The sequence below is a fragment of the Pan troglodytes genome, chromosome 12 (assembly GCF_028858775.2).
Source record: "Pan troglodytes isolate AG18354 chromosome 12, NHGRI_mPanTro3-v2.0_pri, whole genome shotgun sequence".
Lineage (NCBI taxonomy): Eukaryota > Metazoa > Chordata > Mammalia > Primates > Hominidae > Pan > Pan troglodytes.
In genome coordinates, this window is record NC_072410.2 from 31,674,569 (window position 1) to 31,746,444 (window position 71,876).

The following is a 71,876-nucleotide window of genomic DNA, read 5'->3' on the forward strand; positions in this document are numbered from 1 at the left end:
ATTGTTGGGTACTATGCTTACTACTCAGGTGACAAAATAATCTGTACATCAAACCCCTGAGTCACGAATTTACCTAAAGAACAAACCTGCACATGTTCCCATGAACCTAAAATAAAAGTTAAAATATTTAAAATAATAATAATAATTTAAAAATGTGAAATGTTGTGATAATTACTAAAATGTCAAATAGAGACACCAGGTGAGCACATGTTGTTGGAAAAATAGAATGAATAGACTTGCTTGATGCAAGATTGCCACAAACCTTCAATTTGTGAAAAATGTGTTATTTGTGAAGAGCTATAAAGTGAAGCACACACAAAAAAAGTGAGTTTGATTAATGCAATTCATTGTTGCTGAAAGATACCTTGAAATATGAGCTATAATGAGGGGCACTAGAGGTACTTGACTTTAAAAAGACATAGGTGCAGTGGCATGATGTTAGTTACATAGCCTTTGAAGCCATGTTGTGTGAAAGAGCAGTTGGATATTGACGTTGGCTACCAAAACCAATGGGTAGGCATTTAGATTTTGGTTCAGTAGAAAACCTGAACCATCTATCGATTAAGCTCTCAAAAACTAAATAGACTTCTGCCTCCTAAATAAAATATGTCTCCCACCATGGAAATGTCAAGCTAAGGTCACAATTCAAGTAATGTAAATATGGATCTACTGACTTCCAAGATGCTTTTCCAACTTAAAGTGTTAGACAAGTACCTTTTAAAACAGTATACCATTTGAATTACCTGTAACCATTTTAATATTTCTGAGAGGGTTTTTTTTGTGTGTGCTCCCTCTGTCATCACATGGAGAGTTATTTTGCCTTTTAGGGTAAAATATAAAAACAAATGCACGTCACAATATGATGTAGCAAACGTCACCCAGAAGCCTTAGTGATGTTGTTGCGATGGTATTAGCATGCACAGAGTATGCAACTCGCAGCTCTGCTGTGTGCACTTGTTCTTTTGCTTTCTCTCATGTGTTCTGCTCCACATATTTTAAGAGAGTTTAATGTGGGTGTTCCAATTCAATCCCATTAGAGTACTATGTATATTATTGTTACTAAACCTTGCCTTCATAATCATTCCTAATTATGTGGTCTATTGAAAAGCAATCATTTATATCTTTAGGAGGATGAATGGGAAGTCACAGATCTAGAACAATAATCAACTTGAACTCATGCTGCTAGCCCAGGTATGGATTTTTAATATAATCTCAGGCAGGGAAGTGCTTGCAGGCATGTTTTCTCAGTCAACAGTTGAGAGCATATGCACGATGGTGGACACAAGGTAACTAGCCTTTGGCTGGTGGAAAGATGAAGTCATTATAAAGCTGGATTTTAAACCAAATGTAGTGCTGGCTGCTGTCTGGACTTACCTAAAACATACACTATATTTTAAAAAGAAGGCTGAGAGTCACAGAAGTAAAACAAATAAATTCCAAAGTTGGTGTTTTACATTATCATTTATCTGCAATAAGTGATAATTGATATTCCAAAAATATACTTTGCTTTGAATTCAAATTGTTTATTTTGAACAATTAGTGAGTTCATCTCTGCACATGCCTAAAGATAAATCAATAAATAAAAGAATAAAAATTAAAACTCTATATAATAAACACTTGTTTTCTTAGTCCTGATTTCTCTTTTATTATGAAGACCAGAAGCAGAATGTTATTCTATTTTACCTAAAAATATATATATTATCTTTAGAAACTCCTTGTCAGCAATCATCTACGTGTATGTGTGCGTGTGTGTATATATATATATATATCTCATACAAACAATATGTATCACATTTATATGTTAACAAGCACAATCATATAATAAACCCACAAATGTCCAACTCCAAAACTAGGAAATTATTAATAGCTTGTACTACTCCTGTGTTCTTCCCCATCTGCCTGTAGGAATTATTTCTTTTTCTAAAATAGTTTTCTTACATACATATATATAGCGAAGAATGTATTTTTGCTTATTTTTCAGCTACAAGACTGTGTCACACTGTATATAGTCTACTGTATTACTTTTTTTTTTTTTTGAGACACAGTCTCACTCTGTCACCCAGGCTGGAGTGCAGTGGCACAATCTCCATTCACTGCAACTTCCGCCTCCCAGGTTCAAGGGATTCTCTCCTGCCTCAGTCTTTTGAGCAGCTGGGATTACAGGTGCCCAACTACACCAGGCTTTTTTTTTTTTTTTTTTTTTTTTTTTTGAGACCGAGTCTTGCTCTGTCGCCAGGCTGGAATGCAGTGATGCGATCTTGGCTCACTGCAACCTCCGCCTCCCAGGTTCAAGCAGTTCTCCCACCTCAACCTCCCGAATAGCTGGGACTACAGGTGTGTGCCATAACACCCAGCTAATTTTTGTATTTTTAGTAGAGACAGGGTTTCACCATGTTGGCCAGGATGGTCTCGATCTCTTGACCTCGTGATCCACCCACCTTGGCCTCCCAAAGTGCTGGGATTACAGGTGTGAACCACCATGCCCAGCTACTGTATTACTTTTTATGCCTCTAGAATTTTTCTGTGTTGTTGCAGGTGTCTGTTGTGCCTTAATTTTTGCTATTGTAGAGGATTCTACTATGTGCAATTGCAGAGCAGTGTATGTATCTGTTCCCCTGTGGATGGACATTTGGGTTGTGTCCAGTGTCTCTTGACCACCTACCTTGTGCCGTGCCCCCGACCCTCCTGTCATTACACCACACTCCAGCTACATCCACAAAGCCATGACTTCACAAAACCCTGTCTTCCACTTCTGAGCTCCAGACCATATAAAAGGCATAACTGTGTTTATTGAGCACTTACTCTGAGCTAGAAACGATTCTCAACATTTTACATGTGGTAGCGCACTTAATATTCACAGCAACACAAATGGGAAGTAATATTCTTATCGCCATTTTACAAATGAGAAGACCAAGGCCCAGAAGAGTTGAATATCTTGCTCAAGGTCACACACCTTTTGCCACCCCCCATTCCAAGTCCCATAGGCAACTCAGACTCAGCACATCCATGATGTAACTTATCATCTTTCTCTCCAAACCATTTCCTCACTTGTGCCCTACTCTCAGTGGGGACATCTCTAATCTCCAGGCCCAAGCTGGAAACCGGAAGCCATTTCTGACTCCTCCCTCTCCCTCACCCACTCCATCCAAATGGAGCCCAAGTCCTGTACATTGTACTTCTTGGGTATTGATCAATCCCGGCCCTCGTCTCCACGCCCATGGTGCTGACCCATTGTTAGGTGCCCGGCTGCTGCTCCTGGGTCATCACTTCCCAGCACTCTCTTTGCAGGCCCATCTCCACCATTTCCAGCATCCTACACACTGCGGCTCAGGTGTGCTTTCTAAACCTCACCTTATCATGTCCCCACCTCCAGAACGAAGCCCAGCCTCCTCTGCCCATCCCCTCAAACTGTAAAGTGCAGCTCCCAGCCCCAAAAAGGACACCCCCCACCACAATACCCTGCTCTGTCTCCTCCTCTGGGAAGCCTCCTGGCCTTGGCCCAGAGGCTGGATGTGAGCTCTCCCACCCCAAGCCCCACTGCCTCCAAGCCTCCCACTCTGTACTCACCTTCTTCCTTATAATTACCTGTCGCCCATTAAACTGCAACCCTCAAAGGCAGAGCCCAGTGCATCCACTGCGCATCCCCAGTGTCCAGGCAGGGCCTGCACACAGTAGGTGCACAACAATTGTTGAAAGGCAAAATGCATGAGCAATGACAGGAACCATGGGTGATGCTGCCTTCTGAGCCCCAGGCAACAGAGTGATTCCTGCCTGGCCCCAGGGTCAGTGGATCCTGGCCCCCCACCCCACCCAACCTCTGCAGCTGCTTCCCTGGAGCCCTTGGAGCCCTATGAGGCCTCTTCCTGTGTCCTCATGTGTTTGAAGGATTTCCCTCTTTGCATCTTCCTTTCCTATTCCTTCATGTGGGAGCACTCTGGCACCAGGAAGAAGAAAGAGGAGCCCAACCCCTTACCAGCCTTCAATCTATAACAAGCATTCTCAACGGAATTAAAACTGATTCTTAAAAGGGGAGGTGAAAAAAAATCTTATTCTTTTTTACGTATAAAGCACAGAACATATACAGAACATAAACAGATATATAGTATATCTGTGGTATTAAAATTTCATGTGATTAAGAAAAAAAAATCTAGAAGAATACTAGGGAAGGCACTAATGAAAAAAGGCTAAAAAATTCTGATCTACCTTCTTGGGCCTTGCCTTGTCTGGTCCAAGAACTGGCCAGAACTCGGGGAAGGGAAGAACCAGGGGAGAGTCTAGAGTCCAATCTCAGGATCCCCTCAAAGTATTTCCAAAGCCAGCCCCCCACCAGTCAGCTTCGGTCCTTTCACCAAAACCGCCCTTCCTTCCCCCTTGCCTGAAAATCCCTCATTCCGTTTCTGTCATTCTTTCATCTCACCTTGTTCCTACTGAGGGCGCAGGTCAGCTCTTCCCCATTCTCCCCCTGGGGCACCCCAGTTCCCAGGGCATGAAAGACTTGAGGCACATCACCTCTACACCTTGGGCTAAGACATAGCCCTAGAGCTCCTGGAAGAACCCAGGAGGGAAGCCCAACCACAGGAGGCCCCCAGGAAGTGGGGGTACTGCTGTGGGACAAGCTTTGCTTTATTGAGGAAGGGATGGGATCACAAATAATCTCTGCTTAGAAGTGCTCTAGGGCCATGGATTCATGTAAGGGTGGGGCAGAGTGGACTGAAGATCTGTTGGCAAGGCTCACGGAGATGAGGGTGAGGGGAGAGATCATGGGTTCATGAGATCCCATCTTGGGCAATACGGTTAACCCGTGGTCTTCATACACCACAGAGTCCTCCAATTTCAGGGGCTCCCGTGGGATGGTGGAGCCAATGAAGACCAGGTAGATGATGCCACCTAGAGAGGCACCCAGAAGTGGTGCCACCACTGGCACCCACCACCAGTTCTCCCCATCGCTGCAGGCAAGAGGCAGAGGCCTGCTGAGGGGGCTGATGCCCAGGACAGCACCCTCATCCACCTTGGGCGAAGACTGGTTGAGCAGAGGAGTCATCCCCAGGCTACCCCAGGAAACACCCCCAACCCAGGGCCCTGGTCAGCCTCAGCCCGATTCACGGACAGGGTTGACACTCAGTGCAGGTGCAGGATCTGTATCTGTACTGGCCTGGGGAAATGTTGGGACTCACTCCTGCTCCCCAGGCCACCTGGGGGCTCTGCAGGACCCTCCTGTGCTGCCCCTCACATCACCCCCCACCCCTCAACACACAGGAGCCCCACAGAAAAACTCGAAGGAATGGGCCTGGGCAGGGGCAGTACCTGAAGACCTGTTTGCCCCAACCAGCAATGAAGGTGAAGATGCTGGGGGGTGGGTCCCGGGATGGATTGATGGCATATCCTGTGTTTATGCCATGGGACACCCCGATGATGACCACGAGGATGCTTATCACCAGCGCGTGTGTTCCTGGCAGTGCTGGGTTGTTCTCCTGGTCCGTGATGGTGAAGAGACACAGCTGGAGCATCCTGGTCAGCCACTCCTGAGGAGCAGATGCTGTGGCAGCTCACCTGGGCCCCTCCCCAAGCCACAAGACGTCGGCAGTGGCCCAGACCCAAGCCCACCAGCAGAGACACGTCTCAGTACAGTCTCCATCCAGAGTTCTTGTCCTGTCTATCTGGAGGGACTCCCTGCTGGCTCTGTCCTGAGGGGTGGAGGGCAGGGGGAGGGGTACTCATCCTGGACCACTGACCTCATTCAGGAAGCCCCGCCACAATGTCATGTGATCAGGAAGGTAGGTGGCAAAAATGCCAGCTGTAGCAAAGGGACCGGTCACCATCAGCTCTCCACCCGAAAAGTGGAGAATGGCCGCTGCGGAGACACAGACTATCATGCGAACCTGCCCCCAACTAAGCCCCACTGGGGTCCCAGAAATGAGGTTATAGGTTAGAGGGTGGGGGAGCTCCAAGGCTTTTTTCTCCCAGCTATTTTTTACAAATCAGGACACTGAGGTCCAATCTGCCCATATTTCACAGGAGGCGGCTGAGGCCAGAGGCGGACACCCACGCAGGACACTTGCTGTAGAAGAGACTGTAGATGGTGGCAGCCACCAGGAAGGAGCCCAGGAACTGCCCCAGCACATAGACTGGAAACTTCCTCTAGGGCACGCGGCCCAGTGCACAGTTAGTGAAGGTCACAGCTGCATTCATGTGGGCTCCTGCGGGCAGCAGGCAAGTGTGTCAGGGAGTGAGAGCAGAACAAACAACAGTGACAAACAGTATGAGAACAACGATGGCTAGTGTGTATGACAGCATGCTCTGTGACAGAGCTCTCTCCTTGAGCCCTCACAACCACCCCGTGAGGCAGGGGCCACCTTCACTCTTAAGGAAACTGAGGAACACAGAAGGCGATGGTTTGCCTAAGATGACCCAGCCAGTGAAAATGGTAGGTCAGGGGGGCCCAGGAAGAATCTGGGGCAGACACGTCATAGGCACGGGGTTCAGAGGAGACTTCCTCCTGCCCGGTGGCCAGGCTGAGGCACTGGCTGTGCTGGCAAAGGAGCTGACTGAGGTGGGCAGGAAAGAGCCTGTTGGGGACACCTGGTCTTGCCCAGTCTGGCAGGCCCTGGGCTCACTCACCAGAGATGCGGCCTGCCACGTGGACTCCCATGGTGACTCCGAAGCCAAAACCCAAGTTGACACCAAGGTAGCTCCCATATGTTTTATTTAGAACCATATGGGCCACAGAACCAAGGCCGAATATCTACAAGGGAGGGCCTCTAAGGGGGCTGCCTGCCCAGAAGCCCCAACCTCAGAGGAGGGCTCAGAGCTCAGTTCTAGCTCCTCAGCCCCATGCCCTGGGCCTCCCTGGCATTGCCTCAAAGACCCTCTGCCACTCCCTCTTCCTCCAGAGCCTTCCCTCCTCACTGCCTCCTCTCCTTGCCCCTGCTGAGGCCTCTCAGACCTGAGCCACTGAGAGCCGGGTGGAGGGGCAGAGTTAGAAGCTCTTACGACAAACATCCAAGCACCTCAGCCCCAGGCCCACCTGAAGTTTTGGGGTGAGGCAGGGCTGCAAGGAGGGGATGGTTGGCATGCATTGCACCCCCTCAGAGTCCCTCACACTTCAGGCTGACCTGAAGGAAGTTTCTTCAAGGGACCTCCAAATCCATCCACGCCTGACTCTGCCAGGAACCCCTCCCTGCACACACACACACACACACTCCACCGCAATTCCCACAATGCTGGAACAGTGGGGCCCTAACTGTCTTGCCCTCAGCTTCATTTCCACTGACCTCAGGCGGCATTCCCAAGCTGCTGCTGCCCATCCCTCACGGCTCCTCAGATAATGCCGCCTTCACAGGGGAAGGGGCCTACCTTCAGGCCCATTACCCTCAGTCTAGAGCCACTGTTCCCTTCAGTCCTGGCTCCTGTGCTATCCTCTCCCTCTGCAGAGGCCTCCGTCTCCCCCATACCTTCCATCCTCCCATTGATCAGCTCCCACACACTGGAGTCTCATCCTTCCCAGCAAACTGTCCCACCCCTGCCCAGCGTCCTTCTCCAGCTGTGGGTTCCTGGTTGCCCCCTCCCTGTTTCAGTCATGCTGCAGGAGAGAACACACTGGCCAGCTGCTTCACCCCTTCCCTCGCACCCCCTCCTCAATCTGGCTTCCACTTCCACATGTCACAGACACCAAAGCTCTCTCCAAGGGCTCCAGCAACCTCCTGATTTTCCAAAGGTCTTTGAGGCATGGTTTTACCACGTAGACAGTTTCAGCTATGCCTGATGCGCTAAAATTCCCGTCATCTCCGTGGGGGAGCCAGATGCCTATTTGCAAATCCCCATTGGAACTCTCCTGGTGTTCCGCGGGCGTCTCAGGCTCTGTTGAAGGTTTGCCATCTCACAGCACACCTGCTCCTCACTCTATGTTCCCCATCCCCGTTGGCCCAGCCAGAAACTCAGATGTTGCAAATGATAGTTAAGCACTATTATTCTCCCCCACTTGACAGATGGGTAATCTGAAGCTTAGAGAACTTGAATGGCTTGTCCAAGGTCACACAGCCTGTACATGGTGAGCCAGGATTAAATCCAGGCAGTTACCTGTGCCAGATGGCCTCAAACCAAACGACTGCGCTGCTCCATGCATGCCTTGCTTTCTTGTGCCTCTGTTTTATTTGTTTGTTTGTTTGATGCTTGAGATAGAGTTTTGCTCTATCACCCAGGCTGGAGTGCAGTGCCATGATCAGGGCTCATTGCAGCCTCCATCTCCTTGGCTCAAGTGATCCTCCCACCTCAGCCTCTCAAGTAGTTGGGACTATGGGCATGTGCCTCGGCACGCAGCCAATTTTTTTTTTTTTTTTTTGAGACAGTCTTGCTCTGTCGCCCAAGCCGGGGTGCAATGGCGCAATCTCGGCTCACCGCAACCTCCAACTCCCGGGTTCAAGTGATTCTCCTGCCTTAGCCTCCCGAGTAGTTGAGATTGTAGGTGCACGCCACCATGCCCAACTATTTTTTTGTATTTTTAGTAGAGACAGGGTTTCACGATATTGGCCAGACTGGTCCCAAACACCTGACCTCAGATGATCAGCCTGCCTTGGCCTCCCAAAGTGCTGGGATTACAGGCATGAGCCATTGAGCCCTATCCCAGCTAATTTTTTCAATTTATTTTGTGTAGAGATGAGGTTTCACTATGTTGCCCGGGCTGGTCTCGAGCTCCTGGCCTTAAGCAATCCTCTCACCTCAGCCTCCCAGAGTGCTGGGATTACAGGTGTGAACCATCATGCCTGGACAGAATATCCTAATAATTTTACATTGACTGCATCTTGAAATAGGATTTTGGATATATGGGTTAATTATTAAAATTAATTTCACCTGTTGCTTTTTACCTTTTTAATGTGGATACTAGAAAAATTTAAATTATACCGATGGTTTGTATTGTATTTCCCCTGGAGAACTCTGTTCTAGAGTTGATAAAGGAGAAAACCTGAAGAATTGTAGACATAAGGGCCAAAGTCAAAGCCATCAGAGGAGAAGGCCCCAGGACAGGGTACAGGGTAAGAAGGCAGACCAGGCCGGGTGCGGTGGCTCATGCCTGTAATCCCAGCACTTTGGGAGGCCGAGGTGGATGGATCACTTTAGGTCAGGAGTTCAAGACCAGCATGACAAAACCCCGTCTCTACTAATAATACAAAAATTAGCCAGGCATGGTGGTGCTTGCCTGTAATCCCAGCTACTCAGGAGGCTGAGACAGGAGAATTGCTTGAACCCAGGAGGCGGAGCTTGCAGTGATCTGAGATCACGCCACTGCACTCCAGCCTGGGCGACAGAGCAAGACTCCATCTCAAAAAAAAGAAAAAAAAAAGAAAAAAAAAGAGTTGAAATGCACCAGTGTAGACTCCTCTTCGAGAACTCGCCTGAGGAGCGGGGAAGAGAGAACATGATCCCGTGAAGGGGCGGACAGGGTGAAGGGAGGGATGTTTCATTTTGTGTTGTTTTCAGTGGAGAAACTTCAGTATGTTTATAGGCTGAGAGAGGGACGGGCTGAAGATAAAGGACAGAGAAAAAGGACAGAGTAAAGTACCTGAATAGGCTGGACAGCTGGATTGGTGCAGAAGTGGAGGGGTCCTCCAGGAAGGAGAGGACCCCGCCCCAGCCAAGGGGTGATATGTGGATACACGGGTGGTTAATGGGTCTGGTGGCAAGAGGGACAAGAGGGTGAGCTGAACATAGGAAGTGTTGATTATTTTACCTATCAAGCAGCAGATCAAGCCATTTGCTGATTTAAAAAAAAAAAAAGTCAGAGTACAGAGCAGCTTTGGGGAAGTCTGAGAAAATGTGAAATAGCCCAGATATGGTGGGGGAGAGGCAGCTGAGCAGGGCCCACTGGGTCCCTCAGAAGCCCCAGGACAGAAGCAGGGGAGCCCAGAGCTGGGCTGGCTTCGGATCCAGGATAAGATACAGCAGGAGAGGACAGGAACAGATGGGGGTGCAGGGGGGAGTGAGGTCAGGACAGGTTGACAGGCTAGCAGGGTCAAGAGGTAGAGGGACTGGAGGAGGCATGGAGGGTCTGAAATCAGAGGGGCCCCCATGGCCTTTCCTGCATTCCAATACCATGTGCTAAAAATACTGTATGAGCATAGGCCGGGCGTGGTGGCTCACACCTGTAATCCCAGCACTTTGGGAGACTGAGGCAGGCCGATCATGAGGTCAGGAGTTCGAGACCTGCCTAGCCAACATGGTGAAACCCCGTCTCTACTAAAGATACAAAAAATTAGCCAGGTGTGGTGGCACATGCCTGTAATCCCAGCTACTCGGGAGGCTGAGGCAGGAGAATCACTTGAACCTGGGAGGCAGAGCAGTGAGCTGAGATCACACCACTGCACTCCAGCCTGGGCAACAGGGTCAGACTCTGTCTCAAAATAAATAAATAAAATAAAATACTGGGTGAGTGAATGAACCCCACATGATTCCCTGTGTCAGGGCTGCCAACTGGCAACTCACGCACGTAATTCATCCAGCGCACAGGTTTTGTTTAGATAACTTGGTTTTGAAGAACAGAAGTTTCCGTCTCTCTTGAAAAATGAGCATCTCAGGCAACACTGGCCTGCATTCCACCCTCCATGGCAACAGTCAGCTGGAGTGGTGGCAGCTATACAGCCTTGCTCAGATTGGCACTCCGCAGCCAGCCAAAGTCCCCACCGCCCTGAGTTGCCGCTCTCTTGGCCCCCGTAGCATGTGATCTACAACCCTTGCCCCGTGTCTCACATGTATGGCTGGTTTTCCAGGGCCCGGATGGCTCCAGCCCCTCCTCTCCCTGATCAGTGAATGTGGCCCAGCCCATCCAACTCTCCCCCACAGCCAGGAGGCCAGCTCCAAGGGCAACACCCCTGGAAGCTGCAACACGGATCAGTCCACTTCCCTTGTCCTGGCTGCAATAAATGGGGCCAAGGTCACACTAGCTTTTTTGGCAAAACCTTCACCCTGGTGACTCACTGAGATTCCTATATATATATTAAAAAAAAAAAAAAAAGCCCTCACTTCTTGGCACAGCCTGGCAACTAAAAATAACAAAAACACAATATCCGAAATAGGCTTACACCTCACAAAGTTCTTTTACAAGTGCTACTGTCTTCAATCCTCACAACAAATCTGCACAGCAAGAATTTTTCTCCCACTCTATAAATGGGGAAACTGAGGCCGAGAGAGGCATCTTGAACTACCTGAAAGTGAGGACCTTACCCTGGCTGGGGGAGCATTAACAAGCCAGTCTTTAAAAGCTGTCAATATTTAAGCTAAGGTACAGAGCATAGAGGTTAAGGGTCAAGACTGTGATATTGGGCTGGGCACAGTGACTCATGCCTGTAATCCCAGCACTTTGGGAGGCTGAGGTGGGAGGATCACTTGAAGTCAGGAGTTCAAGACCAGCCTTGACAACATGGTGAAACCTTGTATTTCCTAAAAATACAAAAATTGGCTGGGCATGGTGGCATGCACCTGTAATTCCAGCTACTCCAGAGGCTGAGACGCAAGAATCGCTTGAACCCGGGAGGTGGAGGTTGCAGTGAGCCGAGATCACACCACTGCGACAAAGGAAGACTGTATCTCAAAAAAAAAAAAAAAAAAAAAAAACAAAAAAACAAAAAAGACTGTGATATTAGACTGCACTGGATTTAATCTTGATTTAAAGTGTGACCTTGGGCAAAAGGCTTAGTCTCAAGGAGCCTCAGTTTTCCCATCTGTGAAACTGGGATAATAATAGTACCTACTTCACAGGGCTATTGCATGGATTTGGGAAGATGCTGCACGTAAGGGGCTTAGCATCACAGAGCCTGGGATGCATTAGGTGTTCAATGAAAATCTCAACAAAAGGAAGAGAAACACAGATGTGGGCAAGTATCAAGCATGTGGGCAGTGCCTATTTCCCTAACAGCTCTCAGAGGATGCACCCTCCTGCCTCTGAGGTTCCAAGGGTTAACAGCCCTCATGGGGCTGGAATGTCTTGTGGTAAGTGAATTACTTTGCCCTGGATTAAGGAGGGACAGGATCCAACTGCTGTCCTCACAGCTCAGGAGCCAAAGCAGGTGGGGAGGTAAGAGAGGAGTAGGGGAGGGCCAGAGGCAGAGAGGAGAGAGCAGCTAGAGCACCCGTCCTAATAACAAGGGACCAATACATGGGTACCACACTGGGTGCTGAGACTTGGCCTTCTTCACACAAGTCCTCCTGTTAACCAATAAGGAAGCTGAAGTTGTGGCCGGGCAAGGTGACTCATGCCAGCAATCCCAGCACTTTGGGAGGCCGAGGCAGGAAGGTCACCTGAATTCGGGAGTTCAAGACCAGTCTGGCCAACATGGTGAAACCCCATCTCTACTAAAAATAGAAAAATTAGCTGAGCACAGTGGCACGTGCCTGTAGTCCCAGCTACTCAAGAGGCTGAGGCAAGAGAGTCACTTGAGTATGGGAGGTGGGGGCTGCAGTGAGCTGAGATCGTACCACTGCACTCCATCCTAGGAGACAGAGTGAGACCCTGTCTCAAAAACAAGAAAGCTAAATTTGTGAACAGTTAAGATACTTGTGGATAGTCGCACAGCTAGAAGATAACAGAGCTAGGATTCAAACACAGCTCCAAAGCCCACGAAGGCCTAATTCTACATGATATAAGTGAGAAGTCAGGCTTTAAGCCAGGGAGAGACCTGCCCAAGGCCAACTGGTCACTCAGTGGCAGGGTCAGGCTAAGAACCCTGGTGTTCTGATTTCCTCTCCCCCCTGAGCTCCATGGGCCCCACCACACACACAAACAGCCTCTCTCACCCCACCTTCCTCTAGCCATGCACCTGGCTGCCTTTGCCTCCCTTCCCAGAGGCTGCCCCTTCTTTTTCTAGACCCTGGACCCTGCATAAGATGCAATAAACATGGCTACAGTCACGTTAAGGGCAGAGGCTCACTGGGGTAAGTGGCAGGGCTGAAGCAGGTGGAGAGGGAGCAACCTCACATCCCGCCTGCAGTCTGGATACTGTCCCAATCACACACTAAAGAAGAACCCTTGTCAAGGTTACCAGCAACCTCCACGTTGCCAAACCCTAAGGCCTCTTGCCAGTGCTCACCTCGCGTGGCCCATCTGCCGCTGCCCACGCCGCTGACGGCTTCTTCCTGGTGGAACCACTGCCCCCCTCTGTCACGCAGTCGGCTCTAGTTCTCCTCCCACCTCTCTGACCGTTCCTTCTCAGGCTCCTTTGCATGCCCCTCTTCATTCCTCAGGGCTCTGTCCTCAAACCATCCTTTTCTCTTTCTGTACACTCCTTCTAGACAGTGTTGACAACCACCACCTGTGTTGTGATGAACTTCAACTTTTTCCTTCCAGACCAAGCCTCTCCTGAGCTCCAGCCCCTTGCCTGTGTTTAACTATCTCCTGGATTTCCCCACAGGCATCTTGCCTCTCACCCTGTGCTGGGCCCCGTGCTCCAGAACAGCTCATCGGCGCTTTGCCCACATCTTCTGCTGGCAGAGTCTCCCCGATTCCATCTTCCACAGCCCTCTCAAACATGTGCTTTCTTCTCCAACCCCAGATCAGTCATCACCCTCTCTCTGTCCCAGATCAAAAACAGCCTCTTAACTTGTTCCCTCTTGCCAGCCTTGCCTGTCCTGCTTATGCTCCACACTGTGCCCAAAATTACCTTTAAAATCCAAATCTGATCATGTCACTCCCCTGCTTGCCAGCCTTCAACATCGCCCATTGCCCTCCAGATTCATTATCAGAGCCCGATCATCAAGTTTCTCTTCAATCTCTCTCTTTTTTTTTCTTTTTTTTTTTTTTTTGAGACAGAGTTTCGCTCCTATCACCCAGGCTGGAGTGCAATGGTGTGATCTCAGCTCACTGCAACCTCCACCTCCTGGGCTCAAGTGATTCTCCTGCCTCAGCCTCCTGAATAACTGAGATTACAGGCGTCCGCCACCATGCCCAGCTAATTTTTGTATTTTTAGTAGAGACGGGGTTTCACCATGTTGGCCAGGCTGGTTTCGAACTCCTGACCTCAGGTGATCCACCTGCCTAAGACTCCCAAAGTGCTGGAATTACAGGCATGAGCCATTGCACCTGGGCCTCTTCAATATCTTTACTCTGGGTTTCCCTTCTCCCCATTTCCAGCCGTGCCCCGGATACCCCAGTGCATGGTTTCATTTGACCCCCACATATTATGAGCCCTTTCTGTCCAAAAAGACTTGATGAGAAAGCCCCCCCCCTCCTTACTTTCCTCACTGCTTCCCCAGGCTCCCAGCTCAGAGGCAAGGAATGGACAATGTGACCCATGGGGTCAGCATGGGGAGGGGGTCATGGACGGCCCTGGTGGAGCCCCACCCACTTCGTGCTGCCCACCCACTCACCATCATGACATATGGGCTCATGAACTCGGCCAGGAACTCTCGCACCATCTTCCTCTCATCTTCCTCGCACCATATTTCCTGGATCTTTGCTATCACGGATGAGGAGACCATTTTGGAGCCACGGGTGGACCTGAGACAGTGGCCCAAGCCCATGGACAGAAAGGAGACTCAAGTCTGCCTGCTGCCAATTGGCTCTTCAACTCACAGCTGAGTTAATAGGTAACCCAGCAGACTTGCCACACACGCCTCCTCTTGCCCGGGGCAGCTGGGACAGCTGGAATTGGAGACACTTGAGAGCCATGGGGACTTGGAGAGGAACTGGGGTAGATGGCCAGGCCATGCCCCTTCTAATTGGGACTAGACCAGTAAAAACGGCACACCAATGAGGCCACTTTGCAGACGGGCAGGTGGGGAGCTGAAAGTGCAATCCATGGTGCCAACAAGCCTCTGCGAAAAAGCAGGGTGGGAGAGAGCAGGCTGGAAAGTAGAGCTCAGTTGTCTATGTCTGTCCATCTGTCTGTCTGCCTATCTGCTAGAGCCAGAACTTTGGGGTCACAGGCCAGGGCCTGGCAACAGTGAGGCACTCTACAAACAGCATGAGGTGTGACAAAGTCTGCTGCCGAGCTCTGTAAACAGCACTGAGCGCTGAAACATGCGCCAGGTTCTGTCAAAAATGAAGGGGTCAGCAAAATGCATGAGGCTGTGCAACCAGGTCAGTGCAAACAGAGGTTTGTGAGAGAGTGAGTGAATGAATGAATGACCAAGAGAGAGGGAGGGAGAAAAGGAAGGACTGGATCTACTTCCTGGTGTATCTTCAGTGCCCAGCACCATGCCAGGCACATAGTAGATGTGAATAAATATTTGTTGAATGAGTGAAAACTGGGGAATGTGTCTTACTCTCAACTAGATCCTCAGAGCTTCCCAAAGGGCCTGGCACTTGATTTATATTTAGTTAAGTGCACGGTTAGATGGAAAGGTAGATGAAACAGGTGAGTAACAGGTCCCAAATCTGCATATAGGGAGATGTATAGGACTGGAGTTTGGGGAAGGTGGCGGGGTGGGACTGGAGGATAAAGAGGAAGAAGAGGGGCTGGGCCCGGTAGCTCACGCCTATAATCCCAGCACTTTGGGAGGCCAAGGTGGGCAGATCACCTGAGGTCAGGAGTTCGAGACCAGCCTGACCAACATAGAGAAACTCCATCTCTACTAAAAAATACAAAATTAGCCAGGCGTGGTGGTGCATGCCTGTAATCCCAGCTACTTTGGAGGCTGAGGCAGGAGAATCACTTGAACATGGAAGATGGAGGTTGTGGTGAGCCGAGATCTTGCCACTGCACTCCAGCCTGGGCAACAAGAGCGAGACTCCATCTCAAAAAAAAAAAAAGAAGAAGAGGGATACAGATACCTCTAAGTGTGGCCTTAGTCACTCTGCTATCTCACTGTCTGCATGCCCGGAAGCTGACACCAGCCCCTCAACTCCTCTGGCCAGCCCATCCTTGCACATCACGTACTGCCTTAGCTGTAGGCCTTTGCACATGCCAGTCCTACACCGAGAATGGTCCCCTGCCTCCCCAGAGGCTCCTTTACCTGCCAGCCTTCTTTTCTTGACCTAAATTTCCCTTTCTCTGGGAAAGCCTCCTACCCTCTCCTCTAGGCCATTCACTTCTTCCACATGCCCCACGGTGCCCACTCTTTCAGCTGGGGCAATGCTCATCACACTGCATAGTAATTGCTCAGTTAGGCCAGGCACAGTGGCTCACGCCTGTAATCCCAGCACTTGCCGAGGCGAGCTGATCGCCTGAGCCCAGGAGTTCAAGACCAGCCTGGGCAGTATGACAAAACCTCATCTCTACAAAAAAAAAAAAAAAAAAAAAAAAAAAAAAAAAATTAGTCAGGTGTTGTGGTGTATGCCTGTGGTCCCAGCTAATGGGGAGGCTGATGTGAGAGGATTGCCTGAGCCCAGAAGGCAGAGGTTGCAGTGAGCTGAGATCACACCACTGCACTCCAGCGTGGGTGACAGAGCGACACCCTGTCTCAAAAAAAAAAAAAAAAAAAAAAGCTTAATTAATTAGCGGTTTTTCTTCCTAAGGGCTGGGATCATACCAGTTTGCTTCACTGCAGTGCCTGAACATAGTAGGCATAGTAGATTCAATAAATCTTTGGTTCCTTGGCTGGTTGTTGCCTGCTCTGTGCTGATGAGAAAGGAGCCAGGCTTCCAGGATTCCCTTGGTGTTCTTGGCTCCCTGCTCTGTCTACCTCTCCCCTGCCTCTATGGTACCTTCCCAGGACTGTCTTTGGGCTGCTGCTTGCATTGGTAGGGTCTCTTCTTCAGGGCTGAGGAGGCTGGTCATGGGATAATGAGATCCCTATACGATGCTGCATGGGAGCTGGAGTTGGATGGGGGCCAGTGGAATATCCGCGCAACTCTGCATCCCCCTCCATCTACTCATCCCTGGTTTTGTTTCTCTGGGGTAAGGAATAGAGCAAGGACTGGGATGGGTGAGCTATGAACAGAGGGTCTCAGCTGAAAAGTGGAAGATGTTTTATTCCATGCCTGGACGTCTCTCATTCCCTCTGCTTACTTTTTGCTGCTGTGAGGTCAGGGGAATTTAGGAGCCCTGAGGAATGCTGCTGCTCTCCCTAGCCGGGCAAGGTGACCCTCCACTGGCTCTCATCCAACCCCACCTCCCATGCTGGAGGTAACCACAGAAGAGGAGAGGGAAGTGGACAGAGCAGAAAGACAAGAACACCAAGAGAGTTCTGGAAGCCTGGCTCCTTCCTCATCACCACACAGCAGGCAAGACACAGTAAGCAACAGATAACCACCAACCAGCCAATGAACTCAAGATTTCTTGAATCTACTATGCCTAGAATGTTCAGTCACTGCAGTAAAGGACACTGGTACAATCCAGCCCGTCGGAAGAAAAGCAATCAATTGAGCAATTACTATGCAGTGTGATGAGCATTGCCCCAGCTGAAAGAGTGGGCACTGTGGGGCATGTGGAGGAAGTGAATGGCCTAGAGGAGGGGGTAGGAGACTCCCAGAGAAAGGGAAATTTAGGTCAAGAAAAGAAGGCTGGAGGGTAAAGGAGCCTCCAGGGAGGCAGGGATCACTCTGGGCGTAGGACTGGCATGTGCAAAGGCCTGCAACTAAGGCAGTATCCAATGTGCAGGAATGGGCTGGCCATGGAGGAGTGGAGGTGGCATGAGATGGGCAGAGAGGGGCCAGGGCCAGGTGGCAGAAGGCCTCATGGCCCACATTAGGGAGTCTGAACTCTACCAGAGGGCCATGGGCCAAGTGGAGGATTTCAGCAGGAGAGCTGCCTCCCCTGTGGAGGCCAGGATGGAGGAAGTGGAGTGGAGGCAGGGTGAGCATCAGCTTCTCCACAGATGGGTGGAGAAGTGGTGGCAGCCTGAGCCACAGAGATGGCAGTGCCAATGGCCACAAGAGCACAGTCAAGCTGACAGGCTTGGTGTTCAGTTAGAGAGGGAAGGGAGCGGGGCAGCTCAGCGATGCCCTCAGGTCCTGGCTAGGGCAGCGGAATGACTAGCGTGGGGCACAGCAGAGAAGCTGTGGGAGAATGGACAAGGAGGCCCTTTCTGGACATGTTGAGTGTGAGGAGCCCGCTAGACACTTGGGTGGGATGGCCAGTGAGGAGGCAGCTGGTCATGTGGTCTCACTTACAGACACATTTGGAGGACAGCAAATCACAGATGGTCATCTGAGCCATGGGCATAGATGAGAGAGCTCAAGGAGAGGGTACAGACTAAGAAGAGGGGCCCAAGAAAGCCAGCCTACAAAGCAAGAAACTGACAGCCAACCAGATCCCCTAAGTAATCTGCTAACCAAGGAACTAAATAGCTAACAACTCACTACCGCCTGTTTCTTTTCTTTTTCTTTCTTTCTTTTTTTTTTTTTTTTTGAGACAGGGTCTCACTCTGTCACCCAGGCTGAAGTGCAGTGGCACAGTCAAAGCTCACTGAAGCCTAGACTTCCCAGGGTTCAAGTGATCCTCCCACCTCAGCCTCCCAAGTAGTTGGGACTACAGGAGCATGCCACCATGACCGGCTATTTTTTCTTGTTTTGTGTAGAGATGGGGTTTTGCCATGTTACCCAAGCTGGTCCCAAACTCCTGGACCCAAGCAATCCTCCAGCCTCAGCCTCCCAAGGTGCAGGGATTTCAGGCGTGAGCCACCATGCCTGGTGGCTTACTAACCCTTTGACTAACCTATCAAAAACCAACTAACTGATTCTCCTGTTAACCAGCTATTAACTCATTGAATTATCTAATCAACCAGTCAACCATAAACTATCCAACTAACCACGAGCCAACAATTCAACCTGCTAACCAACATTTCTTCATTCAACAAACATTTGTTGGCCAGGCATGGTGACTCATGCCTGTAATCCCAACACTTTAGGAGGCTGAGGCAGGTGGATCACTTGAGGTCAGGAGTTCAAGACCAGCCTGGCCAACATGGCAGAACCCCATTTCCACTAAAAAAAAAAAAAAAATTAGCTGGGCGTGGTGGCAGGTGCCTGTAATCCCAGCTGGGGTGGGGGCTGAGACGTGAGAATCGCTTGAGCCCAAGAAGCAGAAGTTGCAGTGAGCTGAGATCATGCCACTGCACTCCAGCATGGGCAACAGAACAAGACTCCATCTCAAAAAAAGAAAAAATTTTTGTTGAGCACCTACTTATGAGTCAAGCACCAGGGATACAAGGTCAAAACCCACTCTCCACTCTTGGGTCACTCTGTTTAATAGAAGAGATGGGTAATGGCAACACCACCAGAGAGAAGCAGCCTGGGACTGGGGGAGCTCAGGGGAGGCATGGGAGGTGAGGCCTGAAGGGAGTTTTGAAGAATGGGCGGGTGGTGTCCTGACATGGCCATGGGGGAGTAGGGTGGTGGTAGAAAGAATGGTGGAAGCTGTGCACATTCTAGATATTTTAGGAGATTTGTGACTGGATGTTAGGCATGGGGGAGAGGGAAGTATCAAGGACATGACCTTGACTTCTGGCTTGAGCAACTGAAGAGAAGGGGACCCCTGACTGAGCCAAGAGCACAGGAGGAGTGGACTTGTGGGGGGCGGAGGAGGCTGTTTCCATCTAGGAGCTGAGTTGCCTGTGAGACACCAGTGGGTCTCTAGAAACAGGATCTAAAGCCCTGGAAAGAGACGTAGGCTAGAGGCAATGATGTCAACAGAGGGACACTATTCATTCTCTCCGTCCAAGTGTACAACAGGCAAATATCCCTGCTTGTGTGGAGCTGACAGCAATGAAATGTAATAAGTAAGTACATTTGTATAAGCGAAGGTACCAGCTCCTATGGGAAAAAACAGAGCAAGGAGAGGGGAATTGGGAGTGCAGGGGCTGGAGATGGGGTGTGATTTCAAATAGGGCAGTCAGAGTAATCCTTGTTGAGAAGGTGGCCTTGGAGCAAAGCCATGAAGGAGATGAGAGTGGGCTGTATGTTAACTGCAGAAAGCCTCTCAGATGGAGGGAATAGTCACCAGAGGACTCTCAGCATGTTTGAAGAAAGCAAAGAAAGTCAGTGTGAGGCCAGGTGCAGTGGCTCACACCTGTAATCCCAACATTTTGGGAGGCCGAGGCGGGTGGATCACCTGAGGTCAGGAGTTCAAGAACAGCCTGGCGAACATGGCGAAACCCCATTGCTACTAAAAATACAAAAAAAAAAAAAAAAACAACTAATTAGCTGGGCATGGTAGTGTGTGCCTGTAATCCTGTAATCCCAGCTACTCAGGAAGCTAAGGCAAGAGAATCGCTTGAACCTGGGAGAAGGAGGTTGCAGTGACCCAAGATTGTGCCATTGCACTCCAGCCTGGGTGACAGAACTGGATTCCATCTCAAAAAAAAAAAAAAAAAAAAAGAAAGAAAAAAAAAAACAGAAAAGAAACTCAGTGTGGCTGGAGGAGGGAGACCAGGGGGCTGGAGTGGGGAGGCCAGAAAGCTAACAAGGACTACATAGGCAGGGCCTTGGCCATTGCAAGGACTGGCTCTTTTTCACCCCAAAGACAGCTGAGCCTGAGAGGGTGAGAGGTGCTGAGTGCAGTTGAGTTGAAGGCCACCTGCATGCCTTGACCCTCATCCAAGTATTTCTGAGCCTCCCCTCACCCCAGGACCCAGCCCAGGCAACAGGTGGAAGATGCTTTTCTTCTGGGACCTCAGAGGTGAGTGGGTGGGTGGGGAGGAGGAGGTCGAGGGGGGACAGCTGCCCCAAGGGAGAGGCTGAGGATGGAGCAGGGAGGGCACTGAAGTGGGCTGGGTGGAGGACAGGGGGCTGGAGGGTGAGAAGAGGGTGGGGTACTTACTGCCTGTGCCCAGATGCTTGAACCATGTTTTGTCCTTCAGATTTGTAGATGCTGAGGAGCCAAAGAGAGGTCACTAGGGCTGGAGGACACAGAACTTGGCCCCACACTTCCATCAGACCTTGGTCCCCAGGGGAGAAGCCCTGGGGCAGCTCCTGCTAGTGCCACTCCCTTAACCCAGCCAAGCAACAGGGAGGGAGGAGTGGTGCTCAGCCAATGAGGCGACGCCCTGGAGCCCCACCCCACCCATGCTGGCCCCAGGACCCCAACCCCAGGCCAGACCCTCCAGTGCTCCTCCTGACCTTCCCTGTCTGCAGCCCAGCTTTGGACTGTGGAGATGCCCTCAGCCTCTACTCAGTGGCTCCAGCCTCATATTTGCGTGCTATACCTTTAACCTCAAGCCCTCTTGCTGCTAACTTAAGCTGTGACTGTCCAGGACCTGCACACACACATACATGCACACATGCACACACACACACAGAAGGTGAACACACAGGATGAGGCCCTGAAAACTCATTTCACCCGTGTACCTCACCCAAAAATTCCCCTTTGTACTCCTATCTTTATCTCTAACTGACAGCATGAAGGTAGCCTGAAGTCCCCTCACCCTATCTGTCCTCCTGATTCTCTAGCCCAGTTCCCTCTAGTTCCAGCACAGACTCTTATCTCCAGCCCTGACTGTTGAAACCCTCCAGTCCCAGCTCCAGCCCCTCAGGAGGGGACTGCGTGGGAGGAATGACTCCAGCAAGCCGGCAGCTGACCCGTCTCCTGCCTGCACGCCTCCCCCTGTGGTCCACTGCTGGTGGTCTTCAGCTCTCTCCTCGTCCCATCCCCATGGTCTGCTGACAGCCCAGCCCAGTGCATCCCTGCCATCTCTGCTCTACCGCTGGTCCTCCCAACAACCAACTTACAGGTAAGGAAACTGAGGCCCAGAGAGAAGGTGTATGTGCCTGTGTCACACAGCAACACAGGACTGCACCATAACAAGAAAGCCGGGACTTCCACTCCCAGCAGGGGCTCCTTCCCCAAACAATCCCTCAGTCACCTCCTCGCTGTATGGTACCCAGGGAATGGCCCTTCCAGATCTGGGCACTGAGGAGGCTGCCCCATCCCCACCCTGCCTGGAGCCCCACTCACTCTGCTGAAATGTCTTCTGATTCTCAGCCTCTGCCTTGGGGGCTTCTCAGTTAAAGCGCATCTTGATCTTGTTCCTCCATGACTGTCCCTGGCTCAGCTTCCACCCCCAGCTGGGGCTCAGCTATCCCTGTGTCCCCAGTCCAGAGCCTGCCTCTCAGCCCTCCCAGGGCGGCCTCGAGCGCTGCTCCTGCTCCTCCAGGAGAGAGGTCAGTAAGGCAGGGGTTTGGCTGGTGCCACTTGAACCAAGTCCAGATGCACTGCCCAAAATAACATCCCTCATCCGGCCAGCAGTGCCGTGGAGACCGAGTTCTGAAGCAGGCCTTTGTGAGGTCAGAGGTGGAGTTCTGGGTGGGCACTCTGGGCCTCACAGTCCCAGAGGAAAGGCCTGTCCTCCAAGCCAATGTGCAGCCTGACTCTGGGGCCAGCGCCTGAGGAAGCCCTCCCTGAGCCCCAGCCCTGGGGAAGGCTGAAGAGGCCTCTGAGACCCCAGCGCTGGGGAGAGCTGTGCAGAATAGGACTGGAGGTGGAAGTGTTGGAGATTAACAGCCAGATGGAGGGGATGGGGGGAGGCCCTGGGTCAGTCCTCAGGGAACCCCCATTCTGAAGGGGGAGAGGGAAACTCAGGCCCAGTCCTCAGGGGCCCCCAGTCTGAGAGGAAGGAGGACACACGAGCCATATTTGCAGAGAAACACCAGCCTGCGAGAGGAGGTAGAAGCCCAGGCCTGGCCCTCCAAGGGCCCCTAGTCTGAGGAGCAGTCCACCTGCCCTCGGGAAAACACCTCCCTTAGGAAAGGCCAGCAAGGCCCCCGTAAAGGAGCCACAGCTGGATCGGGGCATGGGGCTCGGGGCCCAGCGGCGTGGGAGCTCCGGGACTGAGGTGCAATCAGGAGAGACCCTGGGGGCCAGCGGCAGTCCAAGAGGACTTTTGGAGCCAAGACCTGACTGGATCTCAAACAATGGGGCAGGCAGTTTGGGGTTTCAGCAGGTGGCCCAGTGCTGAGACACAAGGGAGTTGTTTCTGGTCTGCAGACACTGAGGACACTTGCTATGTGGCGTGGTGGACGGTGGGTAAGTCCTGGGAATTTCTGGCACCAGCTTCCATGGTTGGGAAGGGGCATAGGATTCAGTTGTCCAAAGCTCAGGTGTGGGAATGGAACTGTCCTGTAGAGGGTGCCAAAGACCAGGTCTGGAAACTGCATAGCCCCAGTCCCCACCCCCACACACACCGTCCCACCCCTTCCAGCTTTTCCTGCAGATCTTTCTGCAGGGGTGAGGCAGGGAGAGGAAGGGGTCAGCCGCAGTCCCGAGGCTTCCTAGTCAGAAGCCCTCTGTAAGGCACTAACTTCCCTCTTCCCTCTGCAGATTTTTTTTTTTTTTTTTGAGACGGAGTCCCACTCCACCCAGGCTGGAGTGCAGTGGCACAATCTTGTCTCACCACAGTCTCTGCCTCCCAGTTCAAGTGATTCTCCTGCCTCAGCCTCCCAAGTAGCTGGGATTACAGACATGCATCACCAAGCCCAGCTAGTTGTTTTGGATTTTTAGTAAAGACGGGGTGTCACCATATTGGTCAGGCTGGTTTCGAACTCCTGACCTCAGGTAATCCACCCGCCTCCGCCTCCCAAAGTACTGGGATTATAGGTGTGAGCCACTGTGCCCGGCCTCCCTCTGCAGATTCTACGTGGGCTCTAAGCAGCCTCTAAATTGCCTGAACACCTAAGGCTTATTTGCTAGTTGACGTCTGATCTATTCTGACACTGAAAATTTCAGTGCTTTAGGGTGCTAAAAGGAAAAAAGAGGGTTTGCAAGGAATCCTGCAGTTGCTGAGGGGGTACCCTGATAAGGGAATTTTAAGCAATTACAGTAAGTGTCACTAAACTTTTTAAAAAATCTTTAACCAGATTAAACTTACACAATTTTGTTATAATTTGTGTTTCTGCAGCTTCCAATTGTGGACAAGATAAGGACCATTGCCCAGGCTGTCTATGGAGCCAAAGATATCGAACTCTGTCCTGAGGCACAAGTCAAAATAGATCGTTACACTCAGCAGGTAAAAGTTGTACTTTTAAGGGAAAAGAAAAAATTCACCTTAGGCTCTCAGAATACTCAGCTTGACTTGAGGATTTGTACATGTCTCACCAGCTAACCTTTGCTTAATCTATTGTCTGGTTAATAAAGATGAAAGTAATATCCTCGGATAGAGTGCAGACTATATTTAGAACTTTATGGTGAGGCATGTATCCTCTGATCCATGCATCATTTACTTCTGTGACTATAAATGTGTCTGATATGGGTGGTATCCCTGTTTGTAGGTGATGTGTGATCTTTCATCCCTCCCACTCAGCCCAGAATGTTGAAACTATCCTTTGGAGTATAGCTGCGGAGTCAGATTTAGATGAATTGCAATGCTTCCTCTTCCTTACAGGCCTCTTACTACCTTAAAAATGCTAGCAAGGTGCCAGGGTAGGCAGATAGGAGTGCAGCCTATAAAGATGGGAATGTTTGCTGTTCTTATGCAAGCGGTTCATTGGCTTTTTACTGAGCTGGTCCACTGAGGTTGAAGGCTCCATCATCTTCTACCTCTAGCCACTGAGAAAGGCAAGTAGGCAAACAGCTGGGAAGGTGGCTATGATCTGACAGCATGTGTCATCACCTAGTCCAGTGACAGTCATGATGAATCAACTCCATTACAGGAGGCTCAGCCACCTTTTACCAAAAGGACCATGTACCTCCAGTGTCCCTCCTACTTTGGTGTAATCAGATAGATAGAAGTCAGAACATTTTAAGAGCCTGCTGGCTAAAGAGCTTCATGAATGGTAGTGTTGACCTTATCTTTAAAAACAATCTCCAACTCCTTATTCTTTTTTGTAAACCCATTTGAAATTTTGTTAAATGCTACCATTGCCAGCCAGGGTATTTGTTCTCCTAGGTTTGGTAAAATAGGAACTCAGAAAGTTCTAAATTCTTAGAATTTTCCCTGATGTTCTTGGCTTACCCTTTACAAAAAGGATTCCCAAGCACTGCTCTGTGCCTAGGCATTGTGGTGAAGTTTTCATTCATGTGCAATGAACCAAGTAAAATAAGGTCATTCTCATGAGGTTGCTTTGTTTTTTTTCTCTGAGTTTTTAATAATGATATTTAAGACTATCATTTATTGTAATATTAAGTCTTTTCTCCTTTCAGTGTTAAAATGTTATTTCTTTTATGAAGTAATCTGGTGACAGTATATATCATACTGGTTGGTTTCTGTTTCTTTTTAATATGCCTACTGACAAAATTTTTACATTAGCAAACCTATAGAAATTACTTTAATATTTAACCATGTCTGAAATTCAAAATTCTGGCACCATTCTGAAAGGCAGTTGTGATTCTCACTCAGCAAAATTCTTATCAGTATAGAAGAGTGGAGATTTCAAAAAGAAAATGGCCCCAAGCCCAAGTCCTCCCTAAATTAAGACTCTAAGATCTTCCAAATAGTTTTAGGCTAAGTCTTATGAAAATTTGACTAAAGATTTCATTCCCTTTATCTCTATCAAGGAAATACTCCTTAAAAGTCATGTCAACCAGGCACGGTGCTCACACCTGTAATCCCAGCACTTTGTGGGGGCAAGGCAGAGGATCAGTTGAAGCCAGGAGTTTGAGACCACTCTGAGCAACATAGCAAAACCTCCATCTCTATTTTTATTTTTTTTAAAGTTAGTGCCAAGTATGTGGTTGCAATGAATTAGCAAAGCCTCTAAAGGAACACTATTTGCCATTTAATCAGAAACAGCCTTCGAAGACACTGTGCTTTTTGTGAGACACCACATGTGACTTCCTGCTCTTTCACCTTTGGAACTCTGGGTCAGACATAGACTTTGGTCCTTAAAAACAAGAAGCTTAAATAGTGACCTCATCTTAGTTCTTGTAATGTAGTTGCTGATCAAATAACCATGATTCATGAACCAACACAAAGGAACCCTTTGCTTCTTGACTGACTCCAGAATGAGTGAACAACATGACTAAGAGCCTAGTCGCAGAGCCTTTCTCCAGACTACCTTGCTGGGTCCCGGATATTAATAGTCTTGGAAAGCGGTTTCTACAGCTGCTGCTTTGCCTGAAAATAGCAATGCTTTTCCCAAACATGCACATAACACTGCCTTCTCTTAATGAGAACCTCCAAAATAAACAAAAGTCACCCTTGACCTACTAAACAGTCATCACATGGAGATGAGTTTTTATCCTCACCTTCTTGCTTCTTCAGTGAACAAGTAGTAACAAGCAGCTCCTGCGTGTGCCTCGATCTGAGCTGGCATACCATTGCTGCCGAGACTGTATAAAGTGCAAATTGAAAAACACAGGAGACTCACATCTATATCAGTGAACACATTTTCTTTCCTTTCTTACAGGGTTTTGGAAATTTGCCCATCTGCATGGCAAAGACCGACCTTTCTCTGTCTCACCAACCTGACAAAAAAGGTGTGCCAAGGGACTTCATCTTACCTATCAGTGATGTCCGGGCCAGCACAGGTGCTGGGTTCATTTACCCTTTGGTCGGAACGGTGAGTGAGTCACATTTTCCAAAAACCCTCCCCATTCTGCATTGTCGCAGTGCCTCAAATCGTTATGCTCCACCCGCTCTTTAAAAATCATGGATTAGGGAGAATTGGGAGTAATTAATAGTACAGTATTCGCTATTTTTCTAAACACTCTGTCTCACCTACCTTTGCCATTGTGGTTTGGGTTTTTCTTTTTTTAGATCATGTGTTCAGGATCCTTAGAGTCATAATACTAATTTCCTTCCTAAGGCAAGTAAGAACATAACTTGGGAGAATTCAGTCTGTTATTTAAATGGTAGAATGGCTTAGGACAGTGGTTGTCAACCTTTATCACACATAGCACCCAAAATGATGTAATCAGTAGGGTTGACTGCTCACACCAGACAGGATCTGCCCAGTCACCCCAAGGGCTGGGGAAAGCAGTCCTCACCCTCTCACTTCCCCAGCACATCAGGTGGGAAGTTCTGGCTTAGGAAATTACTGAATCATATGAATTCTCATTTTTGATGTTGTTGTGATGGGATTACATTGTTATTGGTTGATTATTCTGTTATTTTGTGTTATCTATGGAGGTAAAGGAGATGAGCAGAGATATAAAAGCTTATCAAAGTGCTTAAAATCCATGAAGATTGGATTCATTTGGTATAGCTACACAGTGATAGCCTTCCGTTGGTACCATCAGTGGCCTAAATTTGATTTCTTGTCTTTGGGAGTGCTCCTGAATTTGGTTTAGAATAAAAAAGAATTCTTAAAACCTGGCAGATCCCATGACAAGAAAAGAAAAAAAATTCTAACCCATCATTATCATCATCATTAGTGCAAAGTGATCTGAGCTTAAACAGCATACATTATAATAATTTTTTATAATAAACCATGTGGCTCTATTGTGCAGACAAGCAATAGACAGACAAAAAGTGCAGATTCTTGCCATGATATTTACATACTTCATCTAATATTGGACACAATGTTTTTTCAATCAGCATCATTTGAATTCTTCCTGCATGTGAGGCACAGAGATTTTAAGATGAGCAGGTGTGAGATGCATGGATTTGAATAGCATAGAGGTATCTGGAGAGCATTGTGTTGATATTCTGAATGCCCTCAGATCCCAGGGGGATAACAGCTCATTATGCCTGGGGTAGAACTTACCTGGGCTGTGGAAGAAGAGGGGATTCTTCAAAAAGGGCTCAACCTCTGAACTGGCAAAACAGTGAGTTTTGACTCAAAGGCACCAGAGTACTAATACATGACATCCTCTCCTGGGGTGATCCAATGTGGCTGGAGTTGGATGAGGTGGGGAGGCTGGGGATGGGAATGGGAATGGGATTGGGATAGCAGGACGGGGTCACATGGCCAAGGATCTTGAAGACCATCTCATGGAACTTGAATCTGATCTCTACACACTGAGGAGCCACGGTAGGGTGGGTTTCTTGTTTGTTTCTTGGTTTTTTTTTTTTTTTTTTTTTTTTAAATAAGGAGGAGAAGAATGTGGCCTGATGTGTATTTTAGAAAAATAGCTCTGGCAGCAATGTGGAGAATGTTTAGTGAAAAGAGAACCAGGCCCAGAGAGGTGGGTTAATTCAGCTGGGGCCAGAGGAAATCAAGGTCCGCACTTTGGCCACAGAAGTAGATACGGAGAGTGGGGGTGAATTGCAGACATACTCTAAAAGTATCCTCCTACAGTAGGGGCCGGGTGAAGGGACTGTTCTAGCTTGGTGACTGGCTGGTGATGCCATCACCGTGTCATGGAAAGGACACGGGAGGAGGCAGATTGGCCAAGCCAGAAATGAGCCTGGCTTGAAGAGAGAGAGCTCAGAGGGTTAATAGGATCTAAGGAACAGTCTGTGTCTCCACTGGAAATACAGATACAGCGCTCCAAAGAAAGGGGCAGGAAGGTCGCCCTGGTGGGTTTAAGGATATGGGTGAAGGCACTCATTAAACAAGAGACACAGGGATAGCTGGAAATCAGTGAGAAGAGAGTAAAGGAAGACACCCCTGAAACACCCACTTTAATGCAGCCGACTCCTGGCAGGGGTGCCTTCCAGAAGGCAGGAAGGAAGGAGCAGGGGCATGGCAGAGAACATCCAGAAAAATCCCACAGACACCGCTCACAGCAATGTTGACGCAGAGAGAAGGGTCCAGATGAAATGGGTTCTGAATGACATTTTCAGGCCTACAGTTCAGATCAGCAGTTGCCATGAGTTGGGGGAGGGAAGTGTTTGACTGCAGAGGGGCAGGAGGGAACTTTTTGGGATAATGGAAATACCCTATGTTTTGACATGGTAGTGATTCCATGGCTATATACATTCTTCCAGACTCATAGACCTATACACATGTGTTGCCCAGGCTGGACTCAAACTCCTGATCTCAAGCAATCCTCCCACCTCAGCTTCCCAAGTTGCTGTGACTATAGGTTCATGCCACTGTGCTGGGCCTGTGTATCATTTAGTTATACCTCAGTTAACAAAAATGGGTACTGAAGAGCTTGCTGTATATTCCTTAGAATGGCCTCAGTCAGCCGGGTGCAGTGACTCACGCCTGTAATCCCAGCACTTTGGGAGGCCAAGGTGGGGGGATCACAAGGTCAGGAGTTCGAGACCTGCCTGGCCAAAAGGGTGAAACCCCATCTCTACTAAAAATACAAAAATTTGCTGGGCATGATGGCGGGCACCTATAATCCCAGCTACTCGGGAGGCTGAGGCAGGAGAATTGCTTGAACCTGGGAGGCAGAGGTTGCAGTAAGCCAAGACTGTGCCATTGTGCTTCAGCCCGGGTGACAGAGCAAGACTCCATCTCTAAATAAATAAATACATACATACATACATAGAATGGCCTCAGTGATGGCCACTTTACTCCTGAGCTTTAGTTGGCAAAGGCCTTGGCTTAGGGATAAGAGGGCGGCTGGACAGTGCAGGCCCAGAGAGACTGGACCATCAGGGGAAGTGAGGGGTGACGGAGGTGCCCAAACAGAGCATGAAATGGTAGAGTAGATGAGAAGGTTAGCCTCGATCACGATCTGTCCTGTCCTACCCTCTGAGGACTCTAAACCCCGCAGCAGTTCACCCAACAAATTCATTCACTCGGCCAATGCTGCATAAGGCACTCAGCTCGGGGCTACAGGAAGCCCCAACCTAAAGAAGCTTTCTCTGCTTCAGGTAGTTTACAGCTGGTAGACGCAGATAGAAGTGAATTAGCAAAGAAAATAGTTTGATATAAAAATTGTGCATTTAACTGCAAGCTTAATTCACTTCTGAGCATTTAATAGCCATTAAACAAAAACCAGGGCCCACACAGTGGTTCACACTTACAATCCAAGCACTTTTGGAAGCCAAGGTAGAAGGATTGCTTCAGGCCAGGAGTTCAAGACCAGCCTGGGCAACATAGCCAGACTGTGCCTCTACTTAAACCAAAATTAGCCAGGAGTCATGGCACACACCTGGAGTCCCAGCTACTCAGGAGGCTGAAATGGGAGGATTACTTGAGCCCAGGAGTTTGAGGCTACACTGACCTATGATCATATCATTGCACTCCAGCCTGGGAGATAGAGTGAGACCTCTGTCTCTAAAAAAATGGAATAAAATAATAAAAAACACAATATAATTTAAAATCTTTGGAGTCACTAAACAAATATACAATGTGAATCTCCTCCCACTCCAGCTAACACTACCATATCCAACACCAGGTAAAGACCAAAGCCGTTCTGGAAAATCAGAATCTGTTGCCATGGCTCATGCCTGGACACCAGGCTGTCCGCTCCTGACGTCACTCTTTGACTTATGACTTGTTAGAAAATGAATGCGTGGAATGGCCCTGGAGGAGCCGCTGCAGCTCTCTGGGTTTCCTGAAGTGAGCCCTCTGTGTCATTATCTGGTCTTCTCAGCCCTCAGCCGAGTTCCTCCTGTGGCCACATGTGGGGTCGCAGTGAGCATCAGTGCACAGTGATGAAATCTGGAACAATTGGGTGTGGGGTGTGAGGGAAGGGAGTGGTGCCAGACTACAGAAGTTCCTGGAGGTCAGGAAACTCTCACTGGAGGCGGTGGCCCTAGAGGGCTGCTTTCTATGACAGAGCAGGAAGCTTCATGTGTAGTGGGACACATGCATCAGAGGGGCCAGGATCTCCTAATAAGGACTGGTATTTACTTTTACTTGAACCCATTCTGGGCCTTACCACAGTCTGCTGAAATGCCTTGAACATTCATCACCCATGTGGGAGACAGGATAGTAATTTCCTGCTGAGATGACTGAGGGGACAGGGAATGGGGACATCAGGGGGACTGGCTCCTGCAGGTGGGAAAATTCTAGCAAAACGAATCACTCTTCTGCTTAGTCACCCAATGTGCGCTTATTAGAGTGCTGCTGAAAAACATATTCATCTATCCACTCCAGAAAGATAGTCCAAACTGAGAACTCAAGATCAGAAAGGCTCCCAATCTCCTGCAGGGTTCATTCATTTACTCAGTGAATTATTAAATGCCTACAGCACGCAGGGCCATCAGCCCAACGGTTATGAGAAAGAGATTCAGTCCTTCCCTCACAGGCCTTATGATAGACTCCAGTAAATAAAACCATACAGGCACAGAATGTGGCAGGCTTTATAAGAAAGCCTCTCTTGTTGTGTCCTCAAGGGAAGCAGAGAATCTCCCCTCTGGCTCTAGTTGGAGAATCCCAACCCAAGCAAGTCCATCTTTGAACAATAAACATCTCCAGTATTGCTGGCTTTGGAAGACCCCATGGTGAGATGCTGGAGCTTTTTTCCGCTCCTGATTTCACTTTCTAAATATTTACTTTTACTTTCCATGTTCACTTGTAGGCCAGAGTTTTTTTTCCTACCATTGAATTATTTCATCATGTTCTATTTAATTATTGTTTTAATTGGCATTGGTGACCACAAATAATAATAAATACTATTAACTGGTGTAACAGCTTCACTAGTCTATTTAACTTCCCCATGCTGTTGTAACTGAAGCACCCAGCACAAGCATTCCCAGCTCGTGGATGTCTAAGACCTTTGAGGTCATTCTTACATGCATTGCTAGTGTTTTCCATATTCCTTGATGGTAACCAATTTTTCCTTCCTAAAATAACTTTCTTCATTCCTAGTAAGTTTCATATGTATTTTGTGTATTCTTCCCTCTTTTTTATGACATTATACATATTATTGAAAGCTAGAAAACAATACAAGATGCTTGACTGACATAATACCACTTAGTACATCTTTTTGTAAGAAATAGATTTTCTAATACAAATCTTTGATATAGGAAGAAATGAGCAAGTTGTTTTTTAAGGTTTTCCAACCCTATATTCTACTACAAATTACCCTGTTATGGTATGCTTCCAAAATTCTTTCAAGGATTACAGTTTATAGTGTTCAATAAACCTAATAGTTTATAAAACTTCTCAAAAAATAATCTCATGCCAAAAATAATTTAGTAGTAGGTGGTCTTTGTCTTGTGGTCACATTGTTTTGATATTGTCTTTAAGTTTCTGTAATTTACAGGGGCTGCTTAATCAGTTGGCATAAATTTCATGACAAAAATGCTAATATGTAAGCAAAGTATATGAAATGGTATTTTTGAGAAGTAAATTACATTCCATATAGAAAAAGACTAGAAAGACTACACCAAAACCTTAAATTAGACAGTGATATTATAAGTAGCTTTTTTTCTTCTCTTTTTTGTATAGATCAAATTACTACGTTGGGCGTATATCACTTTTATAACATGAAAATACAGTAAATAGGGCGATGATAAACTGCAAGTGCTTGGGGAGAAGGCTTAACTCAGGCCAGTTGCAAGAGAGTGAGAACACACACGCAGCCTGTGGGAGCGGGCTCCGTGCCGTCACCTGGCCGGTCCTGGCTGTGTTGCTGTGTTTTCGCACCTCAAAAGTTGGGACAGCAAGGAAAGGCCATAAGAGCTAGAATGTTTCTATAAGAAGTGTATTCAGTATGATTTGTCTAGCTCTGACTAATGTGTGCAAACCCCAGATTCCACTAAGCAAATGCAAGATTGTTTTTCCCTGTTAATTTGTTCCTGGGCCCTTCTTGCTTACTGTGTTGGGCATTGGAGAGGGGGTGATTGACTTCTTTCTTCTCACAGTGTTTTCTCTCTCTCTCTTTTTTTTTTTTTTTTTTTTTTTTTGAGACAGAGTATTGCTCTGTCACCCAGGCTGGAGTGCAGTAGCATGATCTCGGCTCCCTGCAACCTCCGCCTTCCAGGTTCAAGTGATACTCCTGCCTCAGCCTCCCAAGTAGCGTGGACTACAAGTGCATGCCACCACATCTGGCTCATTTTTTATATTTTTCATAGAGACTGGGGTCTCACCATATTGGCCGGGCTGTTCTCAAACTCCTGACCTCAAGTAAGCCACCATGCCCAGCCATCTCTCACAGTGTTTTTTAAAACAACAATGCATTTTCACAACAGTTGGCCTGGAGAGGTGTCCAACCAAGTTGGAATTCATAGCAGATATCCATTTGAAGTTAATTTTTGGTGTATTTGACTGTTTTCCATTGACTTCACATTGAGGCAGTGAGAGAGACTTGAAGAACTTAGAATATGAACCCTTTTCTCACTGGCAAACATGGGACATAGAGGCATATCTTGACAGCAATTTATGGCAACACTCTGGGCTGGAATCTAGGGGTTAGGCAGCCTGGCCGGTTTTGTAAATTAGCCAGGCCACCCTCAGAGTCAGTTTGAGGGTTTAGTGGGAAGCCTGAATAAAAAGAGAAGTTAAACTTTTAAGAAAAGGGTCAAGCTTTAAAACTGGAATTGGCTTTTCAAATTTAATGAGTAAAAAGAAACCCCAAAACTGGAATAGTAATTGTGGAGAAGTACAAATTATAATATTTGGAATATCATCTACAAGGAATGAAACTATCCAGAAGCATTTAGATGGTAGTCATTGATTGTAGGGCATCTCTGGGGGCAGGGTGGCTCCTGGCACTGTAGAGAAAGACCATCGGTGCTTCTGTCTCCCAGTTGGAGGAAAGGGATACACTGTGGAGGTCCCAGCAGCTTAGGGCCTGCCCCCATGTGGTTATCTCTGCACGGTTTCCTTCCCTCTGTCTTCCTGTAACTCTTTCACCCTGGCCCCTGTGCCCTTTCTGGGCAGAGGGTGACAGGAGGCACTGCATGGGTGCATTCTTTTTTTTTTTTTTTGAGATAGAGTCTTACTCTGTTGCGTGGGCTGGAGTGCAGTGGTGTGATCTCGGCTCACTGCAACCTCCATCTCCCGGGTTCAAGCGATTCTCCTGCCTCAGCTTCCCGAGTAGCTGGGATTACAGGCGGCCACCACTACGCCCAGCTAATTTTTTCCAATTTTAGTAGAGACGGGGTTTCACCACATTGTTCAGGCTGGTCTCAAACTTCCGACCTCGTGATTCACCTGCGTCAGCCTCCCAACGTGCTGGGATTACAAATGTGAGCCACCGCCCCCAGCCAAGTACATGCTTTTTTTCCTCTTGTTGGGATTGGCCTGGGCTATACCTATCTCATGGTGGAAGCCTGCCTAGGGACCAGGCCCTAGAAGACCAGCAGTTTATTTAACTGGGTTGGCCTTTGTCCCCACTCCCTGTGACCCGGCCCTGCCATATCTTTACCCAGGTGCACCACTGACATCATTGCTCGGCTGGACTCTGGAAAGCAGGAAATTGCTGGAGCATGTTTGGGGCATCAGTGATGTCACCCGCTACGAATGCCGGGTGGGGTTACTGGACTGAGGGCCATGAAAAAAGAAAGCTGCGGCCCTGCCCCGTGGACTCACTGCCATTCTGTTCTTTCTCACGTTTCGGTTCAGCTCACTTTGTTTTCCGTCCCCCTCCCTCTACTGTAAAAGTATGTACTCAGTGTTTCATTTCCTGCTGGATCTGATTCAGGTCAGTGATGAAGTTCTTTGCGAGCTCAGTGGGGAGGCGTTTCCTCCCCTTCATACCGGCCCTGCTTAGGGATGCATGGTTGGTTATATACTTGCTTCACTCGGTTAGGCATGGAGGAGAATTCATTCAGACCTCATAGGTTTAAATCAAATGCGTGACCCTTCACATTTTCCAGAGATTTAGACAGTTACAGTGAGACAATTAAACATTCACCCCCCAAGCTGCACTTGGAGATGTGTAAGCAGTAATGTAGGCATGCGCTCCCCATGATATGAGAGTGTGCAGAATGCCACTCCCCACAGCAGGTCCACCAGGACCTCCTCAGGGAGCATCTTGCCTACAAAATCACCCATCCCTTTTTCCCCACTCTCTTCACTTTCCCTACGTTTCCACTCCCACACCCACAAATAAACAAAGAAACTTTGAGCTTATTTTACAAAAGTCTTTGAAATGGCCCTCCTCTCTCTGATGCTCCTGGGCCCTGGTTTGGCCCCATCTGTGCAGTCTCTCATGAGTGTGAAATAAGCCAGGTTTGGCTCATGCTCTCCCTGTGAGCTTGCTCTCCCCGTGAGCCTGCCCTCTCCATCTGGCCTCACTTTGTTTGTGTCCCTGTGTCCTTTGTCTCTGATCCTGGGATCCTGGTGGTTTCCTCCTCCCCGCCCAGCTTGGGTCCTTTTCCCCAGGGTTCTTCCCTATCTCTACATCAGAATTTCCTGCTTTCTCCTAAATATGCATTTCCCTGGCCCAGGCATCCATTGCTTCCTCTCATCGTGAGGTCCCTGCAGCAGGCTGCCGGTGGTGTTGTGGCCATGCCTTCCTCCACAACCCAAGGAAAGCTACATGTGTGTCTATCCCATAGGGAAGGAGTCATCCCTGTCTCTTCAGTGTGGCATGTTCAGGAGGAAGGAAAGTAACCAGTGTCGTTCTCAATTTCCAGAAACTGTTTATCATATTGACAAGAAGAAGAAAGCTTTGTGACTCATGAGAATGATGTTTTCCTCTCTGGTACGTAAGGTTATGTAGGTCCAATCCATTTGTGTAGAGGATCTTTTCTCCCTTAATGTGATGTAAACTTATTTTTAGCACAAGTATAAAACTACTTTAAATGAAATCAGCCTCAGCCAGGGAAATATGCTGAGTAATAATGTTGCCAGGTACTATACCACTGAGTTGAGTTTGCAATTCACTGCTATTAATCCTTGTGTGTTAGCTCTGAATTTTTACTCTTTGCATACATAGAAAAATGGTGTTTCTCTTCAGAGTCAAGGAGGGAAAAAAGAAAAGATAAAAGACGCTTATAACACTTTTGTGTCCACCCCTAAAATCAGCATATTGATCTATTACTTTTCTAGGTATTGATGGAATATTGACTCATATACTTTCATACAACTGGTAATATATATATAGACTCATTTTTCTTCTTCCACTTTCATCTACAGCCTACTTGTTTCCCCCCCCCCCCATTTTTCGTTTGGATTCATAGCATAAATTGACAACAAAGATACATCTCAATTTAGAGCTTCCAAAAGGCACCCATAAAAGTATCTGGTTCTCATGGAATTTCTCTTTCTTCTGTGTCTCTTAGTTACACTTTTCTCTTATTACACTTTTCTATCCAGCCGTGGCTAAGAGGCATATAATCAGAAGCAGCTAAGCAATGTATGCAAGGGAAATAAAATGAAAGCAAACCAAGATAACCGGTTTTGTAAGTTAGATAGCAAGGCCACCCTCAGAGTCAGTTTGAGGGTTTCGTGGGAAGCCTAAGAAATATAACTGATATATTATCAGTTATAAAAAAAGTTATAAGAAAAGGGTCAAGCTTTAAAACTGGAATTGGCTTTTCAAATTTAATGAGCAGAAAGAAACCCCAAAACTGGAATTGTAATTGTGGAGAAATAGAACTGATAATATCTGGAACTTGCAGCAGTTTACAGGTTTAAATATGTATGTGTTTCTTAAATTATCCACCCGCAGATATCAGATTACAATAAGTCCTCACTTAATGTCATTGATAGGTTCTTGGAAACTACCACTTTAAGCAAAAGGACATAATGCATACGAAACCGGTTTTCCCATAGTCTAATTGATAGGAAAAAGAGTTGAGTTATGAAGCCACACAGTACCTCATTTGGCTTAAAGTCACTGTTTCCAAGAACATATCCACAATGTTAAGTAAGGACTTACTGTAAATGAAAATATTTGCAGTAAATCGCTTTTGAGAGAATTGGTTATCACACTCTTCTCTGGGTATCATCAAAAATTCAGAATGTTTAGTTACATCAGGTTATACTCACTGGTATGAAATCAGGGAGCAAGTATAAAGTAGGTGTAGGGAAATAATTTATGTTGGATTAAATGATCCAATGAAGGAATTTTATTAAGCCCCTAGAAATCCCAGAATGAAAATGTATAACTGCATGACTAACCCCTGTAAGAATTTGCTGGGGTTTCTGCATTAAGTACGCTTCCCAGGCCATTTGTAATGAAGGTACCGTGATCTGTTAAGGAAGAGACCTACACCTGGGAACATAAACAGCCAATTCCATCGTGGACATCAGTCTCCTGTTTGACTCATTCCAACCCCAAGAATATGTTGTAGAGTGTAGGACCCATGAAAGTTACCTACTGTGCTTCCCCGTACCTTCCATCATCCAGTTCCCAAACATACCTGTGTTTCTTCTCTGAATGCATAGTTACTTGGGATCCCATGCTGTATTAGTCTGTTCTCACACTGCTGTAAAGAACTACTTGAGAGTGGATAGTTTATAAAGAAACAAGGTTTAATTGACTCAGTTTTGCAGGCTATACAGGAGGCATGGCTGAGGAGGCCTCAGGAAACTTACAATCATGGTGGAAGGCAAAGGGGAAGCTAGTACATATTCACATGGCGGCAGGAAAGAGATAGAGTGAAGGGGCAGTGCCACACACTTTTAAACAACCAGATCTCATGAGAACTCACTAGCACGAGAACAACAAGGGGGAAATTCACCCCCATGATCCAGTCACCTCCCACCAGGCCCCTCCTCCAACATTGAAGCTCATAATTCATCATGAGATTTGGCTGGGGACACAGCGCCAAACCATATCATATGCCTTTCCCAGGACTGGTGTTGGAGGAACAGTGCCTTTGTCACACCTACCAGAATAACTCAACCACCTCCAGACACTCCATTTCTCTTTCAAGCACACCTCCTCACTTGTGCCGCCAGCTAAGGTTTACTGCAGTTACTTCCTTTGTGTGCCCTCTTACCTTACCAAGTCGCCTCACCCACCATCTACTGTTAATTAAATTACCACCTCCCCCACTTCCCCACCTCCAGAGTAGAGACTGTGTCTTCAGTTCTCTTGGCCTTCCTACAATGGGAAGTCTGGTGTAGAACATACCCTAGGAGCCAACTAAATGTGGTAGTGGCCTGCCAACCCTGCAGAGGGCTAGCGAATCTTCAGGGAGTCTGCTGCCAGTGGAAACTCACCAGTATTAGAATCCCAGCCTCCAAAGAAGTCTAGAAAAGTACGTCTTTTAAGGAGCTAATAAGAGGTTCAAGTTGCCACAAATCCTATCTGCTCTTGGCCTAGTTCTTTTGGGATCAGTGTGCTAGTCTCTCTTGTCAAACTAGTTACTGACCAGCAAGACTAAAAAACCAGGCCCAAACACATTCTATTCATGTGCTTAGATATAGACCTATGGATCAAATATCCCACTGTAAAGCAAAAAAGCAAACTGTTTTTCCCTTGTACTCTCACACTCAACAATAGCACACTTCTGTGGCTGGCTGTGTGGGGGCTTTTCCTTACACACCAAACATTTCTCACAGAGACCAACTGGGTGTCCTCTTATTCAATTCAATCCTGACACTGTCTACCTGCAGATAGTGTCCAATCCCACAGATTGATGGCTCGATCCCATTAGACCAGCCCCACTTCAGGCACTAATTCCAAGTCCAGGCGACACATACTTCTGACTGCCTGGCTAAAAACTACATCCACGGCCGGTCATGGTGGTTCACGCCTGTAATCCCAGCACTTTGGGAGACAGAGGCGGGTGGATCACTTGAGATCAGGGGTTTGAGACCAGCCTGGCCAACATGGTGAAACCCCATCTCTATTAAAAATACAAAAATTAAGCTGAGCACGGTGGCTCACACCAGCAATCCCAGCACTTTGGGAGGCTGGGGCAGGTGGATCACGAGGTCAGGAGATCAAGACCACCCTGGCTAACATGGTGAAACCCCATCTCTACTAAAAATACAAAAAAAAAAATTAGCCAGGCATGGTGGCGGACGCCTGTAGTCCCAGCTACTTGGAAGGCTGAGGCAGGAGAATGGCCTGAACCCGTGAGGCGGAGCTTGCAGTGAGCAGAGATCATGTCACTGCACTCCAGCCTGGGTGAGAGAGTGAGGCTCCATCTCAAAAAAATAAATAAATGAAATAAAATACAAAAATTAGCTGGGTGTGGTGGTGGGCTCCTATAAGCCCAGCTACCAGGGAGGCTGAGGCAGGAGAATTGCTTGAACCCGGGAGGCAGAGGTTGCAGTGAGTTGAGATCCTGCAACTGTACTCCAGCCTGGGAGACAGAATGAGACTCCATCTCAAAAAAAAAAAAAAAAAAAAAAAAAAAAAGGGTTCGCATGAGCCCCCTCCCTGGGTTCAATTAAGTTCCTAGGATGGCTCACAGAACTCAGAGAAACATTTACAGAGCTGTTATGATATATATTGATTTTCATTGATGAACATTGATGCAAAAATCCTCAATAAAATACTGGCAAAACGAATCCAGCAGCACATCAAAAAGCTTATCCACCATGATCAAGTGGGCTTCATCCCTGGGATGCAAGGCTGGTTCAATATATGCAAATCAATAAATGTAATCCAGCATATAAACAGAACCAAAGACAAAAACCACATGATTATCTCAATAGATGCAGAAAAGGCCTTTGACAAAATTCAACAACACTTCATGCTAAAAACTCTCAATAAATTAGGTATTGATGGGATGTATTTCAAAATAATAAGAGCTATCTATGACAAACCCACAGCCAATATCATACTGAATGGGCAAAAACTGGAAGCATTCCCTTTGAAAACTGGCACAAGACAGGGATGCCCTCTCTCACCACTCCTATTCAACATAGTGATGGAAGTTCTGGCCAGGGCAATCAGGCAGGAGAAGGAAATAAAGGGTATTCAATTAGGAAAAGAGGAAGTCAAATTGTCCCTGTTTGCAGATGACATGATTGTATATCTAGAGAATCCCATTGTCTCAGCCCAAAATCTCCTTAAGCTGATAAGCAACTTCAGCAGTCTCAGGATACAAAATCAATGTACAAAAATCACAAGCATTCTTATACACCACCAACAAAGAAACAGAGAGCCAAATCATGAGTGAACTCCCATTTACAATTGCTTCAAAGAGAATAAAATACCTAGGAATCCAACTTACAAGGGATGTGAAGGACCTCTTCAAGGAGAACTTCAAACCACTGCTCAAGGAAATAAAAGAGGATACAAACAAATGGAAGAACATTCCATGCTCATGGGTAGGAAGAATCAATATCGTGAAAAAGGCCATACTGCCCAAGGTAATTTACAGATTCAATGCCATCCCCATCAAGCTACCAATGACTTTCTTCACAGAATTGGAAAAAACGACTTTAAAGTTCATATAGAACCAAAAAAGAGCCCGCATCGCCAAGTCAATCCTAAGCCAAAAGAACAAAGCTGGAGGTATCACACTACCTGACTTCAAACTATACTACAAGGCTACAGTAACCAAAACAGCATGGTACTGGTACCAAAACAGAGATATAGATGAATGGAACAGAACAGAGCCCTCAGAAATGATGCCACATATCTACAACTATCTGATCTTTGACAAACCTGAGAAAAAGAAGCAATGGGGAAAGGATTCCCTATTTAATAAATGGTGCTGGGAAAACTGGCTAGCCATATGTACAAAGCTGAAACTCGATCCCTTCCTTACACCTTACACAAAAATCAATTCAAGATGGATTAAAGACTTAAACGTTCAACCTAAAAGCATAAAAACCCTAGCAGAAAACCTAGGCATTACCACTCAGAACATAGGCATGGGCAAGGACTTCATGTCTAGAACACCAAAAGCAATGGCAACAAAAGCCAACATTGATAAATGGGATCTAATTAAACTAAAGAGCTTCTGCACAGCAAAAGAAACTAACATCAGAGTGAACAGGCAACCTACAAAATGGGAGAAAATTTTCACAAGCTACTCATCTGACAAAGGGCTAATATCCAGAATCTACAATGAACTCAAACAAATTTACAAGAACAAACAACCCCATCAAAAAGTGGGTGAAGGACATGAACAGACATTGAGCAGTTTTGAAAAACTCTTTTTGTAATATCTGCAAGTGGACATTTGGAGCGCTTTTTGGCCTATGGTGGAAAAGGAATTATCTTCATTTAAGAACTAGATGGAAGCATTCTGTGAAACTGCTTTGTGATGTACGCATTCCTCTCACAGAGCTGAAACTTTATTTTAATTGAGCAGTTTTGAGAATTCTCATTTTGTAGAATCTGCAAGTGGACATTTGGAGCGCTTTGCAGCCTATGGTGGAAAAGGAAATATCTTCACATTAAAACTAGACAGAAGCATTCTGACAAGGTTATTTGTCATTTATCTCACGGAGTTGCCATTTGTCTCATGGAGTTGAACTTAACTTTCGATAGAGCAGTTTTGAAACACTCTTTTTGTAGAATCAGCAAGTGGACATTTGGAGAGCTTTGAGGCCTGTGGTGGAAAAGGAAATATCTTCACACAAAACTAGACAGAAGCAATCTGACAAAGTTTTTGTGATGTGTGCATTCATCTCACAGAGTGGAACCTTAATGTCGATTGAGCAGTTTTGAAACACTCCTTTTGTAGAATCTGTAAGTGGACATTTGGAGCGCTTTGATGCCTATGGTGGAAAATGAAATATCTTCACATAATAACTAGACAGAAACATTCTGAGAAACTTCTATGTGATGTGTGCATTCATCTCATAGAGTCGAAACTTTCTTTTGATTGAGCCACTTTGAAACACTCTTTCTGAAGTATCTGCAAGTGGACATTTTTGGCGCTTTGAGGCAATGGTGGAAAATGTAATATCTTCACATAAAAACTAGACAGAAGAATTCTGAGAAACTTCTTTGAGATGTGTGCCTTCATGTTACAGAGTTGAACCTTTCTTTTGATTGAGCAGTTTGGAAACACACTTTTTGAAGAATCTTCAGGTGGACAATTGGAGCACTTAGTGGCCTATGGTAGAAAAGGAAATATGAAATATGTGGAACACTTTTACACTGTTGGTGGGACTGTAAACTAGTTCAACCATTGTGGAAGTCAGTGTGGTGATTCCTTAGGGATCTAGAACTAGAAATGACATTTGACCCAGCCATCCCATTACTGGGTATATACCCAAATGACTATAAATCATGCTGCTATAAAGACACATGCACACATATGTTTATTGTGGCATTATTCACAATAGCAAAGACTTGGAACCAACCCAAATGTCCAACAATGATAGACTGGATTAAGAAAATGTGGCACATATACACCATGGAATACTATGCAGCCATAAAAAATGATGAGTTCATGTCCTTTGTAGGGACATGGATGAAATTGGAAACCATCATTCTCAGTAAACTATCACAAGAACAAAAAACCAAACACCGCAAATTCTCACTCATAGGTGGGAATTGAACAATGAGATCACATGGACACAGGAAGGGGAATATCACACTCTGGGGACTGTGGTGGGGTGGGGGGAGGGGGAGGGGTAGCATTGGGAGATATACCTAATGCTAGATGACGAGTTAGTGGGTGCAGTGCACCAGCATGGCACATGTATACATATGTAACTAACCTGCACAATGTGCACATGTACCCTAAAACTTAAAGTATAATAAAAAAATAGATAAAATTAAAAAAAAAAAGAAAAGGAAATATGTTCACATAAAATCTAGACAGAAGCAATCGGACAAGAGCAACTTTGAAACACTCTTTCTGTAGTATCTGCAAGTGGAAATTTTTGGCGCTTTGAGGCAATGGTGGAAAAAGAAATATGTTCACACAAGAACTATACAGAAACATTCTGAAAAACTTCACTGAGATGTGTGGATTCATCTCACAGAGTTGAACCTTTCTTTTGATTGAGCAGTTTTGAAAGACTCTATTTGTAGAATCTGAATTTGGACATTTGGTGCGCTTTGTGGCCCATGGTGAAAAAGGAAATATCTTCACATAAAAACTAGACAGAAGCATTCTGACAAACTTCTTTGTGACTTGCGCATTCATGTCACAGAGTTGAAACTTTCTTTTGAATGAGCAGCTTTGAAACACTTTTTGTAGAATCTGCATGTGGACATTTGGAGTTCTTCGAGGCCTATGGTGGAAAAGCAAATACCTTAATATAAAAACTATACAGAAATATTCTGATAAACTTCTTTGTTATGTGTACATTCTTCACACAGATTAAAACCTTTCTTTTCATTGAGCAGTTTTGAAAAACTCTTTTTGTGGAATCTGCAAGTGTACATTTGAAGCGCTTTGAGGCCTATGGTTTAAAAGGAAATATGTCCACATAAAAACTAGACAGAATCATTCATAGAAAATCCTTTGTGTTGTGTGCATTCATCTCACCGGGTTGAACATTTCTTTTGATTGAGCAGGTTTAAACACTCTTTTTGTAGAATCTGCAAGTGGACATTGGGAGCCCTTTGAGTCCTATGGTGGAATAGGAAATATCTTCATTTAAGAAGTAGACAGAAGCATTCTGAGAAACTTCTTTGTGATGTGTGCATTCATCTCACAGAGTTAAACATTTCTTTTGATTGAGCTGTCTTGAAATTCTGTTTTGTAGAATCTGCAAGTGGACATTTGGAGCACTTTGAGGCTTATGGTAGAAAAGGAAATATCTTCACATAAAATCTAGACAAAAGCAATCTGAGAAACTTCTTTGTGATGTGTGCATTCATCTCACAGAGTGAAAATTTTTTTTGATTGAGCAGTTTTGAAACTCTCTTTTTGTAGAATCTGCAAGTGGACATTTGGAGCACTTTTGGGCCTATGGTGGAAAACGAAATATCTTCACATAAAAACTAGACAGAAGAATTCTGAGAAACTTCTTGGTGATGTGTGCGTTCATCTCACAGAGCTGAAACTTTCTTTTGATTGAGCAGTTTGGAAACTCTCTTTTTGTAGAATCTGCAAGTGGACATTTGGAGTGCTTTGCAGCCTATGGTAGAAAAGGAAATATCTTCACATAAAACCTACACAGAAGCAATCTGAGAAACTTCTTTGTGATGTGTGCTTTCATCTCACAGAGTTAAACCTTTCTTTTGATTGAGGAGTTTTGAAACTCTCTTTTTGTAGAATCTGCAAGTGGGCAATTGGAGCACTTTGAGGCCTTTGGTGGAAAAGAAAATATCTCCACATAAAAATAGAAGATTTCTGAGAAACTTCTTTGTGATGTGTGCATTCACGTCACAGATTTGAACATTTCTGTTGATTGAGTAGTTTGGAAACACTCTTTTTTAGAATCTGCAAGTGGACATTTGGAGCGCTTTGCGGCCCATGGTAGAAAAGGAATTATCTTCACATAATATCTAGACAGAAGCAATCTGAGAAACTTCTTTGTGATATGTGCATTCATCTCACAGAGTTAAGCCATTCTTTTGATTGAGCAGTTTTGAACCTCTCTTTTCGTAGACTCTGCAAGTGGACATTTCGAGTGCTTTGAGGCTTACGGTGAAAAAGGAAATATCTTCCCATAAAAAGTAGACAGAAGAATTCTGAAAAACTTTGTGATGGGCACGTTCATCTCACAGAGTTGAAACTTTCTTTTGATTGAGCAGTTTTGAAACCCTCTTTTTATAGACTCTGCAAGTGGACATTTGGAGCACTTTGTGGCCTATGGTAGACAGGAAATATGTTCACATAAAATCTAGACAGAAGTAATCTGAGAAACAACTTTGTGATGTGTGCATTCATCTCACAGAGATAAACATTTCTTTTGATTGAGCAGTTTTGAAACTGTCTTTTTGTAGAATCTGCAAGTGGACATTTGGAGCGCTTTGAGGCCTATGGTGGAAAAGGAAATATCTTCACATAAAAACTACATAGAAGCATTCTGAGAAAGATTTTGTGATGTGCGCATTCATCACCCAGAGTTGAATCTTTCTTTTGAAGGACCAGTTTTGAAATACTCTGTTTGTAGAATCTTCAAGTGGACATTTCGAGCGCCTTGAGGCCTATGGTTTAAAAGGAAATATCTTCACATAAAAACAAGACAGAAGAATTCTGAGAAAGTTCTTTGTGATGTGTGCATTCATCTCGCAGAATTGAGCCTTTCTTTTGATTGAGCAGTGTTGAAACCCTCTTTTTGTAGAATCTGCAAATGGTCATTTGGAGCACTTTGAAGCCTACGGTGGAAAAGGAATTTATCTTCACATAAAAACTAGAGAGAAGGATTCTGACTAACTTCTTTGTGATGTGTGCGTTCATCTCACAGAGTTGAAACTTTCTTTTGATTGAGTTGTTTGGAAACACTCTTTTTGTAGAATCTGCAAGTGGACATTTGGAGCACTTTGTGGCCTATGATAGAAAAAGAAATATCTTCACATAAAATTCAGACAGAGCCAATCTGAGAAACTACTTTGTGATGTGTGCATTCATTTCACAGAGTTAAAACTTTAGTTTGGTTGAGCAGTTTTGAAACTCTCTTTTTGTAGAATCTGCAAGTGGACATTTGGAGCGCTTTTAGGCCTGTGGTGGAAAAGGAAATATCTTCACATAAATACTAGACAGAAGAATTCTGAGAAACTTCTTTGTGATGTGTGCATTCATCTCACTGAGTTGAGCCTTCATTTTGATTGAGCATTTTGGAAGCACTCCTTTTGCAGAATCTGCAAGTGGAGATTTGGAGCGCTTTGCAGCCAGTGGTAGAAAAGGAAATACCTGCACATAAAATCTAGACAGAAGCAATATGAGAAAATTCTTTGTGATGTGTGCATTCATCTCAGAGACTTAAACATTTCTTTTGACGGAGCATTTTTTAAACTCTGTTTTTGTAGGATCTGGAAGTGTACATTTGGAGCGGTTTGAGGACAATGTGGAAAAGAAAATATCTTCACATAAAAACCAGATTGAAGAATACTGAGAAACTTCTTTGTGATGTGTGCATTCATCTCACAGAGTGGAACCTCTCTTTTGATTGAGCTGTTTGGAAACACTCTTTTTGTAGTATCTGCAAGTGGACATTTGGAGCACTTTGTGGCCTATGGTAGAAAAGGAAATATCTTCACATAGAATTCAGACAGAAGCAATCTGAGAAACTACTTTGTGATGTGCACATTCATTTCACAGAGTTAAACTTTTCTTTTGATTGAGCTGTCTTGAAACTCTATTTTGTAGAATCTGCAAGTGGACATTTGGAGAGCTTTGAGGCCTATGGTAGTAAAAGAAACATCTTCACATAAAATCTAGACAAAAGCAATCTGAGAAACTTCTTTGTGATGTGTGCTTTCATCTCACAGAGTTAAAACTTTTTTTTGATTGAGCAGTTTTGAAACTCTCTTTTTGTAGAATCTGCAAGTGAAAATTTGGAGCGCTTTTAGGCCTATGGTGGAAAAGGAAATATCTTCCCATAAAAACTAGATAGAAGAATTCTGAGAAACTTCTTTGTGATGTGTGCGTTCATCTCACAGAGTTGAAACTTCCTTTTGATTGAGCAGTTTGGAAACACTCTTTTTGTAAAATCTACAAGTGGACACTTGGAGTGCTTTGGGGCCTAAGGTAGAAAAGGAAATATCTTCACATAAAACCTAGACAGAAGCAATCTGAGAAACTTCTTTGTGATATGTGCATTCATCTCACAGAGTTGAACCTTCCTTTTGATTGAGCAGTTTGGAATCCCTCTTTTCGTAGAATGTGCAAGTGGACATTTGGAGCGCTTTGTGGACTATGGTAGAAAAGGGAATATCTTCACATTAAATCTAGACAGAAGCAATCTGAGAAATTTCTTTGTGATGTGTGCATTCATCTCACAGAGTTAAACCTTCCTTTTGATAGAGCAGTATTGAAACTCTCTTTTTGTAGAATCTGCAAGTGGACATGTGGAGTACTTTCAGGCCTACGGTGGAAAAGGAAATATCTTCACATAAAAACTAGACAGAAGAATTCAGACAAACTTCTTTGTGATGTGTGCGTTCTTCTCACAGAATTGAGCCTTTCTTTTGATTGAGCAGTGTTGAAACCCTCTTTTTGTAGAATCTGCAAATTGTCATTTGGAGCGCTTTGAGGTCTATGGTGGAAAAGGAATTTATCTTCACATAAAAACTAGAGAGAATAATTCTGACAAACTTCTTTGTGATGTGTGCATTCATCTCACAGAGTTGAAACTTTCTTTTGATTGAGCAGCTTGGAAACAGTCTTTTTGTAGAATCTGCAAGTGGATATTTGGAGTGCTTTTTGGCCTACGGAAGAAAACGAAATATCTTCATATAAAATCTAGACAGTAGCAATCTGAGAAACTTCTTTGTAATGTGTGCATTCAACTCACAGAGTTAAAACTTCATTTGATTGAGCAGTTTTGAAACTCTCTTTTCGTAGAATCTGCAAGTGGACATTTGGAGCGCTTTGAGGTCTATGGTGGAAAAGGAAATATCTTCATATAAAAACTAGACAGAAGATTTCTGACAAACTTCTTTGTGATGTGTGTGTTCATCTCACAGAGTTGAAACTTTATTTTGATTGAGTAGTTTGGAAACACTCTTTTTGTAGAATCTGCAAGTGGAGATTTAGAGCACTTTGCAGCCTATGGTAGAAAAGGAAATACCTTCACATAAAATGTCGACAGAAGCAATATGAGAAAATTCTTTGTGATATGTGCATTCTTCTCACAGTGTTAAACATTGCTTTTGATTGAGCATTTTTGAAACTCTGTTTTGTAGAATCTGGAAGTGTACATTTGGAGTGGTTTGAGGCCAATGTGGAAATGGAAATATCTTCACATAAAAACTAGAAAGAAGAATACTGAGAAACTTCTTTGTGATGTGTGCATTCATCTCACAGAGTTAAAACTTTTTTTTGATTGAGCAGTTTTGAAACTCTCTTTTTGTAGGATCTGCAAGTGGACATTTGGAGCGCTTTGAGGCCTATGGTGGTAAAGGAAATATCTTCACATAAAAACTAGACAGAAGAATTCTGAGAAACTTCTTTGTGATGTGTGGGTTCATATCACACAGTTGAAACTTTCTTTTGATTGAGCAATTTAAACACTGTTTTTGTAGAATCTGCAACTAGACATTTGTAGCACTTTTAGTCCTATGTTGGAAAAGGAAACATCTTCACATAAAAAATAGAAGAATTCTGAGAAACTTCTTTGTGATGTGTATGTTCATGCCATAGAGTTGAAACTTTCTTTTGATTGAGCAGTTTGGAAACACTCTTTTGTAGAACCTGCAAGTGGAGATTTGGAGCGCTTTTTGGCCTATGGTAGATAAGATAATATGTTCATATAAAATCTAGACAGAAGCAATCTGAGAAACATTTTGGGAAGTGTGCATTCATCTCACAGTGTTAAACCTTTATTTTAATTGAGCAGTTTTGAAACTCTCTTTTTATAGAATCTGTAAGTGGACATTTGGAGCACTTTGCAACCCATGCTGGAAAAGGAAATATCTTCACATTAAAACTAGATAGAAGAATTCTGAGAAACTTCTTTGTGATGTGTGCGTTCATCTCACAGAGTTAAACCTTATTTATGATTGAGCAGTTTGGAAACACAATTTTTGTAGAAACTGCAAGTTTACATTTGGAGAGCTTTGCGGGCTATGCTAGAAAAGGAAATATCTTCACATAAAAACTAGACAGAAGAATTCTGACAGACTTCTTTGTGATGTTTGCGTTCATCTCACAGAGTGGAATCTTTCTCTTGATAGAGCAGTTTTGAAACTCTCTTTTTGTAGAATGTGCAAGTGGACATTTGGATCACTTTGTGGCCTATGTTGGAAAAGGAAATATCTTCACATAAAAACTAGACAGAAGAATTCTGAGAAACCTCTTTGTATTGCGTGTGAACAATCAATCAATTCTTTTGATTGAGCAGTTTGGAAACACTCTTTTTGTAGAATCTGCAAGGGACCATGTGGAGTACTTTGAAGCCTATGGTAGACAAGGAAATATCTTCACATAAATTCTAGACAGAAGCAATCTGAGAAACTTCTTTGTGTTGTCTGCATTCATCGCATAGAGTTAAACATTTCTTTTGATTGAGCAGTTTTGAAACTCTCCTTATGTAGAACCTGCAAGTAGGCATTCGGAGCGCTTTGAGGCCTATGCTGGAAAAGGAAATATCTTCACATAAAAACTAGACAGAAGAATTCTGAGAAATTTCTTTGTGATATGTGCACTCATATCACAGAGTTGGACCTTTCTTTTTATTGAGCAGTTTGGAAACACTGTTTTTGTAGAATCTGCAACTGGACATTTGGAGAGCTTTAAGGCCTATCTTTGAAAAGGAAATATCTTCACATAAAAACTAGACAGAAGAATTCTGAGAAATTTCTTTGTGAGGTATGCATTCATCTCACAGAGTAAAACATTTTATTTGATTGAGCAGTTTTGGAACTCTCTTTTCATTGAATCTGCAAGTGGACATTTGCAGCGCTTTGCGGCCTCTGGTGGAAAAGGAAATACCTTCACATAAAAACTAGACAGAAGAATTCTGAGAAACTTCTTCATGATGTGTGCATTCATGTTACAGAGTTGAAGCTTTCTTTTGATTGAGCAGCTTGGAAACATTCTTTTGTAGAATGTGTAAGTGGATATTTGGAGCACTTTGCGGCCTATGATAGAAAAGGAAATATCTTCACATAAAATCTAGACAGAAGAAATCTGAGAAACTTGTTTGTGATGTGTGCATTCATCTAACAGAGTTAAAACTTTCTCTTTATTGAGCAGTTCTGAAACTCTCTTTTTTAAGAATCTGCATGTGGACATTTGGAGCGCTTTGAGGCCTATGGTGGTAAAGGAAATATCTTCACATAAAAACTAGATAGAAGCATTCTGAGAAACCTCTTTGGGATGTGTGGGTTCATATCACAGAGTTGAAACTTTCTTTTGATTGACCAGTTCGGAAACCCTCCTTTTGTATAATCTGCACGTGGATATTTGGAGTGCTTTGCGTCCTATGGTAGAAAAGGAAATTTCTTCACATAAAATGTAGACAGAAGCAATCTGAGAAACGTCTTTGTGAAGAGTGCATTCGTCTCACAGACTTAACCCTTTCTTTTGATTGAGAAGTTTTTAAACTGCCTTTTTGTAGAATCTGCAAGTGGACATTTGGAGTGCTTTGAGGCCAATGTTGGAAAAGGAAGTATCGTCACATAAAAACTAGCCAGAAGATTTCTGAGAAACTTCTTTGTGATGTGTGCATTCATCCCACAGAATTGAACTTTTTTTTTGATTAAGCAGTTTGGAAACTCTCTTTTTGTAGAATCTGCATGTGGACATTTGGAGCACTTTGAGGCCTATGGTGGAAAAGGAAATATCTTCACATAAAACCTAGACAGAAGCAATCTGAGAAACTTCTTTGTGATGTGTGCATTCATCTCACAGAGTTGAACCTTCCTTTTCATTGAGCAGTTTGGAATCACTCTTTTTGTAGAATGTGCAAGTGGACATTTGGAGCGCTTTGTGGACTATGGTATAAAAGGAAATATCTTCACATTAAATCTAGACAGAAGCAATCTGAGAAATTTCTTTGGGATGTGTGCATTCGTCTCACAGAGTTAAACCTTCCTTTTGATAGAGCAGTATTGAAACTCTCTTTTTGTAGAATCTGCAAGTGGACATTTGGAGTACTTTCAGGCCTACGGTGGAAAAGGAAATATCTTCACATAAAAACTAGACGGAAGAATTCTGAGAAGCTCCATTGTCATGTGTGCGTTCATCTCACAGAGTTGAGTCTTACTTTTGATTGAGCGGTTTGGGAACACTCTTTTTGTAGACTCTGCAAGTGGACATTTGGAGCGCTTTGTGGGCTATGGTAGAAAAGGAAATATCTTCACATAAAATCTAGACAGAAGCAACCTGACAAACTTCTTTGTGATGTGTGCATTCATCTTACAGAGTTGAATCTTTCTTTTCATAGAGCAGTTTTGAAACTCTCTTTTGTAAAATCTGCAAGTGGACATTTGAAGTGCTTTGAGGCATATGGTGGTTAACAAAATATCTTTACATAATAACTGGACAAAAGCATTCTGAGAAACTTCTTTGTGATGTGTGTGTTCATCTCTCAGAGTTAAACATTTCTTTTGATTGAGCAGTTTTGAAACTCTCTTTTTGAAGAATCTTCAAGTGGACATTTGGAGGGCTTCACTGCCTGTGGTAGAAAAGGAAGTTTCTTCACATAAAATCTAGACAGCAGCTATCTGAGAAACTTCTTTGTGATGCCTGCATTCATTTCACAGAATTGAACATTTCTTTTGACTGAGCAGTTTGGAAACACCCTTTTTTTAGAAGCTGCAATTGGATATTTGAAGAGCTTTGCGGCCTATGGTAGAAAAGGAAATACCTTCACATAAAATCTACGCAGAATCAGTCTGAGAAACATCTTTGTTATGTCTGAATTCATCTCAGAGAGTTAAACCTTTCTTTTGAATGAGCAGTTTTGAAACTCTCTTTTTGTAGAATCTGCAAGTGGACATTTGAAGTGCTTTGAGGCCTATAGTGGAAAAGGAAATATCTTCACATAAAAACTAGACAGAAGAATTCTGAGAAACTTCTTGGTGATGTGTGTGTTCATCTCACAGAGTTGAAACTTTCTTTTGATTGAGCAGTTCGGAAACACTCTTTTTCCAGAATCTGCAAGGGGACATTTGGAGTGCTTTGTGTCCTATGGTAGAAAAGGAAACATCTTTACATAATATCTAGACAGAAGCAGTCTGAGATACTTCTTTGTGATGTGTGCATTCATCTCATAGAGTTAAACGTTTCTTTTGATAGAGCAGTTTAGAAACTCTCTTTTTGTGGAATCTGCAAGTGGACATTTGGAGCGCTTTGAGGCCTACTGTGGAAAAGGTAATATCTTCAAATAAAAACTAGACAGAGAAATTCTGAAAAACTACGTTGTGATGTGTGCGTTCATCTCACAGAGTTAAACATTTCTTTTGATTCAGCAGTTTAGAAACACTCCTTTTGTAGAATCTGCAAGTGGACATTTGGAGCACTTTGTTGTCTATGGTAGAAAAGGAAATATCTTCACATTAAATCTAGATGAAGCCATCTGAGAAACTTCTTTGTGATGTATGCATTCATCTCACAGAGTTAAATTTTTCTTTTCATTGAGCAGTTTTGAAACTCTTTTTGTAGAATCTGCAAGTGGACATTTGGAGCACTTTGAGGACTATGGTGGAAAAGGAAATATCTTCACATGAAAACTAGACAGAAGAATTCTGAGAAACTTCTTTCATCTCACAGAGTTGAACCTTTCTTTTGATCGAGCAGTATGGAAACACTGTTTTTGTAGAATCTGCAAGTGGACATTCGTAGTGCTTTGCGGCTTACGTTTGAAAAGGAAATATATTCACATAAAATCTAGACAGAAGCAATCAGAGAAACTTCCTTGTGATGTGTGCTTTCAACTCACAGAGTTAAACCTTCCTTCTGATTGTGCAGTTTTGAAACTCTCTCTTTATATAATCTGCAGGTGGACATTTGTAGCGCTTTGACTCCTATGGTGGAAAAGGAAATATCTTCACATAAAAACTAGATAGAAGCATTCTGAGAAACTTCTTTGTTGTGTGTGCATTCATCTCCCAGAGATAAACCATTCTTTTGTTGGAGCAGTTTTGAAATCCTCTTTTCATAGAATCTTCAAGTGGACATTTCAAGTTCCTTGAGGCCAATGATGGAAAATGAAATATCTTCACATAAAAATTAGACAGAAGTATTCTGAGAAACTTCTTTGTGATACTTGCGTTCATCTCACGGAGTTGAACCTTTCTTTTAATTCAGCAGTTTGGAAACACTCTTTTTGTAGAAACTACAAGTGGACATATGGAGTGCTTTGCGGCCTATGGTAGAAAAGGAAATATCTTCACATAAAATCTACACAGAAGCAATCTGTGAAACTTCTTTGTGATATGTGCATTCATCTCACAGAGTTAAACTTTTCTTTTGATTGAGAAGTTTTGAAACTCTCTTTTTGTAAAATCTGCAAGTGGACATTTGCAGCACTTTGAGGCCTGTGTTGGAAAAGGAAATATATTCACATAAAAACTAGACAGAAGAATTCTGAGAAACTTCTTTTTTATGCATGCGATCATCTCACAGAGTTAAATCTTTCTTTTGATTGAATAATTTGGAACTACTCTTTTTGTAGAATCTGCAAGTGGACATTTGGAGCCCTTTGCAGCCTATGGTAGAAAAGGAAATATCTTCACATAAAATCTAGACAGAAACAATCTCAGAATGTTCTGTGTGATGTGCACATTCATCTCCTAGAGTTGAATGTTTCTTTTGAAGGACCAGTTTTGAAATACGCTTTTTGTAGAATCTACAAGTGGACATTTCGAGTGCCATGAGGCCTAAGGTGGAAAAGAAAATATCTTCGTATAAAAACTAGACAGAAGAATTTTGAGAAACTTCATTGTGATGCAGGCATACATCTCACAGAGCTGAAACTTTCTTTTGATTGAGCAGTTTTGAAACAATCTTTTTGTAGAATCTTCAAGTGGACATTTGGATTGCTTTGCTGCCAATGCTAGGAAAGGAAATACCTTCACATAAAATCTAGACAGAAGCAATCTGAGAAACTTCTTTGTGATGTGTGCATTCATCTCGCAGTGTTGAACCTTTCTTTTGATTGAGCAGTTTTGAAACTCTCTTTTTGTAGCATCTTCAAGTGGACTTTTGGAGCACTTTGGGGCCTATGGTGGAAAAGGAAATATCTTCACATAAAAACTAGATAGAAGCATTCTTAGAAACTTCTTTGTGATGTGTACATTCATCTCAAGAGTTGAGCCTTTCTTTTGATGGGCCAGTTTTGAAATACTCTTTTTGTAGAATCTGCAAGTGGTCATTTCAAGCGCCTTGAGGCCAATGGTGGAAAAAGAAATATCTGCACATAAAAACTAGATAGAAGCACTCTGAGAAACTTCTCTGTGATGTGTGCATTCATCTCACAAAGTTGAAATTTTCTTTTGATGGTCCAGTTTTGAAATGTCATTTTTGTAGAATCAGGAAGTGGACATTTCGAGTGCCTTGAGGCCTATGCTGGAAAATGAAATAACTTCACATAAAAACTAGATAGAAGAATTTTCAGCAACTTCTTTCTGATGTGTGCATTCATCTCACAAAATTGAAACTATCTTTTGATTGAGCATTATGGAAACACTTTTTGTAGAATCTGCAAATGGACATTTGGAGTGCTTTGTGGCCTATGGCAGGAAAGGAAATATCTTCACATAAAATCTAGACAGAAGCAATCTCAGAAACTTCTTTGTGATGTGTGCATTCACCTCAAAGAGTTACACCTTTCTTTTGATTGAGGAGTTTTGAAACTCTCTTTTTGGAGAATCAGTAAGTGGACATTTGGAGCGCTTTGAGGCTTACGGTGGAAAAGGAAATATCTTCACGTAAAAACTAGACAGAAGAATTCTGAGAAACTTCTTGTGATGTGTGTGTTCATCTCACAGAGTTGAACTTTTCTTTTGATTGAGCAGTTAGGAAACACTCTTTTTGTAGAATCTGCAAGTAGACATTTGGAGTGCTTAGCGGCCTATGGTGGAAAAGGAAATATGTTCACATAATAACTAGACAGAAGAATTCTGAGAAACTTCTTTGTGATGCACGTGTTCATCTCACCGAGTTGAACCTTTGTTTTGATTGAGCAGTTTGGAAACAATCTTTTTGTAGAATCTGCAAGGGGACATTTTGAGCACTTTGCGGCCTTTGGTAGAAAAGGAAATATCTTCACATAAAATCTAGACAGAAGCAATTTGAGAAACTTCTTTGTGTTTCGTGCATTCATCTCACAGAGTTAAATCTTTCTTTTGATTGAGCAGGTTTGAAACACTCTTTTTGTAGAATCTGCAAGTGTACATTTGGAGCGGTTTGAGGTCTATGGTGGAAAAGGAAATATCTTCAGATAAAAACCAGACAGAAGAATTCTGAGAAACTTCTTTGTGACATGCGAATTCAACTCACAGAGTTGAACCTTTCTTTTGATAGGGCAGGTTTGAAACACTCTTTTTGCAGAATCTGCAAGTGGACATTTGAAGCGCTTTGAGGCCTATGGTGGAAAAATAAATATCTTCCCATAAAAAATAGAAAGAAGCATTCTCAGAAACTTCTTTGTGATGTTTTCCTTCAACGCACAGAGTTGAACATACCTTATCATAGAGCAGTTTTGAAACACTCTTTTAGTAGAATCTGCAAGTGGATATATGGAAAGCCTTGAGGCCTTCGTTGGAAATGGGAATATCTTCACATAAAAACTAGAGAGAAGCATTCTCAGAAACTTCTTTGTAAAGTGTACATTCAACTCACAGAGTTGAACCTTTCTTTTGATACAGCAGTTTTGAAACTCTCTTCTTGTACAATCTGCAACTGCATATTTGGACTGCTTCGAGGCATTCGTTGGAAATGGGATATCTTCACATAATCACTAGACAGAAGCATTCTCAGAAACTTCTTTGTGACATGCGAATTCAACTCACAGAGTTGAACTTTTCTTTTGATAGGGCAGGTTTGAAACACTCTTCTTGCCTAATCTGCAAGTGGACATTTGAAGCGCTTTGAGGCCTATGGTGGAAAAGGAAATATCTTCACATAAAAACTAGACAGAAGCATTCTCAGAAACTTCTTTGTGATGTTAGCATTCCACTCACAGAGTTGGACACACTTTATCATAGAGTAGTTTTGAAACACTCTTTTAGTAGAATCTGTGAGTGGATATTTGGACTGCTTTGAGGTTTTCATTGGAAACGGGAATATCTTCACATAATCTCTAGAGAGAAGTTTTCTCAGAAACTTCTTTGTGCTGTGTGCATTCAACTTACAGAATTGAACCTTTCTTTTGATAGAGCAGTTTTGAAACACTGTTTTTGTAGAATCTGCAAGTGGACATTAGGAGAGCTTTGAGACCTATGGTCGAAAAGGAAATGTCCTCACATAAAATATAGACAGAATCATTCTCAGAAACTTCTTTGTGATGTTTGCATTCAACTCACAGAGTTGAAGATACTTTATCATAGAATAGTTTTGACACACTCTTTTAGTAGAATCTGCAAGTGGATATTTGGACCGCTTTGAGGCATTTGTTGGAAATGGGAATATCTTCAGATAATCACTAGACAGAAGCTTTCTCAGAAACTACTTTGTGATGTGTACATTCATGTCACAGAGTTGAACCTTTCTTTTTATAGAGCAGTTTAAGAACCCCCTTTTTGTAGAATCTGCATGTGGATATTTTGACCAGTTTGAGGTCTTTGTTGGAAATGGGTATATCTTCACATAAACTCTAGACAGAAGCATTCTCAGAAACTTTTTTGTGATGTGTGCATTCAACTCACAGAGTTGAACATTTCTTTTGATAGAGAAGCTTTGAAACAATCTTTTTGTAGAATTTGCAATTGGATATTTGGTCTGCTTTGAGGCCTTCTTTGGAAACGGGAATATCTTCATATAAACACTAGACAGAAGCATTCCCAGAAACTCCTTTGTGAGGTGGGCATTCAACTCACAGAGTTGAACATACCTTATCATAGAGCAGCTTTCAAACACTCTTTTTGTAGAATCTGCGAACGGATATTTAGAGAGCTTTGAGGCCTATGGTGGAAAAGGTAATATCTTTATATAAAAACCAGACAGAAAAATTCTCAGAAACTTCTTTGTGATGTGTGCATTCAACTCACAGAGTTGAAAATTTCTTTTGATAGAGCAGGTTTGAAACACTCTTTTTGTAGAATCTGCAAGTGGACATTTGGAGCGCTTTAAGCTCTACGGTGGAAAAGGAAATATCTTCCAATAAACACTAGACAGAAGCATTCTCAGAAACTTCTTTCTTATGTTTGCCTTCAACTCACAGAGTTGAACATACCTTATGATAGAGCAGTTTTGAAACAATCTATTACTAGAATCTGGAAGTGGATATTTGGAACTTTTTGAGGCCTTCATTAGAAACAGGGGTATCTTCACATAAAAATTAGACAGCAGCATTCTCAGAAACTTCTTTGTGATGTGTACATTCAACTCACAGAGTTGAAACTTTCTTTTGATAGGGCAGCTTTGAAACACTCTTTTTGTAGAATCTGTCAGTGGACTTTTGGAGAGCTTTGTGGCCTATGGTGGAAAACGAAATATCTTCACATAAAAACTAGACAGAAGCATTCTCAGAAACTTCTTTGTGATGTGTGCATTCAACTCACAGAGTTGAACCTTTCTTTTGATAAAGCAGACATTAAACACTCTTTTCGTAGTATCTGCAAGAGGATATTTGGACCGCTTTAAGTCCTTCATTGGAAACAGGAATATCTCACATAAACACTAAACAGAAGCATTCTCAGAAACTTCTTTGTGATGTGTGCATTCAACTCACAGAGATGAACCTTTCTTTTGATAGAGCAGGTTTGAAACACTCTTTTTGTAGAATCTCCAAGTGGACATTTGGAGCGCTTTGAGGCCTGTGGTGGAAAAGGAAATATCTTCCCATAAAAACCAGAGAGAATAATTCTGAGAAACATCTTTGTGATGTTTGCCTTCAACTGACAGAGTTAAACATACCTTATCATAGAGCAGTTTTGAAACCATCATTTTGTAGAATCTTCAAGTGGAAATTTGGAGAGCTTTGAGGCCTAAGGTGGGAAAGGAAATATCTTCACATAAAAACTAGACAGAAGCATTCTCAGAAGCTTCTTTGTGATGGTTGCATTCAACTGACAGAGTTGAACCTTTTTTTTGATAGAGCAGTTTTGAAACACTCTTTTCGTAGGATCTGCAAGTGGATATTTGAAGCGCTTTGAGGACTTCATTGGAAACTGGAATATCGTCACATAAACACTAGACAGAATTATTCTCAGAAACTTCTTTGTAATCTGTGCATTCAACTCACAGAGTTGAACCTCTCTTTTGTTACAGGAGTTTTGAAACACTCTTTTTGCAGAATCTGCAAGTGGACATTTGGAATGCCTTGAGACCTATGGTGGAAAAGGAAATATCTTCACATAAAAACTAGACAGAAGCGTTCTCAGAAACTTCTTTGTGATGTTTGCATTCAACTCACAGAGTTGGACATACTTTATCATAGAGCAGTTTTGATACACTCTTTTACTAGAATCTACAAGTAGATATTTTGACCGTTTAGTGGCCTTCGTTGGAAATGGGAATATCCTTATATAAAAATTAGACAGAAGCATTCTCAGAAACTTCTTTGTGTTGTGTGCATTCAACTCACAGTGTTGAACCTTTCTTTTGACAGAGCAGGTTTGAAACACTGTTTTTGTAGAATCCGTAAGTGAAACTTTGGAGCACTTTGAGGCCTATGGTGGAAAAGGAAATATGTTCACATAAAAACTAGACAGAAGTATTCTCGGAAACTTCTTTGTGATGTTTGCATTCAACTCACAGAGTTGAACATACCTTATGATAAAGCAGTTTTGAAACATTCTTTAAGTAGAAACTGTAAGTGGATATTTGGACCGCTTTGAGGCCTTCGTTGGAAATGGGAATATCTTTACATAAAAACCAGACGGCAGCATTCTCATTAACTTCTTTGCGATGTGTACATTCAACTCACAGAGTTGAACCTTTCTTTTGATAGAGCAGTTTTGAAACAGTCTTTTGGAGAATTTGCAAGTGGATATTTGTACTGCTTTGAGGCCTTCATTTGAAACGGAAATATATTCACATAAACACTAGACAGAAGCATTCTCACAAACTTCTTTGTGATGTGTGCCTTCAACTCACAGAGTTAAAACTTTCTTTTGAGAGAGCAGGTTTGAAACACTCTTTGTAGAATCTGCAAGTGGACATTTGGAGCGCTTTGAGGCCTAAGGTGGAAAAGGAAATATCTTCCCATAGAAACTAGACAGAAGGATTCTCAGAAACTTCTTTGTGATGTTTGTATTCAACTCACAGAGTTGAACATACCATTTCATAGAGCAGTTTTGAAACACTCTTTTTGCAGAAACTGCAAGTGGAAATTTGGAGAGCTTTGAGGCCTTCGTTGGAATCGGTTATATCTTCACATAAACACTAGACAGAAGCATTCTCAGAAACTTCCTTCTGACGTGTACATTCAACTCACAGACTTGAAGCTTTCTTTTGATACAGCAGGTTTGAAACACTCTTTTTGCAGAATCTGCAAGTGGACATTTAGAGCGCTTTCAGGCCTACGGTGGAAAAGGAAATATCTTCCCATAAAAACTAGACAGAAGCATTCTCAGAAAGTCATTTGCGATGTTTGCCTTCAACTCACCGAGTTGAAAAAGAGCAGTTTTGAAACACTCTTTAGTAAAATCTGCGAGTGGATATTTGGAACGCTTTGAGGCCTTCGTTGGAAACGAGAATATCTTCACATAAAAACTAGACAGGAGCATTCTCAGAAACTTCTTTGTGATGTGTACATTCAACGCACAGAGTTGAACCTTTCTTTTGATAGGGCATGTTTGAAACACTCTTTTCTTAGAATCGGCAAGAGGATATTTGGACCGCTTTGAGGCCTTCATTGGAAGCGGGAAGATATTCACATAAGCAGTAGACAGAAGAATTCTCAGAAACTTCTGTGTGATGTGTGCATTCAACTCACAGAGATGAACCTTTCTTTTGATAGAGCAGGATTGAAACACTCTTTTTGTAGAATCTGCAAGTGGAAATTTGGAGAGCTTTGAGGCCTATTGTGGAAAAGGAAATATCTTTATATAAAAATGAGACAGAAGAATTCTCAGAATCTTCTTTGTGATGTTCGCATTCTACTCACAGAGTTGAACATACCATTTCATAGAGCCTTTTGAAACACTCTTTGTAGAATCTGCAAATGGATATTTGGACCGCTTTGAGGCCTTTGTTGGAAACGGGAATATCTTCACATAAGTACTAGACAGAGGCATTCTTAGAAACTTCTTTGTGATGTGTGCATTCAACTCACAGAGCTAAACCTTTCTTTTGATAGAGCAGGTTTGAAACACTCATTTTGTAGAATCTCCAAGTGGACATTTGGAGAGCTTTGTGGCCTATGGTGGAAAAGGACATTTCTTCACTTAAAAACTAGACAGAAGCACTCTCAGAAACTTCTTTTTGATATTTGCATTCAATTCACAGAGTAGAAACTTCCTTTTCATAGATCACTTTTGATACACTCCTTTAGTACAATCTGAAGGGGATATTTGGACCGCTTTGAGGCATTCGATGGAAACGGGAATATCTTCATATAATCACTAGACAAAGGTTCTCTGAAACTTCTTTGTGCTGTGTGCATTAAAATCACAGAGTTGAACCTTACTTTTCATAGAGCAGGTTTGAAACACACTTTTTGTACAATCTGTAACTGGACATTTAAAGTGTTTTGAGGCCTATGGTGGAAAAGGAATTATCTTCCCATAAAAATTAGCTAGAAGCTTTCTCAGAAATTTCTTTGTGATGTTTGCATTCAACCCACAGAGTTGAACGTATCTTATCATAGAGTTGTTTTGAAACACTCTTTTAGTAGAATCTGCAAGTGGATATTTGGAACGCCTTGAGGCCTTCGTTGGAAACGGGAATATCTTCATATAAAAACTAGACAGCATCATTCTCAGAAATTTGTTTGTGATGTGTACATTCAGCTCACCGAGTTGAACCTTTCTTTTGATAGAGCAGGTTTGAAACACTCTTTTTGTAGAATCTGAAAGTGGACATTTGGAGAGCTTTGAGGCCTATGTGGAAAATGAGGTATCTTCACATAAAAGCTAGACAGAAGCAATATCAGAAACTTCTTTGTGATGTTTGCATTCAACTCACACAGTTGAACATACCTTTTCATGGAGCAGTTTTGAAACACTTTTTTTGTAGAATCTGCTTGTGGATATTTGGACCGCTTTGAGGCCTTCGTTGGAAATGGGAATATCTTTACATAAAAACCAGACGGCAGCATTCTCATTAACTTCTTTGCGATGTGTACATTCAACTCACAGAGTTGAACCTTTCTTTTGATAGAGCAGTTTTGAAACAGTCTTTTGGAGAATTTGCAAGTGGATATTTGTACTGCTTTGAGGCCTTCATTTGAAACGGAAATATATTCACATAAACACTAGACAGAAGCATTCTCACAAACTTCTTTGTGATGTGTGCCTTCAACTCACAGAGTTAAAACTTTCTTTTGAGAGAGCAGGTTTGAAACACTCTTTGTAGAATCTGCAAGTGGACATTTGGAGCGCTTTGAGGCCTAAGGTGGAAAAGGAAATATCTTCCCATAGAAACTAGACAGAAGGATTCTCAGAAACTTCTTTGTGATGTTTGTATTCAACTCACAGAGTTGAACATACCATTTCATAGAGCAGTTTTGAAACACTCTTTTTGCAGAAACTGCAAGTGGAAATTTGGAGAGCTTTGAGGCCTTCGTTGGAATCGGTTATATCTTCACATAAACACTAGACAGAAGCATTCTCAGAAACTTCCTTCTGACGTGTACATTCAACTCACAGACTTGAAGCTTTCTTTTGATACAGCAGGTTTGAAACACTCTTTTTGCAGAATCTGCAAGTGGACATTTAGAGCGCTTTCAGGCCTACGGTGGAAAAGGAAATATCTTCCCATAAAAACTAGACAGAAGCATTCTCAGAAAGTCATTTGCGATGTTTGCCTTCAACTCACCGAGTTGAAAAAGAGCAGTTTTGAAACACTCTTTAGTAAAATCTGTGAGTGGATATTTGGAACGCTTTGAGGCCTTCGTTGGAAACGAGAATATCTTCACATAAAAACTAGACAGGAGCATTCTCAGAAACTTCTTTGTGATGTGTACATTCAACGCACAGAGTTGAACCTTTCTTTTGATAGGGCATGTTTGAAACACTCTTTTCTTAGAATCGGCAAGAGGATATTTGGACCGCTTTGAGGCCTTCATTGGAAGCGGGAAGATATTCACATAAGCAGTAGACAGAAGAATTCTCAGAAACTTCTGTGTGATGTGTGCATTCAACTCACAGAGATGAACCTTTCTTTTGATAGAGCAGGATTGAAACACTCTTTTTGTAGAATCTGCAAGTGGAAATTTGGAGAGCTTTGAGGCCTATTGTGGAAAAGGAAATATCTTTATATAAAAATGAGACAGAAGAATTCTCAGAATCTTCTTTGTGATGTTCGCATTCTACTCACAGAGTTGAACATACCATTTCATAGAGCCTTTTGAAACACTCTTTGTAGAATCTGCAAATGGATATTTGGACCGCTTTGAGGCCTTTGTTGGAAACGGGAATATCTTCACATAAGTACTAGACAGAGGCATTCTTAGAAACTTCTTTGTGATGTGTGCATTCAACTCACAGAGCTAAACCTTTCTTTTGATAGAGCAGGTTTGAAACACTCATTTTGTAGAATCTCCAAGTGGACATTTGGAGAGCTTTGTGGCCTATGGTGGAAAAGGACATTTCTTCACTTAAAAACTAGACAGAAGCACTCTCAGAAACTTCTTTTTGATATTTGCATTCAATTCACAGAGTAGAAACTTCCTTTTCATAGATCACTTTTGATACACTCCTTTAGTACAATCTGAAGGGGATATTTGGACCGCTTTGAGGCATTCGATGGAAACGGGAATATCTTCATATAATCACTAGACAAAGGTTCTCTGAAACTTCTTTGTGCTGTGTGCATTAAAATCACAGAGTTGAACCTTACTTTTCATAGAGCAGGTTTGAAACACACTTTTTGTACAATCTGTAACTGGACATTTAAAGTGTTTTGAGGCCTATGGTGGAAAAGGAATTATCTTCCCATAAAAATTAGCTAGAAGCTTTCTCAGAAATTTCTTTGTGATGTTTGCATTCAACCCACAGAGTTGAACGTATCTTATCATAGAGTTGTTTTGAAACACTCTTTTAGTAGAATCTGCAAGTGGATATTTGGAACGCCTTGAGGCCTTCGTTGGAAACGGGAATATCTTCATATAAAAACTAGACAGCATCATTCTCAGAAATTTGTTTGTGATGTGTACATTCAGCTCACCGAGTTGAACCTTTCTTTTGATAGAGCAGGTTTGAAACACTCTTTTTGTAGAATCTGAAAGTGGACATTTGGAGAGCTTTGAGGCCTATGTGGAAAATGAGGTATCTTCACATAAAAGCTAGACAGAAGCAATATCAGAAACTTCTTTGTGATGTTTGCATTCAACTCACACAGTTGAACATACCTTTTCATGGAGCAGTTTTGAAACACTTTTTTTGTAGAATCTGCTTGTGGATATTTGGACTGCTTTGAGGCCTTCGTTGGAAACGGGAATATCATTACATCAAAACTAGACAGAAGCATTCTCAGTAACTTGTTTGTGATCTGTGCATTCAACTCACAGAGTTGAACCTTTCTTTTGATAGAGCAGGTTTGATACACTCTTTTTGCAAAATATGCAAGTGGACATTTGGAACCCTTTGGGGCCTATGGTGGAAAAGGAAATATCTTCACATAAAAACTAGTCAGAAGCATTCTCAGAATCTTCTTTCTGATGTGTGCATTCAACTGACAGAGTTGAAGCTTTCTTTTGATAGAGCAGGTTTGAGACACTCTTTCTGTAGCATCTGCAATGGACATTTGGAGCACTTTGAGGCCTATGGTGGAAAAAGAAATATCTTCCCATAAAAACTAGAGAGAAGCATTCAGAAACTTCTTTGTGATGTTTGCCTTCAACTCACAGAGTGGGAGATATCTTATAGAGCAGTTTTGAAACACTCTTTTAGTAGAATCTGCAAGTGCATAATTTGGAACGCTTTGAGGCCTTCGTTGCAAACGGGAATATCTTCACATAAAAACTAAACAGCAGCATTCTCAGAAACTTCTGTATGATGTGTGCATTCAACTCACAGAGATGAACCTGTCTTTTGATAGAGCAGTTTTGAAACACTCTTTTTGCAGAATCTACAAGTGGACATTTGAAGCGCTTTGAGGCCCATGGTTGAAAAGGAAATATCTTCACATAAAAACTAGACAGAAGCATTCTCAGAAACTATTTGTGACATTTGCATTCAACTCACAGAATTGGACATACTTTATCATAGAGCAGTTTTGAAACACTCTTTTAGTAGAATCTGCAAGTGGATATTTGGACCTCTTAGAGGTCTTCGTTGGAAACGGGAATATCTTCACATAAACATTCAACAGAAGCATTCTCATAATCTTCTTCTTGATGCGTGCATTCAACTCACAGAGTTGACACTTTCTTTTCAAAGAGCAGGTTTGAAACATTCATTTTATAGAATGTGCAAATGGACATTTGGAGAGCTTTGAGGCCTGTGGTGGAAAAAGAAATATCTTCACATAAAAACTAGACAGAAGCATTCTCAGAAACTTCTTAGTGATGTTTGCATTCAACTCACAGAGCTGAAACTTCCTTTTCATAGAGCACTTTTGAAACACTTTTTTTGTAGAATCTGCAATGGATATTTGGACCGCTTTGAGGCATTCTATGGAAACGGGAATATCTTCACATAATCACTAGACAGAAGCTTTCTCTGAAACTTCTTTGTCTTGTGTACATTAAAATCACAGAATTGAACCTTACTTTTCATAGAGCAGGTTTGAAACACACTTTTGTAGAATCTGTAACTGGACATTTAAAGTGCTTTGAGGTCAATGGCGGAAAGGGAAATATCTTCACATAAAAAGTAGACAGAAGAATTCTCAGAAACATCTTTGTGATGTGTGCATTCCACTCACAGAGTTAAACCTTTCTTTTGATAGAGCAGGTTTGAAACACTCTTTGCAGAATCTGGAAGTGGACATTTGGAGTGCTTTGAAGCCTATGGTGGAAAAGGAAATATCTTCACATAAAAACTAGACAGAAGCATTCTCAGAAACTTCTGTGTGCTGTTTGCATTCAACTCAGAGACTTGAACATACTTAATAATAGAGCAGTTTTGAAATACTCTTTTAGTAGAATCTGCAAGTGGATATTTGGACCGCTTTGAGGCCTTCGTTGGAAACGAGAATATCTTCACATAATCACTAGACAGAAGCTTTCTCTGAAACTTCTTTGTTCTGTGTGCATTCAACTCGCAGAGTTGATCCTTTCTTTTGATAGAGCAGGTTTGAAACACTTTTTTTGTAGAATCTGCAAGTGGACATTTGGAGCGCTTTGAGGCCTATGGTGGAAAAACAAATATCTTCCCATAAAAACTAGAGAGAAGAATTCTCAGAAACTTCTTTGTAATGTTTGCCTTCAACTCACGGAGTTGAACATACCTTATGATAGAGCAGTTTTGAAACACTTTTAGTAGAATCTGCAAGTGGATATTTGGATCGCTTTGAAGGCTTCGTTGGAAATGGAAATATCTTCACATAAAAACTAGACAGCAGCATCCTCAGAAACTTCTTGTGATGTGTACATTCAACTCATAGAGTTGAAACTTTCTTTTGATAGAACAGTTTTGAAACACTCTTTTTGTAGAGTCTACAAGTGGATATTTGGAACGTGTTGAGGCATTCGTTGGAAACGGGAATATCTTCACATAAACACTAGACAGAAGTTTTCTCCAAAACTTCTTTGGCTGTGTGCATTCAACTCACAGAGTTGAACCTTTCTTTTGATAGAACAGGTTTCAAACACTCTTTTTGTAGAATCTGCAAGTGGACAGTTGGAGCGCTTTGAAGCGTACGGTGGAAAAGGAAATATCTTCGCATAAAAACTAGACAATAGCATTCTCAGAAACTTCTTTGTGATGGTGATGTGTGCATTCAACTCACAGAGTTGAACACACGTTTTCATGGAACAGTTTGGACAGATTGTTGTTGTAGAATCTCCTAGTGGATATTTGGACTGCTTTGAGGCCTTTGTTGGAAACGGGAATGCCTTCACATAAAAACTAGACAGATGCATTCTCAGAAACTTCTTTGTGATGTGTGCATTCAACTCACAGAGTTGACCCTTTCTTTTGATAGATCAGTTTTGAAACACTCTTTTTGTAGAATCTGCAAGTGGACATTTGGAGAGCTTTGATGCCTATTGTGAAAAAGAAATATCTTCACATAAGAACCAGACAGAAGCATTCTCAGAAGCTTCTTTGTGATGTGTGCATTCAACTCACATCGTTGAATGTTTCTTTTGATAGAGCTGTTTTGAAACATTCTTTTTGTATAATCTGCAAGGGGACATTTGGGGAACTTTGAGGCCTATGGTGTAAAAGGAAGTATCTTCGCAGAAAAACTAGACAGAAGAATTCTCAGAAACTTCTTTGTGATGTGTGCATTCAACTCACAGAGTTGAACCTTTCTTTTGATAGAGCAGCTTTGAAACACTCTTTTTGCAGAATCTGCAAGTGGACATTTGGAACACTTTGAGGCCTATAGTGGAAAAGGAAATATCTTCACGGAAAAACTAGACAGAAGCATTCTAAGAAACGTCTTTGTGATGTTTGCATTCAACTCACAGAGTTGAAAATACTTTACCATAGAGCAGTTTTGAGTCACTCTTTTAGTAGAATCTGCAAGTGGATATTTGGACCGCTTTGAGGTATTCCTTGGAAACGGGAATATCTTCACATAAACACTAGACAGAAGCTTTCTCAGAAACTTCTTTGTGCTGTGTGCATTCAACTCACAGAGCTGAAACTTTCTTTTGATAGAACAGGTTTAAAACAGTCTTTTTGTAGACTCTGCAAGTGGACATTTGAGCGATTTGATACCTATAGTGGAAAAGAAAATATCTTCCCATGAAACCGACAGAAGCATTCTCAGAAACTTATTTGTGATGTTTGCCTTCAACTCACAGAGTTGAACAAACCTTATCATAGAGCAGTTTTGAAACACTCTTTTAGTAGAATCCACACGTGTTTAATTCGACCGGTTAGAGGCCTTCATTGGAAACAGGAATATCTTCACATAATCACTAGATGGAAGATTTCTCAGAAACTTCTTTGTGCTGTGTGCATTCAACTCACTGAGTTGAACCTTTCTTTTGATAGAGCAGGTTTGAAACACCTTTTTGTAGAATCTGCAAGTGGACACTTGTAACACTTTGAGGCCTATAGTGGAAAAGGAAATATCTTCCCATCTAAACTAGAGAGAAGCATTCTCAGAAACTTCTTTTTGATGTTTGCCTTCAACTCACAGAGTGGAACATACCTTATCATAGAGTCATTTTGAAACACTCCTTTAGTAGAATTTGCAAGTGGATATTGGGTACCCCTTGAGGCCCTCCTTGGAAACGGGAATATCTTCACATAAAATCTAGACAGCAGCATTCTCAGAAACTTCTTTGTGATGTGTACATTCAACTCACAGAGTTAAACCTTTCTTTTGATTGAGAAGTTCTGAGACACTCTTTTTGTAGAATCCGCTAGTGGACATTTGTAGCGCTTTTGGGCCTATAGTGGAAAAGGAAATATCTTCACATAAAAACTAGACAGAAGTATTCTCAGAATCTTCTTTGTGATGTGTGCCTTCAACTCAAATAGTTGAAACTTTCTTTTGATTCAGCAGTTTGGAAACACTCTTTTTGTAGATTCTGCAAGTGGACATTTGCAGCGCTATGCGGACTATGGTAGAAACGGTAATATCTTCACAAAAAATCTAGACAGAAGGAATCTGAGAAACTTCTTTGGCATGTGTGCATTCATCTCACAGAGTTCAAACTTTCTTTTGACTGAGCCGTTTTGAAACTCTGTTTTTGTAGAATTTGCAAGTGGACATTTGGATCATTTTGAGGCCTATGGTGGAAAAGGAAATATCTTCACATAAAAACTTGACAGAAGAATTCTGAGAATCTCCTTTGTGATGTATGCGTTTATCTCACAAAGTTGAACCTTCCTTTTGATTGAGCAGTTTAGAAACATTCTTTTTGTAGAATCTGCAAGTGGACTATTGGAGTGCTTTATTGCCTATGGTAGAAAAGGAAATATCTTCACATAAAATCTAGATAGAAGCAATCTCAGAAACTTCTTTGTGATGTGTGCATTCATCTCAGAGAGTTAAACTTTTCTTTTGGTTGAGTAGTTTTGAAGCTCTCTTTTTGTAGAATCTGCAAGTGGACATTTTGAGTGCTTTGAGGCCTACAGTTGGAAAGGAAATATCTTCACATAAAAACTAGACAGAAGAATTCTGAGAAACTTCTTTGTGATGTGTGTGTTCTTCTCACAGAGTTAAAACTTCCTTTGGATTGAGCAGTTTGCAGACACTCTGTTTGTAGAATCTGCAAGTGGACTATTGGAGTGCTTTGTTGCCTATGTTATAAAAGGAAATATCTTCACATAAAATATAGACAGAAACAATGTGAGAAACCTCTTTGTGATGTGTGCATTCATCTCACAGAGTTAAAGCATTCTTTTGATTGAGCAGTTTTGAAACTCTTTTTTTGTAGAATCTGCAAGTGAACATTTGGAGTGCTTTGAGGCCTATGGTGGAAAAGGAAATATCTTCACATAAAAACTAGAGAGAAGAATTCTGAGAAACCTCTTTGTGATGTGTGAATTCATCTCACAGAGTTGAAACTTTCTTTTGATTAAAAATTATGGAAGCACTCTTTTTGTAGATTCTGTAAGTGGGCATTTGAAGCACTTTGCAGCCTAAGTTAGAAAAGGAAATATCCTCACATAAAACCTAGACAGAAGCAATGTGAGAAACTTCCTTGGGATGTGTGCATTCATCTCACAGGGTTAACTCTTACTTTTGATTGAGCAGTTTTGAAACTCTCTTTTTGTTGAATGTGGAAGTGGACATTTGGAGCGCTTTGAGGCTGATGGTGGAAAAGGAAATATCGTCACATAGAAACTAGACAGAAGCTTTCTTAGAAACTTCTTTGTGATGTGTGCACTGATCTCACAGAGTTAAGCCTTTGTTTTGATTGAGCAGTTTTGAATCTCTCTTTTCGTAGAATCTGCAAGTTAACATTTGGAGCCCTTTGAGGCCTGTGGAGGGAAAGGAAATATTTTCACATCAAAACTACACAGAAGAATTCGGAGAAGCTTCTTTGTGATGCATGCATTTATCTCACAGAGTTGAACCTTTCTTTTGATTAAGCAGTTTGGAAACACTCTTTTTGTGGAATCTGCAAGTGGACATTTGGAGCGCTTTGCAGCCTATGTTAGAAAAGGAAATATATTCCCATAAAATCTAGATAGAATGAATCTGAGAAACTTCTTTGTGATGTGTGCATTCATCTCACAGAGTTAAAACTTTCTTTTGATTGAGCTGTCTTGAAACTCTCTTATTGTAAAATCTGCAAGTGGACATTTGGAGCGCTTTGCAGCCTATGTTAGAAAAGGAAATATATTCCCATAAAATCTAGATAGAATGAATCTGAGAAACTTCTTTGTGATGTGTGCATTCATCTCACAGAGTTAAAACTTTCTTTTGATTGAGCTGTCTTGAAACTCTCTTATTGTAAAATCTGCAAGTGGACATTTGGAGCGCTTTGCAGCCTATGTTAGAAAAGGAAATATATTCCCATAAAATCTAGATAGAATGAATCTGAGAAACTTCTTTGTGATGTGTGCATTCATCTCACAGAGTTAAAACTTTCTTTTGATTGAGCTGTCTTGAAACTCTCTTATTGTAAAATCTGCAAGTGGACATTTGGAGCGCTTTGAGGCCTACTGTGGAAAAGTAAATATTTTCACATAGAAACTAGACAGAAAAATTCTGAGAAACTTCTTTGTGATGTGTGCTTACATCTCACAGAGTTGAACCTTTCTTTTGATTGAGCAGTTTGGAAGCACTCTTTTTGTAGAATCTGCAAGCGGACATTTGGAGCGCTTTGCGACCTCTGGTAGAAAAGGAAATATCGTCACAGAAAATCAAGATAAAAGCAGTCTGACAAACTTCTTTATGATGTGTGCATTCATCTCAGAGAGTTAAACATTTCTTTTGATTAAGCAGTTTTGAAACCCTCTTTTTGTAGAATCTGCAAGTGTACATTTGGAGCGCTTTGAGGCCTATGGTGGAAAAGGAAACATCTTCAGATAAAAACTAGACAGAATAATTCTGAGAAACTTCTTTGTGATGTGTGCATTCATCTCACAGAGTTGAACCTTTCTTTTGATTAAGCAGTTTGGAATCACTTTTTGTAGAATCTGCAAGTGGACATTTGGAGCACTTTGCGGCCTACGTTAGAAAAGGATATATATTAAAATAAAATCTAGACAGAAGCAATCTGAGAAACTTCTTTGTGATGTGTGCATGCATCTCACAGAGTCAAGACTTTCTTTTGATGGAGCTGTCTTGAAACTCCCTTTTGGTAAAATCTGCAAGTGGACATTTGGAGCGCTATGAGGCCTATGATGGAAAAGGAAATATCTTCACAAAAAACTAGACAGCAGAATTCAGAGAAACTACTTTGTGATGTGTGTGTTCGTATCACAGAGTTGAACTTTACTTTTGATTGAGCAGTTTGGAAAGACTCTTTTTGTAGAATTTGCAACTGGACATTTGGAGCGCTTCGTGGCCTATGGTAGAAAAGAAAATATCTTCACATAAAATCTAGATAAAAGCAATCTGACAAACTTCTTTGTGGTGTGTGCATTCATCTCACAGAGTAAACCTTTCTTTTGACTGAGCACTTTGGAAACTCTCTTTTTGTAGAATCTGCAAGTGGACATTTTGAAGGCTTTGAGGCCTATGGTGGAAAAGGAATTATCTTCACATAAAAACTAGACAGAAGAATTCTGACAAACTTCTTTGTGATGTGTGCATTCAGCTCACGAAGTTGAACATTTCTTTTGATGGAGCAGTTTGGAAACACTCTTTTTGAAGAATCTGCAAGTGGACATTTGGAGCTCTTTGCAGCCTATGGTGGAAAAGGAAATATCTTCACATAAGACGTAGACAGAAGTAATCTGAAAACCTTCTTTATGATGTGTGCATTCATCTCACAGAGTTAAACGTTTCTTTTGATTGAGCAGTCTTGAAACTCTCTTTTTGTAGAATCTACAAGTGGACATTTGGAGCGCTTTGAGGCCTATGGTGGAAAATGAAATATCTTCACATAAAAAATAGATAGAAGCATTTTTAGAAACACCTTTGTGATGTGTGCATTCATCTAACAGATTGAAACCTTTCTTTTGATAGAGCAGTTTTAAAACTCCCTTTTTGTATAATCTCTAAGTGGACATTTGAAGGGCGTTCAGGCCTATGGTGAAAAATGCAATATCTTCACATAAAAAGTACATAGAAGCATTCTGAGAAACTACTTTGTGATGTGTGCATTCAACCCCCAGATTTGAACATTCCTTTGAAGGACCAGTTTTGAAGTACTCTTTTTGTAGAATCTGCAAGTGGACCTTTCGAGTGCCTTTGAGTCTACGGTACAAAAGGAAATATCTTCACATAAAAAGTAGAAAGAAGAATTCTGAGAAAGTTCTTTATGATGTGTGCATCCATCTAGAAAGTTGAACATTTCTTTGAATGAGCAGTTTGGAAACACTCTTTTGGTAGAATCTGCAAGTGGACATTTGGTGCGCTCTGAGGCCTATGTTAGAACAGGAAATATCTTCACATAAATTGTAGACAGAAGCAATCTGAAAAACTTCTTTGTGATGTGTGCATTCATCTCAAAGAGGTAAAGCTTTCTTTTGATAGAGCAGATTTGAAACTCTCTTTTTGTAGAATCTTCAAGTGGACATTTGGAGCGATTTGATGCATGTGGTGGAAAAGTTAGTATCTTCATATAAAAACTAGACAGAAGAATTCTGAGAAACTTCTTTGAGATTTCTGCGTTCATCTCACAAAGGTGAAACTTTCCTTAGATTGAGCAGTTTGGAAACACTCTTTTTGTAGAATCTGCAAGTGGACATTTGGAGAGCTTTGCAGCCAATGGTAGAAAAGGAAATATCTTCACATAAAATCTAGACAGAAGCAACCTGAGAAACTTCTTTTTGATGTGTGCATTCATCCCACAGAATTAAAAGTTTCTTTTGATTTAGCAGTTTTGAAATTCTCTTTTTGTAGAATCTGCAACTGGACATTTGGAGTGCTTTGTGCCCTATGGTAGAAAAGGAAATATCTTCATATAAAATCTTGACAGAAGCAATCTGAGAAGCATCTTTGTGATATGTGCATTCATCCCAGAGAGTTAAAACTTTCTTTTGATTGAAGAGTATTGAAACTCTGTTTTTGTAAAATCTGCAAGTGGACATTTGGAGCCCTTTGAGTCCAATGGTGGAAAAGGAAATATCTTCCCATAAAAACCAGACAGAAGAATTCTGAGAAACTTCTTTGTGATGCGTGCATTAATCTCACAGAGTTGAAACTTTCTTTTGATTACGCAGTTTGCAACCACTCTTTTTGTCGAATCTGCAAGTGGACATTTGGAGGGCTTTGTGGCCTATGGAAGAACAGGAAATATCTTCACATAAAATCTAGACAGAATCAATCTCAGAAACTTCTGTGTGTTGTGTGCATTCATCTCACAGAGTTAAAATTTTCTTTTGATTGAGCAGTTT

At 43.0% G+C, this 71,876-nt stretch overlaps 2 protein-coding genes across 3 annotated transcripts; one reads left to right on the forward strand and one right to left on the reverse strand.

The window, feature by feature from the left end:
• Positions 1–1,499: 1,499 nt before the first annotated feature.
• Positions 1,500–22,655, reverse strand: LOC112204070 (aquaporin-7B). The gene is given in 9 exon segments (XM_054677561.1): positions 1,500–4,946; positions 5,305–5,522; positions 5,733–5,851; positions 6,060–6,197; positions 6,619–6,742; positions 14,353–14,441; positions 20,685–20,735; positions 21,819–21,860; positions 22,511–22,655. Coding segments are annotated over 9 exon segments (1,212 nt in total). The 3' UTR covers positions 1,500–4,660.
• On the forward strand, positions 22,102–44,859 carry LOC750038 (monofunctional C1-tetrahydrofolate synthase, mitochondrial-like). 2 transcript variants are annotated; one of them, XM_054678009.2, is made up of 5 exons: positions 22,102–22,886; positions 23,758–23,865; positions 26,204–26,356; positions 35,170–35,237; positions 43,118–44,859. In XM_054678009.2, the coding sequence occupies exons 1-4, from the start codon at positions 22,866–22,868 to the stop codon at positions 35,215–35,217; spliced, it is 330 nt and encodes a 109-aa protein (XP_054533984.1). In that variant the 5' UTR covers positions 22,102–22,865; the 3' UTR covers positions 35,218–35,237; positions 43,118–44,859. The 2 variants fall into 2 exon arrangements, with proteins under 2 accessions (XP_054533984.1, XP_024210242.1); XM_024354474.3 differs by lacking the exons at positions 35,170–35,237; positions 43,118–44,859 and adding an exon at positions 30,979–31,264 and having other exon boundaries at positions 22,106–22,886.
• The last annotated feature ends 27,017 nt before the right edge of the window (positions 44,860–71,876 follow it).

What these genes read in the sequence shown, in the direction of transcription:
- LOC750038 (XM_054678009.2), top strand. Translation starts at nt 22,866, where the DNA reads ATGTGGCGTGGTGGACGGTGG. An exon ending in TAGATCGTTACACTCAGCAG is followed by an intron (nt 23,866 to 26,203) that starts GTAAAAGTTGTA and finishes CCTTTCTTACAG; the next exon opens with GGTTTTGGAAATTTGCCCAT. An exon ending in TTTACCCTTTGGTCGGAACG is followed by an intron (nt 26,357 to 35,169) that starts GTGAGTGAGTCA and finishes CTCAATTTCCAG; the next exon opens with AAACTGTTTATCATATTGAC.